General features: G+C 40.6%; 2 protein-coding genes across 13 annotated transcripts in view; one reads left to right on the top strand and one right to left on the bottom strand.

Moving 5' to 3' along the window:
- agpat2 (1-acylglycerol-3-phosphate O-acyltransferase 2 (lysophosphatidic acid acyltransferase, beta)) overlaps positions 1-8,014 on the bottom strand; it is a 17,195-nt gene extending 9,181 nt beyond the window's left edge. The window contains exons 1-2 of the mRNA XM_040157938.1: positions 7,632-8,014; positions 1,041-1,174 (exon numbers count right to left, since the gene is read on the bottom strand). Of these exons, the coding sequence (XP_040013872.1) occupies positions 1,041-1,174; positions 7,632-7,807 (310 nt within the window). The 5' untranslated portion in view covers positions 7,808-8,014. The remainder of the gene's footprint in view (positions 1-1,040; positions 1,175-7,631) is intronic.
- A 5,546-nt stretch (positions 8,015-13,560) lies between these two features.
- Positions 13,561-70,656, top strand: LOC120806603 (formin-binding protein 1). 12 transcript variants are annotated; one of them, XM_040157927.1, is made up of 18 exons: positions 30,623-30,666; positions 31,555-31,670; positions 36,098-36,154; positions 37,168-37,315; positions 44,206-44,268; positions 46,295-46,399; positions 51,307-51,435; positions 52,207-52,353; positions 54,854-55,045; positions 56,781-56,969; positions 62,197-62,211; positions 62,504-62,539; positions 65,262-65,371; positions 65,501-65,633; positions 66,087-66,208; positions 66,342-66,505; positions 68,453-68,611; positions 70,469-70,656. In XM_040157927.1, exons 1-18 carry the CDS (start codon positions 30,625-30,627, stop codon positions 70,474-70,476), a joined length of 1,935 nt encoding a protein of 644 aa, XP_040013861.1. In that variant the 5' UTR covers positions 30,623-30,624; the 3' UTR covers positions 70,477-70,656. The 12 variants fall into 12 exon arrangements, with proteins under 12 accessions (XP_040013864.1, XP_040013861.1, XP_040013860.1 ...); XM_040157930.1 differs by lacking the exons at positions 30,623-30,666; positions 70,469-70,656 and adding an exon at positions 13,561-13,864 and having other exon boundaries at positions 68,453-69,670; XM_040157926.1 differs by lacking the exon at positions 70,469-70,656 and having other exon boundaries at positions 66,345-66,505; positions 68,453-69,670.
- The last annotated feature ends 1,433 nt before the right edge of the window (positions 70,657-72,089 follow it).

Here is a 72,089-nt window from a genome sequence, read left to right as displayed (position 1 = left end):
TTGATGTCAGCACTGACCAGAATAAAGGTCGGCTTAAACATGACAAAATCCTTCCACTCTGACATCTGACACATCAGCATTCATTTTTACAAAAGCACATGTCCCCTACACTTGTTTTCACTGACAGCTCTGATATGCAAACTGTCCCGGAAAGATTCACCTGGCCAGGTTTCCCTGAAGCACAGAGCAGCAGAGAGTGAACAATCCTTGTTAGTACCACTGAGCAGTAGCAGCTTGTACATTTTATTGGCCATGGAGCGGAGATTGGTATACTGGGGAAATTCTGAAATTTCCAGTCGAAGCTTAACCAGTGCAATGTTACACGTCTTCCATCTGTGACTCTTGCCTCCACTGCAGAGGACTGCGGCTACTTCAACTAAAATGTCCTGCAAACTCTCCGAGTGTGACAAGTCTGCTGTCAAACTGCTCAGCTCAGGGCGCACTGCTAAATGTACAACACTTCTTCCCTGGTAAATCCGATCTTAATTTGAGTCGCTGAAGACAAGAGATAAACACAAACTAATAAAAACAAAAACAAAAATAGAAAAACCTGCTGCTTAAAAACTGACATCTGCGCAACCATCTTGCATCGTTCCTCATCATCCAACAAAATATTTCAGTCAGTACTGAAAAATAAATGAGTCAGGCTGCATTTTCTAACCTTTCAGCACTGTTTCAGACTCACTTTTAACCAAAATGAAAATTAAACTTGTTTAATTATTCAAGAAAACAAGCTCCATTGTTTGCGGTCACACATCTGATTTTAAAGTGTTGACATTCAGCTTCAAATACTGCATGAACAGTGTAAGAATCATAGCCCTTTTTCTATACATAGTCCCTCCAGTGTATGAAGTGCAGCAGGCCAGTAACAAGGTAATGATTCCTGAAAAGTACAAAGTGGATGTTAATGTGTTAGAATTAAAGCCAATAGTCGACACTTTAGCCTCAAAGTTATTCTTTCATTTCGGATCCAGTGTGCTGGATCACAGAGCCCCAACACATGAAAAAAAAGAAAGTCTATATAGTATTACAATACCCACCCAAAACATCTAGGGAGCTCTGGTGGTTGGAGATGATGACGTAGGGTCCCTCTGTCTGCAGATGCTCCCAACCGCTCACTTCAAACCGAAGGCCCAGGAAATACTTCACATGACGAACCAGGAAGCGGATAACCCTGCAGGGAAAAAGGTTAATTACAGTCCTGTGTAAGTATAGGTTACTGTTCACAGTCACGTGAGTGCAGAAGGCTATATATTATTAACCAAAATCCTTGTTGGGAAGGTTGAAGGTAACAGTGGAATGTATAAAGCCCGTTAAATACTAAAGTCTTTATCTTACATCGTAAGATATTTTAAATTTGTCCTTAATCAGACAATACAGTCATGACTGTCTTAAAGGTAGTAGACATCTGGCATATTAACCATGTGCAAGATTGCAAACATTAGCTTTGTTTGTTTCTTGGTTGGTTAAATAATTGCCTGTACTAAATAAAACGCTCCAATAAGCTTTGAGAGAGAGAGTCCTACCATCTGCCTGTCTGCCACGGACACTGAAAGAAATGGATAAAGCAAATTTATGACACATATTTTATTCCAACGTCAGAGCCACACAGCCAATGGGGGGCTGTGATAAGTCCATTCAAACCAGTACTTTGATTTATCTGGAATTACAATCTTAAAAGTGGGGTGACACTAGTAGTAAAATGTCCCACTTATCAAATTTTAGAAATCTCGTTTCCAACTAACTACTAAATATAAAAGCGGATATTTGATATACACATTACCTTAAAATAAATAAATAAATAAAAAATTACACATTAAAGCTGTTTTGGCTGTTTTTTGGCCACTCGAGGACATAAAAACTTTCATCAGGCTGACAATTCAGACCCACCACTATATCACCAGCTTATGATGATGCTGTTATGGGAAACTGTTGCCTGCTTTTCACACAGTATCTAGCGGACAGGAAGCAACATTACCATTCATGTAGAGTCATATTTCTCGCCACCAGGCTGTATGTAACTTAAATATTCTCTCTCCTTTTTGCCGTTTTATCCTCACCAAATCTTGATAAAAACATGTGGGTCTTTAGCTGCTCAGTGTTCAACTCTTTACCAGCTAGTTGCTAACTTTCTGGAGTCAAGCAGTGCAGTGTACAGAGGGGTATAATCATATATATATAATCATAATATAATTTACACACAGAGTGGCCCTTTAACATTGTAGTCATTTGATTCAATGTTAATATCAGGTTACTTAGTTAAGGTTCAAGAATTTTACTCAGGTTCAAGTTAAAAAATTTTCTCAACCCGATATAAAAAAAACCAAAAAAATAAATAAATAAAGAAACCCATTTTCACAATATTAGTAGCACTGTTTCCTGGTAACACCCTGTCTGATCAGGGTTTATCGTTTGGGGAGTAAAGAGCTCGACCTTTGTACAGACAAAGAAGATAGCATCTCTGAACTCTGTAAAGACATATCCGAGGTGACCTGTGCCCTGACTTGGAAAACTTTATTAGGGATTCTAAACAACCAGCTCCAGGATGAGAGCCATGTCACAAACTGATCATGCAGGACACATGTGCTTTTGAAATCCTTTCACACCAAGGAAAGTATTTTAAACCTGTGGCCCTCTTCAAGGTTAAAGATGTAATCCCTTCCCATCTAAATTCCTGCACTTTACTTCATGATATTTTCTCCTTGGCCCCTATAACACTTTCAAAAGTCTGCATTGTCCTAACCCAGTACACTGTCTCACCTCAATCACGCTGATTATGGCTGCTTATTTAAAATTTATGTTGGTAAGACCGAAAAGAAAGCCGTGGCAATTTATGTCCAGACCCACTCCACACTACAATCAGCGACTTAGTTCTCCATTACTAGCCATTATTCATCATCTTTCGATTGCGGTTTCACTTTATTCACTCTTGGAGCCAAAAGCAGTAATATCGTAGCAACAAAATTTAAGTTATTCAAAACTGTGGTCCCCCAGCAGATGTTATGGGGAAGAAACACCAGTCAGAACTGCATAAATGAAGACTGCATTGCAAATCTGTACAAAGCCTTTCATTCAATCTATGTTTGCAATCTGAGGCAGTAGCTGATTACAGATTCCACACCTGTGACTGCCTCATTAGGTCCATCCTGCTGGTGTAGGGACGCTCAAATAGGTACAGGCCACATATGCAGTTTGTGTAAAATAAGTAAGCGCACACAAATAAAGAGAAATGTAGTGATGCTGAAATAAAAAATTCCTTCAAAAATGACTTAAAAAAAAATTATTAAGGATGCATATCAACTCTGAGAAAGTCTGTAAAGGATCAAATAAAGCCTAAAAACAAATTCACTTAGAGATAAAAAACAAAACATTTAAATCCACCAATATTGAAATGTGTAATCTAGAGTGCAATGGCCACAGCACATTGACGGCATCCATGCAGCCATAATGCACTTTCCAAATCTGCAGGGCAAGAATTTTCCTGTTGAAAATTGAACCACACATTTTGTACAACAAACTAGCTGTTTTTCCTGTGAAATAAATCAAAATTGGCTTCTGTTACACTACCAACTTTAATGACCTTCCCGCTCAGGGAAAACAGCAGAGTCACTCCCCATCTTCTGTCTCAAGCAGAGAAAACATCTGTTAAAAAAAAATACCTCACGTCCTTTCCTCATCATTGAATAATATCCTCTCTCAAACGGTTCTTTCTGTTGTTGTCCTAGCATAGCCTCCTTTTAAAAATACCTTCTATCAATCTCCTTGTAATTTAGGGCTTGTTTTTTTCCCCTGACACTTCTTTAATAGGAATTTTGTACACTATGGTTTAGGACTTTGCTTTTATGTTTGTTATCTAGGAAGTCACTGTGTGAAAAATTTGAAAATTTCCAACTTTACACACATGCACAATGCAATCCACTACCCCTTTACAATAATCACACATTACCAATCGTCATTTCTAATATCCTGTTCCAAAAGAACAGGAAACCCAATGATCAGAGCTGTGGTAATTCTGTTTGGTTTTGCTCACAATAATTGCGGGACTGAAAGCCACTTAGTACAATTCAACAGACTTTACTTCACCCTGATGCCAGAGCTGATCATCCATCCACTGAGGAAGGAAACACCAAAGAGTGCATTTACTGGACGTGAACACTCTTTTGGAAAGGCAGCTGAACTGTTGTTGTAAATGAAGGGAGCAGGGATTTACAGGCCTATCTGCCTCTGTTTTTTCATCACGAGTCTCATTTGTCACAAATGAACAAATCTCTCAGATAATTTTTTTTAACTTACAATATTTTAGTCTTATTCTGATTTTGCTGAAACAATACCCCATGAAGGAGCAGCTCTGGGGATTTAGCGATGCTCTGATTGACTACTATTGACTTGATCGGCATGTAACAATGGTACATTTTTATGATAATAAAAAGGTACCATTTTTATGTTATATCTGTTTTCACTGATCGACAACTACTGAGAGCTAACAGCTAACAGAGCTAATATAAGTCAAACAAGTGGCTTATGAGACATGATTAAGCTTAATTTTTCTGAAACTGGTCTGACTATTTGTGCATACAATTGCCTATTGAGTCCACTGTCAAAGCTGCAAAGCTGCATTGACTGGATTACCAGCAAATCCATATTTTAGCAATTAAACTGGGAAGTAAAATGTTAGCATAACTAATAAGAAAGATAACCAAAACATCAGAAAAGAGACCCAGATTGCTCAGGGGAAAGAAAAAAAAAAAAAGCCTTTTAGGAACCTTTTAGGAATTATGCACCTCATGTATTTTCTAGTTAGTTATCATATGATATACATTAATATGTGATGATTTCCTAGCCAAGTCTTGACAAGCTTTAGTTTTCTTACTATTTGTAAGATGGGGCAACTCATGATGAGCTAGTATAGACGGTAAACAGCCAGATTTGATTACCAAATCTGTCCATTTGACCCTATACTACTAAAGTCAGACAGCTCACGATGTTTTCATAATCAAAGACATGAGAAAGTTCTTCACACATCCCTTGTGTCTCTTTACCATGTGACTCTACTTCATGCTATCATACTGTCTCACTTTAAACTAAGCTTGCACATCACGTTTCTTTGCCTCACTTTAGTGAAACAACTTAATCTTTAAACCAGAATACGGTCTTGGGGGTTATCTTTCAACGCAGAAGTACAGTGATTAAACACTCAGTCTAGTGTAAACGCCACTGGTTATGCAATGTCTCAGCCAGTGTTGCAGCAATTGTAAGATTGTTCAAGGGGAATGAAATGGCCTCGGTTGGATTCTTTTTATGGCCAACCCACTAAGCTTTTCCTCTAGTTGACAGTCTGTAAATAAGTTCCTTTCGAACCTACAGAGCATAATGAAATATAGGTTGATCTGATGCCAGCACAGGTTTCATACAACCTGGTTGCTCATGGATAAAAGGTGAGTCTGACCTGTTATCCATAAAAACATTGAACCAACAAACAAAGATAACTGTGCTGAAACCAATTCAGGTGCTAAAGGTCACTGGGCAGCTCAGACCAGGGGCTTGGTCACAGGATCAGAATGACACAGCAGAGGATAAATGCATTGAGAAAGCCGGGCTTTAAAGGTCAGTCATCCAACGGTCTGAGTGACAACATTACTGCTTAGTCAAACAGACAATAACACTGGTAGTCTCCCACTGATGTTAGAAGCCATTACACCGTGTGGAACCTGAGCTCAAGCAATTGTGAGTGAGAAAACTAAGCCTGTGTCCTTTATCTGTTGTCATGAGATCCTATCTGATAATTAACGCTGGAGCCATAGCAAAAAGTAGCTGTTATCGTAAGTGGCAGATACTGTGTGTCTGAATTTACAATAAATTGAAAACCAAAAGCAGCTATTCAGTAAATGCAAGCACAAAGTTAACTGTAATTTGAGTTATTTGGCTGCCTTTGGCTGACTGTACATGTAGAGGCTTGTTATTGGGTTACATCCAAGCCCTCTCAGTCAGCTGTGAAGCAAGTAGTCAACCCCAGAAGTCAGGCCTTTGTGTACCCATCTGACAGCGAATGTCTGTGACAGACTACTCTGTCCTTGATGAATCACAAAGCCCGCCCCTACCAGAGCTGGCTAGTGTGTAAAATGTGCATTCAAAACTCTATTCACTCTCTTTGCAAGGTCTGACCCCAATTCAGTCAGTTTGTCAATGTCAACAGGTCCCGATAACCTTTGAGCTGTCAGAACGGTACACTGGTTAAACATGACACCAACGCCACGGCTAACGTGAGTGCAAAACAGTTATTCCAAGAGCAGCCAGGCAGTAAGGTCTGCTGTTGTAACTGACAGGGCTGCTGTCAGCACATCAAGGCCAAGCGAGGTTGCATTGAGGATGGGCCTCATGACTACCCAGTATCCCAGCTCTAATCAGGGGTAACTTGCCATCTGGCTTCCGTCTCTGCAAGGTAATTACTGGAATGCAGTCATTTGTTTCCAGCAACAAAGTGGACACTGACCCTGAAGGCGTACTACATTTCTATCCTAACAGGTATCAGTTGACCTGCACCAGCGTGCGCGTGTTTGTGTGTGTCAAGAATAAAATAACAAATTTCCTCCAGTGGTAAGGCTGAGGGGCCATTCCAATAGAGCCCATATCTGCATCTATAGTATGTTACTAACCATTAGTAGTAGCTGTTGTCAGTGGCGCTGTATTAGACTGCACTGAATTTAAAAGATGTTTCTAATAACCTACCCATAACATACAGCATACGTACACTGAGGCTGACAAGATATGAGAGACACATTTAAATATGTTATATCATATTTATATCACCACCAGCAGCACGAACGATGGCCTCAAGACGTCGTTCATATACTCTGAACAAAAACTGAACATTATAGGCTCATTATGAAGATGGGATTCATTGCAGGGATGCTGTGCTGGGTTTCGAGGAGGCGCGCCTTAAACCGGAACACTGACAACAACATGCAAAAGTGCACATTGCTACACCCACCAGCTGCCTTATCAGAAGGGTTAAACTGATTTGGCTAGCGGAATTTCGACCGTTTCAGCAAAACAAAAAACAGGTGAAACCGTGATGTGATATTGTAATGTTCAGCGGGCAGACTTAGCGTTATGTGCTCACTTCATGCAACTTAGCTAACCCCAGGCATTTGACTAGAGGGAAGGTGGCAGGCATTCTTGTAGAAAATATAATAAACGTAATGAAGGCTAGTATTGTTTTACCCACGTGGGGAGTAGTCAGAATGTGGCCTGACTTGCTTTCGGTAAGCAATGGACATAAACATGTGCATGTTAGCATTCTTGTTTCCAGCTAGCCTGTCCCTACTGCCAACGGGTCGAGGGTGCTGATGTTAGCATGTGTGTGATTAAAAATGTATCAAGTATTTAAGTATATTTTGTCATGTCTCGCTTTAAAACGTGAGGCAGATTTGTAGGCTAGAAGCTCCCTGAAGTTACAGCAATGTTATGCTAACATGCACAAGATCTACAATAAGGAAGGTGATGTTGCTAGCAAGCCTTATCTGAATGTTTAGTATCAACCACGGCTACTGTTAGCCAGCTAACAAGCTAACGTTGGCTAGCCGTGAGACGGCGCTGGCTGCGAGCGACATTTATTATGCAAACAAACTCACCTCATGTTTTCAATGTCTCTGCCTCCGCTTTTCAGTATGCACAGGGGAATCGCTATTAGGGCCAATAACATCATCCAGGCGACGTAAAAGCACTTCTTGAAATAAAAAACAAACGTGCTGCTGGTCCACATCAGGAGAGGAATCAGCAGCAGCGGTATCATCCACAGCACATCCATAGCGATCCACCGCAGAAACCCACCAGCGTCGGCAGTAACACACGCGGTTTTTGGGGTGGGCGAGAGAGTCGCTAACACGCTGGTCAGCTACGGGGCAAGAGAGAAGGGGAGCACCGAGACCCGGAGGAACATTACACAGCCAAAAAGTATTCCCTCGGGGCACCCCTGCGATAGCAATGCTCGTCCCTGGCTGCCCGAAATGAACATGAGACGCCGCTCATCTGTTGCTAAATGGCATCATGAGGTGGAGTCAAGTCGTCATCGGTTGTATTTTTTTTTCTATTTCCGGTTACTGGACCACTGTATCTGATGTCACCAACTACAGACTAACAATTCAGTTTATTTTGCAGCCCGTATGCCATTAAAATTAAATTAGTGAAGCGGCGCTAATTTGCTTCATCTTGTCAAAGCATTTATTTGTCAAAGCAGTAGTTTTTATCCACAATAGGAGCTCTTGCATGACACCTGATGTAGGTTTTTGCCCGGCCAAACATCCAAATTTTTGACAGCTATAATAAACCCACGTGGATTCACTCTCTCCAAACGGTTATCCAGACCAGTTTGACAGCAGATTACATGAATAATTGGATTAGCTGTGATAATCCAATCCTTGGCTGTAATCTGACACTGCCCAGCAGCCTTGACTGTGTTTCAGCCATGTCGAACAGCTCTACTTGACATGATTTGGAAGATTAGGATCAATGACAATCAGTCATTAATCCTGTTTTAACATCCCGTGCAGTTACCCTAATTATTGGCAGACTCTAAAACCTGGCACCAGTCTACTCATACGGAGGACGTAAAGAGAATGTCTGAATGTCTGAGAAGCAAAAGATGGCATTCACTACAAGTGTGTGTAACGGAGAAGGAAGAAACCTCATACTCAAAACAGATTTTTCCAGATTGCTCTTAGTAATGCCCTATCAAAATCCTTTAGAAGTTTCTTGGTTGGTTCGTCTACATTGGCGGGAATTCAGAAAGGTGGACAATACTTTGTACACATCTGGGATCACAGTAATGACAATGGTAGAAAACATAAGGTTTTTCTTAAGGACTTAAAACAAAGCCGCTGCTGCATACTCTACTTTAGCACCACCATTCTACTAATACAATGGGATGTTACATGTATATGTGAGCACAGTGTGGCATACGGTATACACAATATGTCAGTAATACACACAATTGGTAACACTGTCATACTGGCCCACGTGAACCTGTGGGACAGGTTATTAGGAATGATCAAGTGGTTGGTTACATCAAATTGACATTATACTTTATGGTGTCTGCATGTCATCTGCCAAGTTTAAGGGGAGATTTTAACATGTATGGTTGCGGGTGGGGGTATATTTAGTCCTTCTGGCATTGTAAACTGGCAGCGTCGGCGACACGATGACGTTTGTTTAATACACTGGTGGTTGAAATGTAATCCCAGATGCTACGGGATGATAAAATCTGTGTTCTTTTAAAACTAAGACGATTTACCTGGGTTCACATTTCAGACATGCAATGACCTTCCTACAGAAGTCAACACTGTATGTCCACAGCTCTGAGTGAGTCAAACCACCAACCTTTAATCAGGAAAGGGACAACAAGTTGGAAAAGTTTGCCTTTGAACAGGTATGGCGTGATGGCGCTCAAGGTGGGGTTTAAGTCAACAAATTGAAGTCGTGGGTGTTCTAAATATTCTAGCACAACTGCAGTCCACCCACGGGCTCAGTATTTATTGGTGTGGCGCTTCCATCTGTTTTGTTGAATAATTTCCAAGATGGATTCTCAAAATGAGATGGTAAAGCTGCGGCTCTGCAGCTTTGCCCAGGAGAACAACATTGTTTTAACAAATTATTTTGTTCACATCAGCTGCAGCGGGAACCCGTTCATAGGATTTTGACATGAATACTACTGTGTGTCCACGCCCAATTATGCAGGTACACAGTATAACACCTTTTTCTCTGAAGACCTCCTGTAATGTTCACTTTGTAACTCAAGTGTCATGACAGGATGTGAAACATCGAAAAAGGAAGAAACTTGATACACAGATACACTGAGTTAGAACAACCAGCAGGGGCCGGCGAGTTTGTTGCTGGGGATCAATGTGTCAATGCATTTACTATGAGTTTATGTGAATTTTAGAGGTTTAAAAAATGACATCCACCTGGTGATGTAGCAACAAAAAATGAGCTTGTCCAGATGAATTTAAACAAACAGAGCTGACTAACTAATAGAAAATATTATCCAAGTTGCCATTTCTGTTTCTCTTCCCTTTCTCTCACCACGACTACAATCTCCTGTCACACTGTTTCACTTCTGCTTGTTTAGCAGAAAACTGCTACCAGCAAAAAATGAAAGTTTGCTGGAAAAACAAGCCGTTCGGTGAAAGTGTCCTGAGAAATGAAGGAGATATATCAGAGGTGGCTGTTATCGCTACATTGGTATTGTCAGCGATACTCATTACATCAGCATTTCTGCACAAAGAGCTATAAAGCCTTCACCTCTCACGACTCTTTATCAGATAGCTCTGCATACACATTAACATGTAAATGTGCAGTTTACCTGGTAAAACTGAAATCCCCTTTCATTACAGCCGCATGCCCATTAAACTACTAGGTTTCCTGACAACGCTGTGTACTAAATGGTGATTCATCTCTACCTGACAGTCAAAAGGTGTTCAATAGGAGGATCAGAATGAGGCTGCAGGGCTATATGCTTGTTTCAATTTGCAGAACTCATTGGGTTTTTTTTTTTTTTTGTGCTTTGCCCTGTAGATCAAATATTTTCTTGCAAGGCCTTTGAGGAAATAAGATACCTGAATTAAGGCAGTTGTAACAGGCACATCTCTGCAACAGAAAGCTGCCTCAACTAAGGCCCCAAGAAGCAAGCCAGGTGAAACCGAGGGTGCGCCGCTTGCTGGGAAACCGGCGGTCTAACTGCTAGGGGAAGGGTCCAGCTCTTGTGCGATAGACTGAAAGGTCAGGGTGACATTCAGGCAGGCGCTCTGTTGGCTCCGGGAAGCACACTGGGCATCTGTGCCATGAACTGTTCAACCTAAACATCACACTGAAACAAATGTGGAGAACCTTGGGCCAAAGAACGATGTTGACTTTGGAGTGGTTTTATCAGACAACCGGGTGAATATAGAGGCTAGCCTGTCACCATCTGGTGGTCCTTTGGACCAGAAGAAAAGCCAAGACTGATGATCTCGTCTTGGAATTCGCGAGCAGGTGGTAAAAGCTGTTGGTTTGATGTAAAGTATCTCATGTGGCTGCACAAGTCACTGATCCTCCTACACTGAGAGGAGTTACTTAAAGTTTTTTTTTTTGGTAATGCCTCTTTCGGTTCTTAATTTATTGCTTATCATCTCAAAATCCTTGATTTCAGTAGTTTGTGATTTTTTGTGTATGCAAACTGGTGTTTGACACTGACACTGAAGGTCCTTGGGCACCCCCTGTTGGTGAAACAACATTTTATTTCAAATGATGTGATGTAATGTACATTTTGCAGTTACTTTCCTCTCAAAGGCACATTCCATTACCCAAATGTAAACAAACAAACAAAAAAAAAGTTGGTTAAATAGTTAAATAAGTTAACTGTCCTCCGGCATCACCAGACTAAACACCGCAGCAAGGTAGTTCATAAAGGATAAAGAGGTTCAATGGAATCCAAAACTTGTGACATATGTGTAGATCAGCTACAGTATAGGCCAAGCTGCAAGTCTCTAACCAATTTTATTTTGATGCCGTACTGGTTGGAAACAAGATGCTGCCTGAAACGATGTTTAAAACATCTAAAAAGCTATAGTTCACTTTGGGAAGTGGTCAGCAGGAATGTTGAGTCAACACGATTTGTTGTAAGTCAGCTAAGACGTGCCAAAACCTTTAAATGATCCCTTAAGACATGTTTGAGTAAGGCAGGTCTAAGCACAAACCCGTGAAGCAATTGCACACATATCTTGAATGGTTTGGTCCTACTGAGTAATTTCAAAAGAGCAGCCCGCTTTGAACTTCATTTTTATAATATTCAACTAAAAAAAGCGCATTGGTTTATTCCATCTAGTTTTCGTAGCGACAGTTTAACTAGGGGATACTTCTGGACGCTGGCGTGTTTTTGGCTACCAACTGATGATTCTTTCTCACCAAGCAGACATTTTCACTTATCACAGCAGGAAAAAAACGCAGGTGTTAGTAATGAAGTCAGCGGGGGCTCCATTTCCTTTAGGTGTCTAAGTGAGTCCCAGGGACCTGGATCTGGCCCACCTGAAAAGAATAACAACATAACTAACATTGATTATTATATTTGTTTTGGACGAGAAAAGATATTTGCTCTGACAAAGGTCGGTAAAAGCACATGACACATGCACCATCGCTACTTATTATAGGTTAGTCTGGTGTGGACATCCTGATCCTATTATTATTATTATTATCATTATCTTTGGCAAGTCTGCACTGAAATGCAATGGTCTCTGCACTTCTTTCATCTGCACTTAGCTCCACCAGTGGCGTCTGTCTGTTTTGTAAATGTTTAACCACTAGATGGTAGTGGTGTTGTACCAGTACTGGCCAGTGCATTGACAATGAATTGGAATTCATAATTTATTAACATAAAACTTGAAGATTATGTAATGATTCACATAATTCATCACACTAATCACGACGGCGATGATAACTGCTGCTACGGTTTCATGTCTGGATGACATGCTGGTGGTATAAATACAGCATATTGAGGTATTTGACTTGATGGGCCTTTGTCACTGCAGGCGCTTTGACTTAGTTGGTGTCACCAGTAACATTAATGATGGCTCAACTCTGTTCAAGTCATGACAGTCTGGCAGTGAGCCAGCATGCACAGTACCATTAATTTTTTATCATTTACACCTGTGCTTTTCCTACCCTGAGAAGCCAAAATGCCTTTTTTGGCTACATAAGTATATGTGCATTGGACATGCATTGCAGTGCCTAAGGCCTCTGTAGATATAGAAAATGTATGTCCCAGTCATAATAACAACTGAGTGCAGTTAGAAGATACAGGAACCCCTCGCATCTGCCAAGTGTTAATCAGATGGAGCAACTGTAAGAAGGCAGAGATAAAAAAAAAAAAAAACTAAACTAAAAAAGATGTAAATGTACTGAATAGTTGCATTTTTGGGTTGAAATCTGGGGATGACGGGTGTCTCAAATTTATCCACAGCTCATATCCCGTCATAATTATCTGAACAAGGCAGCCAGTGGTTGTTATGATGCCGATCAGCCACCAGCTCAGATACCTTCTGATTCTCGGCACGTCGAAGTTTCTAAACTCGGCACCTTCAACGTAACATCCTGTGCGCAACGGTGGAAGCTTGCGGCCGCCGTGCGGTAAGTATGAAGTAAATCTAGGGAGTTGTCGGCGCCATGGGTGATTACAAAGACAGAGAGAGAGAGAGAGAGAGAGAGCGAGAAACGGAGAAAGTGGGATTGGTTGACCAGAGGTTAGTATCAAACCCCCCGGGGCTGCTCAGTGAAACATCTGCCTTGAGTGTTGACCTTTTCAAACCACCCACCACCGCCCTCGTGTTCCTCCAGCACTAAAGTCACATTTCAAAACGCACAAGCGGATAGTGAGTGAGCGGAGATATTGATAGAGTCTTTTATCGGACAAAAACCCAGCAGGGACACCCATCCACCCATCCATCCACCCACTTACCTTTTTTTTTTTTTTTTTTTTTTTAAACTTGTGCCTGTGCACGCGCAGTAGCAGCTGTCATCGGGTTGAGGCGGGTGCCCGAGCGCTGCATGTAGCGAGGCTACCCCGTCTGAAGATTATGCTGCTTCGGCTCCTGGCCATCTTGTGACAGACAGGATGAGACTCTGAAAGAAAAAAAAAAAATTACGAGCAAAGGAGCGTTTTTATTTTTTATTTTTATTTTTTTTCATTTTTCACCACCGTACGGCCGCTGACGGGCGAACACGACGAAAGGCACATATCCCGTCTGCCGCTGTGTGTTAACTGAAAACACCCCATACGAGTTGTGGATTACTCCGAGGACATCGCACTGAAACCATGAGCTGGGGGTCAGAGCTATGGGTGAGTCTCGGTGCACTTGTAACGTTGTCGTTATTTAGCCCGTCAGGACATAACGGTTCTCACATTAAATAAAACATGCGTGAGACGAGGCGCAGTGGCCCCATTTTTTTTCTGCTGCCGCTAAAACGACGTTTTGTATGCGCCGCTGTGTGGATGTTCACCCCCGCTGATGTTAGCCAACAGGGGGCTAATTTGTGGCCGTTAATCGCCGAAGCTTGTGTATTTCTGCTCTCATGTCGGCAACGGTGATTTGCGTTTTTATTTCCCCCCTCGATATCAGTGTAACACGGTGTTGTTAGCAAGGAGGGCTGCGAGCGAAAGTCCGCGGCTAGCTCAACATCCATTTTAGTTTACACTGGAGCGTTTCAAACCACGCTCTGCACACACACCCCCTCACTATATAACATAGCTGCTTCTGCGGTGCCAAGCTGTCGAGGCTGTATGTTCATCTTGCGGTGACACTTGTCTTCCGCGACCGTCTGATAACCGTGTAAAAAGCTGGTACGTATCACAGCCTGTATCATCACCTACAATGGAGGAAGTAGATGAGGAGGCTAAGTTCTGTCATTTATCTGCACTCGGAAGGGTGTTGAGGCAAATCTGTTTAATTACGAGCAGTGTTTAAAAAGTAGCTGGTTAACTCACTGGTTATTGAACTTTTCAGTAAAATTTAAATAACTCTATAAATAGCCTGCTAATTTTATTTCAGATACACAGAAGCCTATTAATCATCACCATGAGAAATACGAGACATGGTTTACTGACAAAAATATTGTACAATTTGTAAAATTTTATTCACAAACCCCCAAATCTGAGGCTGATAAACTTATTTGCATCTACAAACATAAACGTCTGATACGTTGGTTTTAGATTTGACCACAAATTGCATTTCATTTGACTGAGTAACCAGGACTCTTTTTTTTTTTTTTTTTTTAAATTTTATTCTCTATAAATGATATATAAGGTAACAGGTTTACCTTATATGTCTTATTATTGTTTGATTTAATTCATCAACCCAAACCTACCACTCTTTGTGAGCAACACTAGAAGACAAACTAGAAGCCCAGTGACCTTACTACAATAAATTCCTGTGCTATGATGTCAGTTTTTTTTTAATCCCACTTAAATTCACTTTAAAGGAGTGCTGAAGTTATTGCACACCAGTAGTAGCTCTTATCAAGCCAGCCACTGTATCAGTGGTATTTCCCAATATTCAGACCCATACTCGCACACTTAAGGTGGCGTGTTGTAAACTACAGCATGGCAATGATGAAGATTACAGGACTGTGTCAAACTATTTTTACGACTTGATAATAAGCAGTTGTGGTGAGTGGAATTCCTGCTGTCAGGGCTTTGTATTGATGGCTCACGTTATTTTGTTGGGGAAATGATCCACTGGGAAAGCAATCACTGTGCGTGTCCATGCGCCTACAAACAGCCTGGCAGAGGTGCTAGCTTGTTGTTGCAGGATTAAACTGCACGTTTTGAATGAATGGTGGTATATTTTGCAGTGTATGTGTATTTGTGTGTCAGTGCAAGCGTGCGTGAGTTTATGCTTGCAAGTTACCAAGTGGAGCTGGCATTTGAACCTGCAGGAAGGGTCAGGTTTTATTGACTTAAACCCATGTTGCACCCCTTTTACTGTACGTATGCAGCCTGCATCAACATTTCTTTTCCAGTAATCATTCAATTTAATGGATATCTTAATTTATTGAGCTTTGTTTTGATCAGTACGCCACTGATTCTTCACAACACCTGTACTTGCAGAATAGAGCACTTTTTCTCTCTGATAAAACTGCAGTCTAAAGTCAATATTATGAGTTAGATTTCTTTCCTCACAAAGCAGCAAAGGGGTCTGGAGGTAGTTGGAAAAAAAAAAGGAGGTGGAGGCATTTCCCTGAATTCTCCAGCACCTTACCTGGTCCAAAGTTCACAGAGAAAACCACTAGCATTCCACATTCTTTGTGTTTTCCCAGTGATGTCAGTGTAGTTTTACTTTACTACTGGAATGATTGACCAAGAAACACTGCTGTCAGGTAGTCATGCAAAGCGAGCATACCCTGAAGGTACTTTACAGGCTTTCATGTGTACCTTAAGTCTGGAAAACGTTTTCAAGTTTTTTAAACAGAGACTTAGCTTTTGCACAGAATAATGTATTACAACCAGATGCTCACTTTTTTTCCCCCTTAGTGGGCTGAATGGAGTCCAGACACTTGTTTCTTTAATCTTTGTCCCTGCTATAGGGCAGCAGACTGAGCTTTTCAGCAACACTCTACAGGTGGCTGTTGCCACTGGAGAATGCGCACAGCTTATTTTCTTATTCTCCCAAACCAGATCAAACAGCAAAACACACAGTAACACCAGCACTGTAGCAGCGTCCACACTTTCATGCAGAGCAAGACCAGGATGTCATGGGTTAGGTTTGCAAGTACCTCTAGCGGGTATTAGTTGGGTTATAACTAATGATTATTTTCATTGGCAAATTAATCTGCCAGTTATGTTCTCGATAAATCGATTTGGTCTATGAAATGTCAAAAATAGTGAATAAAATGCTCATCGTATTTATCCAGAGTCCAAGGCGATGTCTTTAAATGCATGTTTTGACCAGTTAACAATCCAAAACCCAAAGATATGTAGATAAGCAGCAAATCCTCACATTTGAGGAGCTGAAATCAAAAAATGTTTGGCAGTTAACCGATTATCATAATGATTGCTGAATAATTTTTTACGGATCAATTATCTGATTAATCAGCTAATCATTGCTGCAAAATCCTATATTAGCCTAATTTGTCAAAGTAAAATTCAGATCAACAGTAGCTATTCTGGATTCCGCTTATGTTAATTTTAAGGGCAAGAGCCAGTACTTTGGACGTCAGTTTAATTTTTGCAGTGTTTATGATCAATGTCTTTTACTTAGCAAAAAACTGAGATGCTGCAACATGACAGATAAAGGATGAGGCAACACACATTTAATCAGGCTCATCATTTTGTTCCTTGCTGTGAACAGGAAAGTAAAGGATATTTCAGTAAGTTGAAGTCACAGTTGAGCAGGATTTCCCACAAACATGACTGCTGTAGTGAGATAGTGTAAACAGGCCATGCAGTGATATTCTTCCTCACTACTGTTTCAAGAAGTTAATAACATGGAACTAAAATTTTCTTACAATAGAGGATGATAGTGTTGAGTTTGAGCTGAACTGAATCAAATTAAATTGATCAAGTAGCTTACTTGATTGGATATTGTGAATGTGGGGCAGGTTGTGGCTGGAAAAGAGTGTTCACATTCAGACAAACTAATGGGGTAAATAGATTGAGTGTGGTGGACCTCCATTGTTTAGGCTTTGTGAGTCACCATAGTAAAGCGCCAGAGTCAGTTGAAAGACTCAAAAATGTCGAATGGCTTTGGTGCAACATCACAGCATTAATTTTACTGTTCTCAAACACTCTGGGAATACTTGCCGAAATGAAAATTATGACCATCACTGTCCTGTCCTTGTAACATTACCAACGAGGCACCAGCAGAAGGTTCACAAAGATTCATTACATTTTGCTGAGTACTGAACTGTACTGGACAACGGCGGAGTTTTGAGTCAGAGTCTTAGGGAAATGCCAGTTGTTTTCTTTTTGTGCAAGCAGAGAATGAAGTAAATGAGTCACCATCACATGAATGCACAGTAAGGACCCCAAACCCCCTCAGAAAGATGCATTATGCACAGACGCAACCAGGAAGAGGGAAGTCAAATGTGGTGAAACATGTGACTGTTTCTCAGTGGAACAGAGTTCAGAAAAAAAATGAAATTATAAATGGCTATAACTTACTATAGCGGCAATAACCATTCTAAATTAAGATAAAGTACATATGCTTGAAGTTTTGAAGAAAGTCTGAAGAAAGAGAGGCTGCAACATCTATAGGTATTTTCTTTTTGGGGTTCAGATGTCAGAGCTAGAACTAGCACTCTAAGCAGCAGAGGTGCCACTAACGAGGCCAAACGTGTCCTGTGAAGGAATATCAAACAAACAGGTAGTTTTACCAAACACACAACATTGTCAGACTAGATATCAGCAGTACGTGGTAGATAAAAATGAAAAAAAGAGAGGTTAAATGTAGTTATCTGGCTTATGTTAAACAAGGTGACCACTAAATTTTTCCGTTATGACACACCTTGAATGTTTCACTTCTCCGGTGTGGTTAATTTGGGAACTGGATATTAATTACGTTTCACTATTATACACGGGAGTTCACTAACTCCTCATAGGCTGTAGGCTGTAAAAGTGTTTACTTCTGTTACACAGTTTCTTGATGAGGCAACATGGACAAGGTTGAAACTCTTCTCAAAGAGCAGCAGCTTAAGGTGAGTTGAAGTGCATAGGGCTTATCAGAATTGGCCCCATGGGTGGTCCCTGAATAAACCCACATGGACAGTTACATAGTTCAAATGGTGTGTTACTTTGTTTATTCAGTGTCAGCCGAGGCGTGGATATCTGCTGTTGTCATACCATCGGGGATAGCTTAAGAGACAAATTCTCTAGTTTGTCCAGGCTTTTTAATTGTAGTCACATGCCTATCGGTTGCTCATCGCCCCTAATGTAATTGAGAGGGGAAAGTGGTGTTGTCTGGAGAGGCATTTTAAATGTTGCTTGTTTTCTCTCATGTCATTAAGTGGTGCTCCAGACTTTGCCAGAGGGGCACAGACAGAAAAGTTCAATCAAAACCTTATGGTCTTGTTTGTGTGGATTTCAGTCATGCATTCACAGCAGTCAGATATCAGGGCTGATCTCCTGGTAGTGTTTTGAGCTTGAAACAACCTGGTGTTAGACTGAGATTTCCCTCTTTTTTTTTTTTTTTAATCTGCTGTTGTATCTCATCTTGACTCAGCCTCCCCCAGGGTCAAGCCTCATCCAATGCTGCTCACTTGACGTTCAGGCCACTTCCAGAGCTGAAACCTGAGTTAGTTTGTTTCATTCTGTCAGTGTGTTGAAGTCAGGGGGGTGAGAGACTGAAACCTTTAGCAGACTACGACAGACATCCCTGCAACCCCCACATTGAATCTTATACTCACCACCACCCACCTGCTGACTAAGTGAAACCACCCCAAGCCCATTTTCTCTTCACCTCTTTCTTTGAGCCCCTGTGACGGTAAAGTAGAGATGAATGGATCCACATTTGATCTGAAGGCCCCAGAATGCACCCTGGGGAGAGCAAAGAGCAAAAGGAAAGGATAAAGAGAGGGGGTAGGTGATGGGCTATTCAAACAGAGTAGGTCCGCATTGATAAATGTAAGATATGCAGATGAATTACTATAAAGAGGCATTTCTGTTTTATTTTGTTAATCAGCAACTATTTTGATTTTTTTTTTTTTTAATCAGTTTTATACACCAAACGATTAATATATTAGGATATTCGGTCCTAGGCGTTTTCTGACCCTAAGTGTAGTCCTTCCGCTTCCTCAAAACTGAATAGGGGCGGTCAGCTATTTTGTCATCTTGTCCATGAAGAGATGACTCAATCCTTCCCACCACAGATTGCTGCAGCCTCTAATTTTTAGTCATTGCCTCCTCTGTTATTTGTAAACTCAGCCTCTAATCACTGCTGCGACTGCTGGGGCCTCAGCCACATGAGCTCTGACATATTGTCACCTAAGCCTTACAGCCTTCCATGTTCTCCTAATTGCTGCTGTACTGTACTACATACTGTTCTTATCATTTGTTCTTCCGGCTGTGACAGCATTGACTGTCCCTCAGGAGAGTAATGGAGTAGCACTAGCTCAGAGATTGACATGTAACTGCAGTGTTGGCTGTTTTATGGCTATTCATGGTGAGGGGTCTTTTTTTTAATGCAGCCTCCTATGAAACTACTCATGCTTAATGTGTCCCTCATTGTAGGCAAGAATGTGTAGCTTATAAATAAGTAGTAATGATAGCATGTACATAGCATGACAGACGTACTTAGCCACTGAAAAGCAAAGTCTCACTTGATGAAAAACAAAAAAATTTACTAATGAAATGTGTTTTAATAGTTTATTTTGTAAAAGGGAAATTGCACTTTAGGGCTCAGTGTTCTCATATGGAAATGAAAGCAACAAGAAAAACTGTATTTCCTGCTTTGAAACAAGCTGAAATCTACATTTAGAAAATAACAAATGAGCAGGAAGAATCCCAGTGTGCTTGAGAAAATGATAAAAGGTGTGTTAGGGCTGAATGCAAAGGGAATTTTTATTTTCTTTTATTTGTGCAGATATTTCCTTTGAAGTGTTTTGCCGTTCTCTATTTATTTGCCCCAAAGAGCAAATGGATGTGACGGCACAGATGTTTGCTGCAGTTATCTAGCAAACATATCCACTGCAATGGTGTGTGCTAAAGTGCCAAAGATGCTAGTGTAACATTAATTGGCCTGTTACTTCAATTCTCCATCTGTCCTCTTTTGTGACCATGAAGTGAGAGGATGTTTCTGAGGCCAAGAAACAGTGGGATTTGCTGCCTTTGTGACAATAGTGGTCTGTCCTTTTGCTTCCTGAAAAGGACAGCAGATGTGGTCGATAGACATGGCCGGTACCATGTGACGCATCTTAGCAGTTGCTTTACGGAAGCTTAATGTGAAATGACTCAAAGAAAATAATGAAAACTAGCTTGTGCAGCCATGTAGTTACCACACATTTGTCTCCCACTGCATGAAAATATTCTGACTGCCAAAGATGGGTCCAGCACTTACTCCAGCCCACTCATGCCTGCCTTTACATTTTCTCATTTGCTGTGTTTTTGTTTTATTCTCTCTGTTTTCATCATGCTGACTCACTAGCTTGGCCCTCTCCCTCTGGCTCTCTGAGACAGATGTTAATGGATACTTGGTATGAACTTGGTATCGGTTGTTCAGTGTTTCTCTGCTTAGTTTTTTCCTCTTATAGTGGAAGAATTAGCCTCATATTTTTGTAATTATTGAGAGGCTGTGTTAGCATAAGGATGCCTCCTGGCAAAATCATTGTGTTTGTAGGATGCTGTATCAGAAGTCTTTTTTCCTCTAGCTTCAATATCTAGCTTGATTTAGGAGTTATTTTAGTAGAGCAATATGTGGGGAATGTTGACAATTATCAATGTGCATGATGCCAGACAGAGAGGGTGTAGGTCACAGATTTTATTAGAAAATTGTTTTACCAGTAAATGGCACTTGAAATGATATGCATCCCTTCCTCCAGTGAGGCTACATTCAATAACAAACACAGCCTTCCTCGCAAACGTAGTAAGTTTGCATGTCGCCACTGAATTGATGCTACCCCTCAGTATACTGTGTATTATCACAGAAAACGCTGGCTGCCACTCTCACGCATACAAGTGCGTCAGACACACTGAGAGATCTGAGTCTTTCAAGATGAGTAACCTTCCTGTTGTGTCAGCCCAACTTTTTAAGAAGTGTCCTCTTCACTCTTATCCTGAGATGAGGCATGCCAGGGTAGAGTGAAAGTGCTTCCACACAATTGAGAGAAGCTGCCTGAAAAACTGTTAGTGCTGCCAACATAAAAAGTGTTTGTGCTACCACACAAGCTAGCTCAGTTGCAATTGAATGTTATAACGTGCACATTGCTAGCACCCCTCTTTCTAGCGCACACACACGTACACAGGGCTTGCCAGCGATCAAACGGAATGATCGATTCAGTTAGTAATCTAGGTTATTAAAATGTTTTAAATCACAGTTTCAGTGCATGGGGAAGGGTCCAACTGCCAAGAAGTGGGCAGTGAGGGGGTGGGGTTATGCGATTTATTTATTTATTTATTTTTAAGTTCGATGACCATTGGTTATCCGGTTTCTACGTCGAAACTGGACAACCAAATTCTTACTGGCTTGTATTTTCACAGCTTTTATTTTACACCTCTGAGTTTATAATAAACACAGAACACAATTGAATAGCAACCCGGCTCACAGGCAATACTAGCCATACTTGCCTACGTGACCTTTATCTTGTCTTATGAAACCTTTCTGCAGTATCTAAGCTAAATAGCAAGAATAGAAGCCCTGCATGACACTGACAGAAAAAGCATCAGACAGATCTATTTATGAACTGAAACTGTAAGCAAGACATACTCGGTGTAAGTGTAGAACACATAAAATACAAATATGTTTAGTCTCTCATTTACTACCATCGTGTTTGTCAACAGACTTAATTATAAGATAGTGCTGTTTGTATGGGGTTTTTTTTTTTTTTTTTTTTCCAAATTCCACAAGATCCAAGACAGCTGTGATTACATTTAAAAACTGACATCTATTGGCAAGGAAGTATAGTAATCATAAAGGTACCAAAAGGTACCATTTTGACCAACTGCAAAGGAACATGTACTTATGTTCTTTAGTGGAAAATGTGCACATGAGACATGTCATGGCAGCACATAGCATGAGTGCCTTGGCATTGAGATTCACCTGAACCATATATAGCATCTACACTATTAGTGGGCAGCTGAGCAGGGGAGTCATTTAGAGTAACACTTAAGTCAGGGTTAACTCACCACTTTTGCCCCTTAACACATATCATGCCATGTGTTAATCTAATCATAATATATTTACCGATAGTATATTTATATAAATATTTTTTTAATTGATGGATTCATTTCTGCATCAAAATCCCACTTGCTTTAACTGCCCATTTCCACATAATGTTATCAAGCTTATGGGCTAAGAGACGGCCTATCTGAGGCAAATCTAGATTGCTTCCTATTTGTTCATTGAATGAATCAGGTATGGCATTCAGTTGAAGCCAATAGCTTGTTATGTTGCAGCAGTTTAGTATACAAAGTGTCATTGCATTTCTCCCTATTATTGAGTTTATTCTGAAGTTCAAAGTTTTCCTCAATTCCAGGGGAAAGTGTTATATAAGAATTAAAGAGCTTTAGCCTTCAAAAAGAACAAAAACAGCTCAACAGGAACAATGGCTAATGTGTGTTTGCTGGCCTAGCAGGATTAGTCCAAAGAACACCCTATTGGATGGTGAAGGTAGTTTCAAGGGAGGTGTAGTAATCAGATTAATAACATCGTCATTTAATCAAGTTCTGTGCTGGGTACAATATTTCTGCTGTTCCTACTCATTACAGTTTCTGTTCTGCCTGGATTCTGTGTGCTTCGAATGAAGAATATGTTTTTGGATTAGGCATTACCAGGACATAGGATGTGTTCGGATCCAGTCTTTGCATTACTGTATGTAGGATTTGTTAACTGTTAACTGTTAACTGTTAATGCTGTTCTGCTTGACCAGGATTTGTTATTCCACCATATGATATCCCTCTGAGATGGATTAATTTCATTCGGGGCTCCTTTTTTCCACTTTGAAAAGCATGACCATGTTGCGCAGAAGAAGCGAGTTTTTTGTTTTCCTGGACAGTGTTTGTTCTGTGAAATCAGAAAAGGAAGAGCAAAAGGAGGAAAGCCAGCTGAGCCCTTATGAAGAGTATCTGCAGATGCTACTGCAGATGAAAATGACCAGTGCTGTAAGTCAGCAGAGAAGTAAAATCCTTCTTGCAGTTATTCTTTCCATTGGAACATACAGTGTCATTAGTCAAGCAAGAGCAACAAAGGCTGTGTGCCAGTCATACAGCGTCTGCATTATGTACCTATTGTACAGTATGACAAGAAAAGAGTTTCCGCTTTGTAGAATTAAGAACTGGTTACACGCCAGCTTATTTATTTTACAAGGGGCCGAGCCTAAAAAAATGCTGCGATAAAAGTTTCTTTTTGATGTCCATGAATGAGTTGACCACCCTTCCAGTTATTATGACTCGCAAAGTGAGAGGCAGCAATTTCCTGCTGCTTAACCGCCGTAGGAAGGTTTGAGATACTGAACTGACTGCTCATACATGATACTGCTCACAGCCCTTAAGTGACACGGACAAAGGTAGAATGATTAAATAGTAACTGGGACCATGTACAGGCAGGCGCAGGGAAGAAACATTTCATGATCGCGGAAGCATGATACACCTGTGCATACACCAACGCACATTCTTAAATTTCAGACAGGCAGAGCATTGTTTCTATAAATATCTACATGACATGCAAACAAGAACTCTTACTCATAAGGTTACATGAAACAGCTGTTCATATTCTGCAGAAAAATTGTGTGTCTGTACGTCTGAATATGGTATTTGCCTGTGGACATGTGTGCTTTGTTCTTTCAGAAGAATATTTTGCATATGACCTAATGTGACTGATCCTGAATAGTGATATTGAAAATCTCTTTGCAAATGTCCGCTCAGTTATTAGTGATTGACCCATATTTAACAAAGTGGAGGCGTCCACTCCTTAATTAGCTTATGAAAAATAAATAATTCAAACTTAAAAAAAAAAAAATCACATGCATCAAATTTGATTTATTTGTTGTATGAGCCATGAAGAAGTAATTTGTTTCCATTCATTGGTTAACTCCTCGTTTCGGGTGAGTGGACAAGGGGTCCACTAAGTCTTTCTCAACCTTTTAATAACCCAAAGTGAAATAGCTGAGTGCAGCTATTCAGTGGTCCAGCAAATGATCATCAATCTGTGTTTATGTGTGTGCACGTGCGTTTTTGTGTTTGAGTCTAGTGTCTCTTTTTTCCGGGACCCGTCTCTGACACAGGGGTAACACCGGGCTATGGCGGCATTGTTCCGCCCTGCTTTCTCGGACAAAGCCCGGTGTGTGTCCGAGAGAGGGTTTGGCATCTCCCCCAAATATTTGTTCTTGCTGCTTGACGCCCACCGTCGCGAGATACAGTGAAGAGTTGCATTGACCAACTCATGGACGACAGCAGATTTCAGTTGTTCTGCTGAACACAGAGCTTCTCTGAGTCATTTTTCTGGTTTGTTCTGTCCGCTGTGGTCATTAAGCTGTATGTAGAGCTTTGTATAATCGCTAAAAGAACAACCCCAGAACATTAGACATTTATTTGTCAAGGCAGAGCTAGTTTTGCTTGAACAATTGGGCTATTTATTAGTATCTGAATTGGCAGGACACTCACAGCCTAATGAACAGTTTTGGATGAATGCAGTTTCTTTGTCGCCTTTCTCATTCTCACTGCAGTTTGGGGTTTGTCAGCTAACTAGATGCCTTAAAATAACTCATTCATGTTTACCGTAAAAATTCTAATAGAAGAATATAAAAACCACCCTGACAGACTGTTCTCCCAGACTAAAGAGAAAAGATCAGACTAAATAGGCGTAGACTTGGGTGTGACACTGAGTAATTTCAGCATAGTTTATGACACACCACTTTTTCTTTTATCTCAAACAATTAATGGTATTGACTCCAGGTCAGTGCATGTTCTGCATGGGGTTTCTGTCCACTCAAACGACGTGCAGGTCAGTAGGAAAGAAGTGAGATCTTCTACTGAGCAGTTTGCCAGGGCTTAGATGTTTTCAGCAGAAGTCCATATCCCCCAACCTAGCCTACTGTCCTTGTTCGTTGCTCAACACATTGAACCATTAAAAAAAAAAGACAAAAGCTTCTATAGGCCTCTTGTCCCATTGTCCACCCTCAAGCACAACATCTGTCCCCTCAGCCTCTGTGGATTACCCCCTGTACCCCTTGCTCTGATGTGTCTGCATTTCTTTGTCTCAACAGGTTTCCGGTCAGGAGCTAGATTTCATATAGTCACTGCTAACGCAATCTGAAAGCTTGAAGCTAAGTTTGGAAAGTATGAAACTTAGTTGCAAAAGCTTGAAACAAAGTTTTGGAAGGTTAAAGACAAGGTTTTTCCATTTTTTTTCCTTGCAGAGATTAATTCATACTACTGCATCAGATTCTATAGTTGCAATAAAACTTTTTAAATTCTTACTTTAATTCTGATTTAAATGCTTATAGGTTAACAGTTGCTTTAATCTCATTAATGGATACATGAAAGTAAAGCCACAAATGCGATTTGCATTGCAGAAACTAATCACACACACTATGCACACATCAATGAAATCCTCTATAACATCCAACTGCAATAGGTACACTTTAACACCAACAATTAAAAACTGGTTGGGCTAAAATTACATAATGGTTCAGAGATACCAAAAATTTGTAAATATATACTGTTAACAAATTCAAATAAAAAACTGAGAAAAGAAAAGGTATCAAATGTCTGGTTACAAACTGGTGTTCTTTTTGTTAACTGGCAGGCAACTTTAAGGTGGGACAAATTTTATTTTCATACACTATGTATCTGTTAGATTTTTGCATGATGGCTAACACATCTGCATTTACATCATTTTATTATATTAGTCCGCCATTTCCTCTTCCTGTTATCTTTTCATTCCCAGCCAATGAAACAGTCTTTTTTTTTTTTTTTTTTCCTCTTCTCCTGTATTTAAATGGTGTATTCATTTTTGCTGTGATCATCAGAGCAGAAAACCAACCTCTGCAGAGGTGGGAAGGCTGTAATAAAAACAAGAAGTGTCCCCAGGAGCATTGGGTCAGAGGTTTTAAAGCAGCACAGTCCTGCTATCACCAACCTTTTTTTAAAGTCCTTCTGCTCACTTTTCTGATCCTTTGCATCAAGACACCTAACAGTGGATCTGTCTGTTTTTGAAGTTCTTGATCCATGATCTCATTATCTTGCCTTATTCTTCTTGAAAGGAGAGATGACCACGTCAAGTGGTTTTTATTTTGTGCTGTCTGAATTCATTCATCGTGAATCAGCGTGTTCTAAGGGTTTACAGGTACATTATTATGTGAAACCCATATGTATCTTGAAAATTTTGGTTGGGTCACAGAAGTGTTCTTCCTTGTGCTCAATTATTTGCAGACATTGTTTCTTTGAAGTTTCTTTCTTTGGAGAAAGGAGGAGAACGGAAAGCTGGATAACAATTTAACCACCTCAGATATGATAGTGAAGATTACACAAACTGTCAAGGGTACTTGTGTATCTAATAGCCCCCCATCATACTGGATAAACTATAAATAGAAAGAAAGTTATAAGCATTTAATTTCATATTATGATAAAAAATACGGTGCAGATTTCAGTCCTGGTTGACCAGCTTATCTTGTTCCATTAGTCCTTGCAAAAATTAAAAATGATGGCTGTCGAAACAATTATGAAAATGACCGTTGCCTTGTTTATTGACGAACAAGCATGATGTGCTCAAATTGTGGTGACAGATAAGCTGCCTGTCCTGTAGTTTCTTCACCATTAAAGCCACCGTGTGTCTCACGAGCTGAACTCTGCTAGTGTGAAGCAGTGGCAGTGGGACGTTCTGTTTGCATTAGCAGTAACTTAATAGAGCTCTGACAAGGTGCAAAGATAGTAAATCGGAAACAGTGAGGCTGTTAGATAAACTTTACATCTTTTTAAAGTATGATAAGTATAATTAAATAGGTTTTGATTTAATGAAAATCTTAAGGTTGAAACTGTGATTAGAAATTGATTTTTGTTCTTGTTTATGTTAATCTGTTGCCTTCTCATTGGCTTTCTTGTTGCCAATTTTCAGAATCTGTTCAGTATCAGAGAATCTGCTTAATTGAAAAGAAGCAGCAGGTCTGTTGTTTAGGTACAGGAAAACCATCGGTCAGCTCATTAACTGTAATTGGTGCTTGAGGATGAACGGGACATGGGATTAATATGAGACCATGTCTGTCTGCCCCTGGCTCACCTCTGCCTTATGCTTGTCCTTGTGTTTCTCCTCCGTCAGTGTTAAACAGAGAGAAAAGAGAAAACCCCAATGGGGTTTTCAGTGGGTCCTCAGTATGGCTGAGATCAAGAGATCTGATCTAGAATGGTAGCTAAATAATGTGCATTAGTTCGGATTAACTGGAGGTCCGACACATTAAACTGCACCATAATCCCCGTCACCAGTTGGGAAGGGTTGGAGGTCAGGAGACTGATCCTTAAACAAGAGTGTGTTTGTTTTTTTTACAGCACATGGACAACCTGCATATATTTAGTAACTGCTAAGTGTCTCCTTTGTTCTCAGTTGGAACCTGTTTCCCATTTCCTGGATACTAAAAAATATTTAGTTAAGCAGTTATATTTATTTTTCGTCATCTACTACCACAATAGTACATACATTGCAGTGATTTGGATTGTGTCCTGAAATAACAAGCAGAGTGGGGCTGGTTTGTCTCCTGAAGGGATCCCCCACTTATTCCCTCCTGCAGGAACAAGGTCAGGTGTCAGAGGCGGCAGATGACAGAATGGAAGTAAGTTGAGAGCAGGAGCAGGAGTTCTTCGTCTTTGCTAGAGGGTCATAGGAGGAGGTTTATCAAAAAAAATCATGTGCACGGTTGACTTTGAGTGTAGCTGCTCTTCAGCCAAATGTGACAGGATAACTGGCGCTGAATGATGTGCATGCAGTGCACAAGCTAATTTGATTAACTGGAGAGGGGAATCATTTTAAACAGTTGGTCAAATTTTTGTAATTAATCTTTTCCTACCAAAAATATTTTTACCAAAATAAGCAAGAGTGGTCACATCTACCCTTGGCATCCTGTTGCTCTAAAGTTTCCACTGGAGTGACAACAGAAAAAAGCAGGGAAATGGAATGAATGGAAAATGATTTTGTTTTTACCTCTGCCTTCAGTTTGGAAAAAAATCTGTTTATAGCCAAAAGTACAGCTAAAAAATGTTGAAGAGCTACATCACAGCATTTTAGTGAATTCACATTTCCTTTCTTCTAGAAGTTTTCTTCGTATTTAGACCTCTCTCATCATTATTTTCATCAGTTCATTCGAGAATTTGTGGTTTTTTTAGGGCTGCAATTTATTATATCCAGTATCCATTAGTCTGCCGATTATTTTCTTAATTAACAATCAATAGTTAACAAGGAACTTTTGCCATTTTTTTTCATAAAAAAAATAACTAACAAATATCAAAGTAGTTGCTAATTCCTTTTCTGTCAATTGACTAATTGTTTCATTTCAGAAGTTTGTATTTTTTTGTCAGTCTCTTTCACTCTACATGCCCATGTGCTTTGCTTTAGCTTTTTTACTTACAGATGTGTGTTACTGGATCTGCTCTCTGTGATCAGAGAAATGTATAAAACGTATGGGGAAAGATTTTTTTACGAGCCGGAGTGGCACAGAGACTACAAGAGTGTATGCCTATGTCTGACACAGTTGCACATAAAGTGTTGTTTTCTTTCACAGTTCCCTGACTCCGATTCATAATTTATTAATCCGTTCTCTTGTTGCTGGGGAATATCTTTGTTGATGAATTTTCCGTTTTACTCGAGCGACTGCCTCTTCTGTCCTATCTGATAACAGCAAAGATTCGTAAGCTCAGAGTGACTCATCATGTTTTTATTTTAAATATATTTTATTAGATTTAAAATATGGTACAGTGAGGTGGGCTACAGAGTTTGAGGCCCCAGCAGCATAGGCTAGCCCCCTTCTAAATTTAATCCCCTCCCATGTAATCCTGCCTCTTCTGTCATTTCTACTCCTTTCAAGCCCCCTCCCTCTGTTTTTCCGCTCTCTCTCTCTGTCTCTCTCTCTCTCTCACTATCCTCCTCTCCTATCCCACTTATTCCACCTTACGCCTGATGGAGCATTAAGTCTGAATGCTGTGGGCAGCCCTGGTCTCAGATTCGTGTGTGTGTGTGTGTGTGTGTATGTGAGTGAGCCAGTGCTGCATCGGTTCCTCCTCTGTTCTCTGGGATTCTTGCTCCTTCCACACATTCAGGAATTACTTGCTACAACTGTGCAGTTTCTTTGTTATATTCTGGGAGTGGGGTCAGCAGACATTGTTCCCAGCCCAGGCACGTTCGCACGCTCTTGTTTTGGATACCTGGGAAATGGTCCTGTGGATGCCTTCTCTAACTTAACCTCAGCCTATTTTGTTGTGCTTCTTTGGAAAGGGGACGAGTTGGATGGACACTTACTAGATTTGGATATTTCAAAAGGGTACACATTCCACGCTGAGCCACATTGGATAAGATGGTGCCCCTGCAGAAAAGGGTAATCTGAGTTATGTGTGCAGAGGAGTGTGTGTCAGGGAGAGGAGTGTTTTATGTGCATGATGTGGCTGCAGTGGCGTGTGCTGATTGTTGTGCGTTTTCTTTCAAGAGTGGTTGCAGTCCATTGACAATGAGGTAAATGCAGTTTGATTACTTGAATTGGAACATGGGTCTGAGAGTGAGCATGCGCTTGGGCATGGGGGGGTGACTTATTGTGGAAACAAGAAAAGCAGGAGATAGGTGTCTGAGGGCAGAGAAACAGAGAAAAAAAACAAAGATGAGAAGTGACGAGGCTAAGATTTGCCTCTTTATTTCAGTAAAATGTCTGTTAATTGTTTGGTATTAGCTTGTCATTCTTCTGTTGAGTCGCTTGTTGATGATTGATTGCTCATTGAAACTGACTAACAATGCAGACTGGAACCCCCCCCCCATACTCAAAGCACTCTCTATTGTTTTCCTTGAGTACTTTAATTGGGAGTTGTTTAATTTGTGAATGCTGTTTCAGAGGTGTTCAAGAGATTTTATCACACTTCATATGACATAATGTGGCTTCAGTAAATCTAGAAAATATATACTTTAAAGCATTTTTAGTATGATATTATTTAAACAAAAAGAGAAGCCAGTTAAATATAAAATAACTCAAAGTGCTGCACTTGCGAAGGCTACAGTATTACTCTCAAACATCACCATCACCACAACCGCTTCCTGTGTCTTTGATACGTAAAAGATTTTAGTGCAGAAATGCGTAAAGCAACCGTATACTACAGTGCATGTTCTGTTCAGAGAAACAGTTGAGACTTTTTATGCCGACACTTAAAAAGCTCAGAGTGTCGTGCTAGAAGAACCATTAGCTAGAAGACTCAGGAAGACTCCAGACATGGTGGAGGAGAGGATGGGGGACTGTTGGAGCTACACCAAGGTTGTGTTTATTATTATTATTTTTTTTCCGTCTTGAAAAGGATACCAACACTGTCGTAAGAAGGTCTTTTAGAAGTAACCATATATTTGTTGGTAAATCTTAGTTGTGGTGCGTGTGTATGCGTCAGTGTTTGTTTGGTAATTGCTATCCCAGATGAAATGGTGTCTTCTCTGAACTGATGAATTTCAAGACATGACCTCAGCTAACTAGAGGCTCATTTTTTCCTCACAAGTCATGAGCAAATCATGAATAATGAGTTCAGCCTGAACAGCTGTATTTGGTTATCAGTAGTGATGGCTGTTGGTGCCTGTTTTTACTATGAACCACACTTTACCCTCTGTGGTAGACCTCACTTTAAAAAGATGTTAAGGTTGTCAAGAGAAAAATGACTTGTCACATCAGTAGCTTACAATGATTGCACCTCTAGAGAACAGTGTCAGTCACACCATCTTTGGAGGTGCAGCCAAGAAAGTGGGTCAGATGTTTTTATCCCATCAGTGACTGAGAATAAACACACTGACCGACATATACATATAAGCCTGATTACTTCTAGTTGAGGGGAACCAGATAAACCATATTCCCACAACAAATGAGACACAAAGCTGAAGTTGAATTTTCAGAGGCCTGTTTTTAAGAATCTAACTCAGTAATGCTCAAATTCCAAATGGATACTTGGTAGTATTTGATCTAAATTGGATTAAACTATGTGCAGCAGGTCAAACAACGTGTGTGTGTGTGTGTGTGTACGCAGACACACACACTATGCAATGTCCTCATCGAGTTGATTTAATCTGTTATCATGTCCTTTCTGTATTGTAAATGATGATAGATTGCTACCTCTTTTGTACTTGAATGATATAATCATTACGTTTTCTTTTTTTTATTCAGGATCAGTTTGACAACTTGGAGAAGCATACACAGTGGGGGATCGAATTTGTGGAGAAGTACACCAAATTTGTCAAGGAGAGATCGGAGATTGAAACCAACTATGCAAAACAAATTAGGTGAGTACTCAAGCTGACCTATGATTTATATTTGAGGTTGCAGTGCAGTAATTGGGATTACTGTTTTCCATCCAGACGGTTTAGATAAAGAAAACCCACTCTGCAGCAGGATTTGACCTTGAAAGAAGAGACTGGATCCTTACCAGCTCATTATGTAGTTGACCCTGACCTCTGACCTCCCTACGGAGGGGGAAACTGAAACAAGAATATGGGGCATAGTACATTAACAGTTACATTAATAATAAAAAATATCACATGTTCAAAGCAGCACTGTTGTTTCTCCGAAGCAGAATTGCTTTATTCAAGTATAGTTAGATAAACAAGCAGAAGAGGATGTCTTCCCCCCCATCCATCCTTTTTTTTCCTCTATAAAGAATCTCTCTTGTCTACCACTCTCGATCTCTCTGTCTACCTCTCTCGTGCATGCATGCTTGCTGTTGTTGTTGCTGGATTCCGCTTCAGGCAAGAGGAAGTCAGGTTGTGGGGGGATGGGGTGGAGCTTGTGTTTCCATAGAAACTAGTAGGCATCAGCATTATCAACCCCAGGTCTGACCCAGATTTTTTTTTTTTTTTTTTTTTTTTCCTCTCTTTCTCTTCCAACCACAAGTGTCAGCTCCGGCCCCTCCAGTTCTCTCCACACACACTCTGTTTTAGTGCCGTCACTGATTTTTAAGGGCAGTGATCGGAGCATGAGCGGTCGTGTATTGAGAGAATCCATCTTCTAAGGCCTCCTGCATCCAAACACAGTGGGAGATACAACCAAATCCACAATCCTCATCTTTAAAGAGGCCTGGCAATATGGCTAATGCTCTAAGTATTGACCTCAACCCCCCATTTCATAGCGACTAGCCAATACCAATCCAGCATTCACATAGCAACCCCCTGTCACAGATCCTCTACGGACCACACTACTCCTCTTTTTGAGAATTAAGTCAGCTTGAGATAATAGGACCAGCCATCTGTGTTTACATGCATGCATGACCCTCATACCCCTGCAACCGAGAACTTTTCACACTTAAAGACAGACACTTATCAAACAGAAATACATATTTTTTTGTAAAGATACTGTTTTATAATTGTGAATTATTTTGATGTCCCTTAATTTTGTTCTTTTTTTTTTTCTTTCTATATTTTGCTGAAACATCTGAATTAAGACAAACAATGTCCAACTTATTAAAGGCAAATGAGTGATGAACAAAAAGTATTCAAGTGCACTCATACCACTTAAAATTGCATTTGATCACTTCTGGATAATTTTTTTATGTTATCCAAAATACCTTTCTTTAAAAGCGAAATTAAAACAGTGTTTTTAACAAACATTGTGGACCAAGCACCTATGCCCTGACAGATTTGAACCTGCATTTGAACGCATACAGATATCCCATAATTCAATCTGTCTGCATCTGTCTACAGTATGTTTGACAAAAGGACAGGGATAGACACATCTTTCCATGACAGGTTGGCTTTTATTGAACTTCAGGCTCCACAGATGGTGCGGATGTTTTCAGTCACTGTGCTTACACAGAGGGCCCGCTGTCGAACTCGGCCTGTTATCTGTTAGACACACACACACACACACATCACACACACACACAGACATATGTCCACATCGGTGCACTTGTGAAAAGAGAGGCTAAAATGAGGAAATTAGGACATGCAGGCAGGGTAGCTTGAGTCATAAGGTTTTCCTGTGTTTTTCAACACACTAAACTTCTTTGTGTTCCTGCTCCTTGGCCGTACCGCAGGACTAATTATCCACTGTAATGAACTTAGCTCATGGAATCAGGTGTAATCTAACAGGCACGCTCAAACCAAGAGAAATGTAGGGCTGTTAGTTCTACAATATCTTTGATCTAGTCCTCTTTTCTCTCATCCATGCTGTTGGGGAGATTTTTCTTACTCTTCTTTCCTTCCCATTTAGTGATAGTAGACCTTTTCAAAGTGGGCATTTTGCCATGTCATAACAGGAAAAGCATAGGTGTAATTGAAATCAATAATGATGGCTGCATTCTATATATTCTAACTGTGGAAGTGCTCAGGCCATGGGGCTGGCTCACATGGAAAATTAATAGATTTGAGTAATTTTTCAAGTAAAAATGCCAAACATTTTGTGATTCCAGCTTATCTCTTGTAAGAATTTAATTTGCTTTTAATTCTCATATGTGAAAGTAAATTAAATATCTCTGGGTTTTGGAACATGGATTAGACAAAACAAAGAAATTTGAGGATTTCACACCGGGCTCTGAGAAGTCGGGGTTGTGAAAAGTTGTATTATTTTTTTTTTTCCCCCCACGCTTATCTGACATTTTATAGACCAAATGATTAATGGAGAACATATTTGTCAGATCGATTAAAAGGTCTGCATAACCGGTCCAGTTAGAGGAGAATAATTATTGATCAAAAGCAGCATGGTTCAGCATTTTTCATACAATTGCAAAGAAAGTTTTGTAAACTATATGAAATGCCTACATTCTTCACCAGTTGAAAGACATCTATGGCTATTACACTACTTTATAACATTTCTATCACCATACCAACCACACACTGCACTAATCCATGAATAATCCTCTTCCGTTGCATTGGTGTAAACATGCACATTGCTTCACTCTAGTCATTGCAGGGCAATGCATTAATGCCTCCTCCTCCTTCTCCCCCAAATTCCAGTCTGGCATAATCCATAACACAGTGGGAATAAAGTCCTGCTAACAAAAGAGACTGGGTGAGGGTGGAAAAAAAAAAAAGAGTCTGTGGTTATATCATCAACCAGTATATATAGGCATTTTCTTCCAGTTAGTTTCCAGTAAGTAATCTACCAGACAGAAAGAAAAAAAAAAAGAAAAAAAAAAAAAAAAAAAAAATATATATATATATATATATATAATATACACGCAGACGTAACCTGACACGCATACACAAATGCATACTTAGCAACGCTCTTTTAATCCCTTCATTCAGTGAAAGATGCTACCATAATTTTTACAACTCTGTCAAATATGTTTTTTAAGTTGAGCAGACTTATACAATCTGACAACTGACACCTGACTGTGAATGAATGAATGAGTGTGTGGGAACTAGGACTATAATTAGAGATGGGCTTAGAAGGACAGGGAGAGAGAGAGAGACAGATAAATCTGCCTAGCAACAGTGCAAACACCACCAGGGAGGAGAGGTGTGGGGGATCTGGGCAGAGAGAGCTGGATTGAGTGCAGACACACATGTATTAGTTTTTTTTTTTTGTTTTTTTTGTAACACATGCAATATTTATTCTAGCAGGAATTAAGCACGCCCTTTTACAACATGTACAAGCTAAGGCATTTAGATTCCATCAGTGGATAAAGTGCTATAATCTCATAACAAGGGCAACTAACCCTGACTGTTATCAGCCCTTTCAAAGTAATAAACGCTGACTTACAATAATCGTTTTGATGCTGATATGGAAAGTGGACAGGAGTAATGTATTTTAAAAGATGTACTGACAATTTTTGCAAAATTTCATGAGGTTTATGATAGAGATTGTCTCAACATAAATTTCTTAAAAGCATCGGACTGATTTTGCATTACATTAACACAATAGGACTGGAAAATTACGGTATGACTTACTATTAGTCACAGTTTTGGTATAGGCCTTGTTAAATTCAGATTTTCTGTGTCTGTTAAATAGTCAATGGCTTGTGTTGTTTGTGCTGTTCTGTTTTTAAAAAAAAAAATTTCTTTATCAGTTAATTAATTTTTTGCGTACGTACACCACGAGTTGTTCATTTTTAACTTGACATTTAATAGTTCACGATGTGCATCCAAATCCATCAGCATCGTGTTATTATTTTTTGCTGACAGAGTTCCATTTGGGTGGTGAGTGTGTCAAACTATCATGATGAAACAAATGTGACACAATGTACCGTAGCCTGTCAAACAACACAACAGTTGCTAGGTTGAGAGAAGGACATTGAAAGACTGGCGTAATCATAATAAAGGTTGTTATTTGACTCCTATTCCCAGCATTACCGCCTCACCTTCAGCGAGCACAGTGACAAATTTTCTTTCATCTTTACACAGCTCTCTCCACCCTACATTTAATTTTTCTTTTTCCTCCTCATGCTGCACTCATCTCATGCTGCCAACATATAGCCAGAGTCAAAACAAGGGCGATGACTGCATAAGAAAAGCATACTTTGTTTCTGGTGCCTGGCTCTGCATGCATACTCCTGGGGGCGATGATTTATGACCTAAAGAGAGGAAAGGGGATGTTGTAGTAGGAGCAGAAAGCACTCTGCTGTATTGAATGGTGTACTGGATGATCCTCTGGCAGGTCCATAAAGGCAGTGTCAGGGAAATATAATGGGAGTGGTGCAGTGCCCATCTGCAGACTGGGCTCTTTGGAAAGATACAGTAAGAAACGTCTGACAATGCTGAACTCTTCGTCCTCACAGGAATTTATCAAAGAAGTATCAACCCAAGAAGAACTCACGAGAAGAGGAGGAGAGCAAGTAAGTCAGAGGAACCTGCACACAAAATACATCAGTTCAAGTAATAGTTCGACATTTTGGGAAATATGCTTATTCGCTTTCTTGTGGAGAGTTAGATGAGAAAGTCGATACCACTCTCATATCTGTCTGTTAAATATAAATGTCAACCACCAGCCAATTAGCTTAGCACAAAGACTAGACACGGGGGAAAGGCTAGCATTCAAGCACCTCTAAAGCTCACTAATTAACAAGTTTTAACTTGTTTGTTCAATCAGTACAAAAACCAGTGTGTAAAAACCAGGGTCCTCGATGAACATGGAGCCGGGCCAAAAATATGTTGTCGGGCCCTTATTGAGCCCCACTGTACATGAGAGTTTCAGTATTTCCATAGACATCCAGAAAACAACCAGAATTCTACAATTGAAATGATTAGTTAATTAATAGATTAGTCAATTGGCAGAAAATTAATTGGCAACAACTTGATAATTAAAAATGCCCAAAATTCACTGGCTCCAGCTTCTCAAACGTGAATATTTGCTGATGATACTAAACTCGACATCTTTGGGGTTTTGACTGTTGATCCGATAACAAAAGCAATTATAAAATCTTAGCATGTTGTTTTTCTGACATTTCTGACATTATATACACGGCACAAGAAAATAATTGTCAGATCTTTTGATAATCAAAATATTCACTGGTTTCATCCATGCAGTGCTTATGTGATGGAATAATACTACCTTGCACAAGGGTTTCCGTGTGCCAATTACTTGACACAGAAATAGATTAAAGCCATTTGATCGAACACAAAACAAAGGATCTCAGTATGAACTAAAACAAATTAGATTTTTTACAACTAGATTTTTACTCAGGGTACAAGAGAAGGGACACGAGATGGATGGCGGAGGGCCCGTCGTAGTTCTGTTCTAAACCAAATCCAAACTGCTACTAGTATTATTGCTTCTATTTCTGAACAACATTACTGTGTTAGCAACTGTACTGTATTTTCTCTGACATCTTTTCCTGTGTCTCACCAGGTACACCTTCTGTCGAGCCTTCCTGACCACACTCAATGAACTAAATGACTACGCAGGTCAACACGAGGTCATAGCGGAGAACTTAACGTCTCAAATCATCGGTGAGCTTTCACGCTACCTGCAGGAACTCAAGGCCGAGAGAAAATCGGTGAGAAATCTTTTTATATCTACATCGAGTCGCACCCTTTCCATATCCAATGTTTTTTCCTTGGCATCTGAATTTTGTTTACATCATCTTGCCATTATCCCTGTGCTAGTGCTTTAAATTAAACGTAGTTTAGACAGCAGTACTTTGGCTCTGTAGAGGAAAACAGACAAACTGATCTACAAGAAATCAAGTAGCCCATTCCCTCTGCATACTCTCCATGAACTGGGGTCATCCCTGAGTAAATATAGTTACACCCAAAGGCTTGCCAGAAGTGCAGAACGTGACTAAGTTCTTTTTATGGAAGAAAATCACCGTCTCTCTATCATTACAGCCTTATTTCTGTTTTTTAAACACACTCACAAAAAATTGGTCCATCACACACTGTTCTTGGATGTTGAAGTCTCTTTCCTCCTTGCCATTATAAAGTGATTTGGAAGAGCAGGGGACCTGCAGTGCATGATTTATAGATAACAGTGTGGTGCCCATGAAATCCATAGAGTTGGTGAAGGAGCAGAGAGAAAACTACCCAGCTGGAAAAAAAGTACTCTCTGAAAAATCTGTCATGGACTCTTGTGTCACGGAAGTCCAGCTGAGGGAACTGGAGTGGAAAACCAAAACCAGAGGGCACAAAGGCGCAGGGACTTTTTTTCTTTTTAGAGTATATGTTCATGTGCACAGCTGTTGACATCAGTGTTGCTGCATTTGCTACTATACCCAAATACAGGAAGCCCTGGGTCACGTTGTTAGTGATCACTTTTGATTTCAAGCTCTGTTTTAGTTTTAGCAAACACACAGAGAGAAAGTGAATTTCGAATGCTTCCCAAGGGGAATCATCAACCCCGTTAAGGCTTTTATTGCTCTTTTGGCTTCGGTTTAGTCTGGCTTCATTTGGCTTGGGATAGCAGCAGTCTCTGTCTAGTGTCCAGATTTGGCTCTTGCCATAGGGGGTCATTGGACAGACCCATGCTGCCCTGAGGCTTCAGGATGTCTCTCTGACACCTCTCTTCCTCCTCATTTCTCTGCACCTTTCCTGTTTTATTTATCCATATCTCTGTTTCTCTCCCCTCTGTCCCTGTCATTATCTCCCCATAATGTGTCTTTCACAGCCTTTTCACCCCATGTTTTCTCAGTTCTCTTAGCATCTTTTGTTGCAGCTGATATTGTGAATAGCTTGTCATGTGTCTTGACTGGCCCACAACAGTGTTTCTTCAGTTAGACAGTGTAGGGGGGGTCCCTTCATAGCATGACCCCATAACTTACAGTATATTTTGTGAACAGATGTTTCTTTCATCAGAGGGCATTGAGCAAATAGTTTCTCAGTTGTATTCAGAATAGTGTCCTTGTTGCGTAAACATAGCCCGTTAAGCTTTTATTTTTTCCAGTTTTAATTCAAAGACACACTCACGGCTTCAATATACTCATGAATGATTAAGAATGACACTCTTTGACATGTTCAAGTGTTGAAAACAGCAGCCCCAAGCTACAAAGAAAAAGACCTTCATGAAAACTGGTCTTAATATGTATATTTGTTTTTTGCAAAAAACATTTAGGGTTTCATAGCAGGCCTGTCCATAACACTTTAGAGAAGGTGCAAGTGATGTTCTGAACGGTGATTGTAAAGCAGTCAAGCCTAATGACTTCCCAAGCTTCCTGTCATTCTTTTTTCTGGTTACATTCACTTCAATTTTTAAGCACCACTCAGTGTTTCTTCTGTTGTAGCTTTTTGATTTGGGTCTGTGTCGGTCACAGTTATGCAGGCAAACCTAGACAGTAGGATTAGAGGAGGGTCGGGGCCTCCTGGGTTTATAGAGACTTTATTGGACAGGTAAAATCCACACTACAAACCCAGAGGGAGAACAAAATAATAATACCTCATTAGTTTCTCATGTGGGGTTTTGTAACTCTCCCTACCTCCCTTTGCTGTTTCCCTGAGTGAACCTCTCACTAAGCTCAGCTTGGGGTGGCACAGGAGGTGAGGCCAAGAATGTTGTCTTAAAGGATTTTATTTCAGAGCAGATATACTTGTTTTTTACAAAAGTTGTACCTGGTTTCAAAGTGGAGACTACTTGATTTAATGTGTTATGCAAACATATTTTATTCAGCACTTAGTTTTAAATATACTGTGTGCATCAAAATATATCATGACCTCAACAAGACACCTTCTCATTTGCCATACATTTCTTGTTTATACATAATAGTATAATAGGTAAAGATGAAGGGCGGGCAGGGCTAATATGGGATTAGGAGCCTAAGTCTCACTGGACTGTGATTGTGCTGAGGGATCATAAAAAGGTGTTCGGTCAGCAATCTGCTGCCCATGAGGACTGATAAAGACCGTTAAATACTCGGCAGTACCTCCAAAGACTGCACATTTACTGCAACACTTGTAACAGTTATAAATGTCAGTATACTATATTTACTGTATGTATCAGAGGAGGAGTCCACTTGAGGGTTAGTTCTGGGTGTGCTCTTTTGTATCCACTTGCACCCACTACACAGCACATAGTTATATCTTTTGGTATTGGGGGAAGCTCTATCTGTCTTATCCTGCTGCAATGTGACATGTTCAACCAGCTAGAAAAACTGAGGAGAAAAAACAAAAAAAACAAAAAAAAACAACCAATAAAAAAACCCCATCTTATTCAGCTGCCAAGGCCAGGAAAATAAGCATTGCATTTACCGAAAAGTCAGCTGAAAACCATAAAATAAAACGCTATAAAACATCTTTAGGTGGGTTTGGCAGAGGATACTACCCTCGTTTAACTCTGAGAGGCAGAGAAGAGAGATGGGAGCGCAGTGTGAGAACAATGTGTCTCTCTGGAGTGGCCTCACATGCTTTCTTGTGTTGAGTGGAAAGACAAATAGGAAGCTGAGTGGGAAACTCGATCGTTGGATCTTCCAATAGTTGCTGAATGCACATGTCAATCCAAAAAATGACTTAAGTGTGAATACCCTCTGTAATATCACTCTGTTTGAATCGTTGCCTAATGGTCTAAACATGAGGAGAAAAGTCCCAGTAGTGCTTTCATGAAGTTGAATTATCTCTCTAGTCTCCAGCTCTTGTATTACTTGTTGCTATTTCTAGTACCTAATGATTATATGTGTGTTGACAACTGCACGGGGCTGCAGGTGCACATTCCTATGATCCACATCATGTCAACGAATGACTAACAGATCATTTAGAGCTTGTGTGTGTGCATACAGATGTACATGTGCACCTTTTTCACACAAATATACTCTGAAGTGTAAATGCTGTGCTGGAGCTTTTCCTCTCTTATTTTTTCAGACAGTAGAAGGTGTTTGTTTCTTTCACCCCATGTCTTTGCGTTGCTCGAAGCATATTTTATTCATGGAGGGGCCAGCTTGCGAGTGACACAGGGTGTATGTCACACTGAGCCCCGCCAGGGCAAGCTCAGTCTGGTACAACGATGAAACTGGAAAGTAGCAAGGCAGATAAGGTAGACAGTAGATAGCAGCCACTGTAGATCATGTCGGAGACACAGTAATGCAAGCACTTGGTATAGTAATAATGTTTTCGTTTGTCTATGCAGAGAAAGATGCTGTTTGTTGGAATTTTATTGGTTGAAATCTGTCAGAACAAGAGTCTACAGAAATCACTGTTTTCTGTTGCTTCATATATTACTACACCTATGTTCTTTCATTCTTACATGCCTTGGTTCTGTTTCAGCGGTTATGGTACCTGGAGGGAGCCTGGTGGAAGTGCATAACTACAGCAGCTAGCCTGAGGAATCCCTTTGTCTATGAAGATGTAGTCATAGCACAGAGAGCAGGCCCGCTTCGTATTATTAAGTAAATATTAAATCTGCTGCCACTTATCCAATGTGTTCGAATGGATAATAATCATATTTTCCAATCCCGGTTTTATTACAGTAATATATTGATGTAGTTAAAGTTTGGAGTCTGGGTCAAGAATTCGTTAGTGTGTTAAGTCCAGCTTTTTTCCTTTTTTTTCTCTCTTTCGCTGTCTTTCCAATGTCTGGGTAACTGAAAGCGGCAGCTTCAGGTCACCGACCTGCTGAAGTACCCCAGATGTCCCTGACAGTGCCAGCAGTCACATACTGTTACTGAGCCAAGTGTATCTCTGCAGTCTATGAATTTAAACACAGTGAGACCAACACTGCAGAACATCTGCCAAAATGGCTGCAGCAGTCACTATACACCTGCACCCCGGACGGCTGATGGCTCTATTTATTGTGTTTGAAAGCGATCAAGCTCATATGTTGATATATATCTGATGGAAGTGTTGCGCTAAGAGTGTCAGCGCAGTTTGTTTATCCTCCTAGTGATGGAAGATTTGTTGATGCAGGGAGCCTTAGATTTTGAATATTTTTCAGAAATGTTGTTATGGAGACAAATATTTTGTGAAAGAATGCTTCACACTAACAATGGTGTCAGACAGTCTGGTGCTGTGTGTTGTGAAAAGGCTTTATGGTATGTTCACTGCATCTTATCATTATTTAGTAAGACATTTTTAGGGTTCATCATAGCAAAGATTGTTCTTATCTAACAGGAATTTGAAGGTCAGGGTCTTAACAGAAGTTGAAAAAACAAAGCACTTGATTATACATGACAGGAATTCACCTGCTTGACAATGTCCCGTTTTCTGTTGGAGCTCAAATACTTCCTCTGAAACACTGGAGCACTTCCTTGTTTTACTCAGCTTCCCTCGAAACTTTGGGAAATGAGAAGTGTGACTACCTGAGGTAAACCAGGGCACATTCTCACTAACTGCTCTCATGTCCAATGTTAGTCAGGTGAGATTAACCTTTAGGATTCCTACATCAGTCTTAATTTCACATCTCTTGTGAACACTCATTTGTGTGTTTGAGTTAATACGTGGAATACTGAGGACCTCTTTGTGCTGTCCTAGCACTGAAATTCAAGAGAAGCAACAGCTTTCTGTTCTTAATAATGGTCTGGCTCTGTAATTGAATGGCAGCATCGATATTCAGCTCAGCTACTGACCCCAGCTTCCACAGGCTCCGTAACCAGGGTCCCCCTTATTGATAGTCAAGTCTCTTATGTCATTTTCATTTTAATTTGATTCTTTTTGGACGTTTTAGCTGATTGACGTGTCCGCAGGCAATGGAGGAATTATTTGCATGTTTTGTAGTAATCTAATTTAAAAACAACAAAGGTTTAGAATTTGTGGTCTGTGTTTCCACTTCCAGGGGATCTGGCTGTGATCCACACCGAGGGCTGTAGAGAGATGTGAGCTGCCTCCAGGCCAAGTCCTCTGCTCTCCTGGAGTGAGATAGGCGAAGTGAGGCCTGTAACAAAAACACAGAGCGTATGTGCTGTGTGAGTTTAGATCAGCAGCTGCCACCTTGCCTTGGCCTATATGCGACATTTGGCAGTGCCAGAACCCATTGTGGCCCGTCTGTGTCCCCCTAGATTACAATATCTGGCTCCTCATACACTTCCATGTTTTATCTGGTGGTGTGATTGCTGTAAGCTTCTCATTTAATTTCCAACCACCTGTCATGCTTTATCAGTTACCCTGTCTCTGTTTCTTATTCTAACATCCTACTTTCTCATCTAACAGTTGTAACTGTCTTGTTCTGAATAGTTTCTGTCCCTCTGGCCATTCATATACTGTACCGTGGCATTGATCAAATGGAGATGTGTGTTGAGAGGCAGGCAAATACTGTAACACTAACTTATCAACAGTCAGAACATGTGTGTTCTTTATTTAACAAAAGAGCTAAATGCTAACATGCTCACAATGACAATGCTAACATGCTGCTGTTAAGCAGGTTTAATGTTTATCATGTTTACCATCTTAGTAAATCACCACCTAAAATAAAGTGCACGTGAGGCTGATTGGAATTTTCTTTTTGCACATATTTAGTCAGAGAGCTATGACAAATTGAAAATATGACCTGACGATGGCTCTAGAGAAGAAAAGTCAGGGGATCAGTAATATTTGTCGTTAACATTTCACTTGAAACGACAAATGTCAACCTGATTGTGGCCCTGGATAAAACTTCAGGGAATCCCCCACATTGCCATCTATAGACTCATCACAATGCATGACTGAATACATTGTGTGTGGGGTTTTTTTTTTTTTTTTTGTATTTACTAAGATTGACTGCTTTCTGTAAGCTAAGCTGCTTTGGGTCATTAAAGATTTACTCTACTTTAATTATTCCTTGTTAAAGAATTGCATAAATTTCATTCATGTTACATGTACTGAGTTCCTGGAATCACTGAAATATGCCTCGAATGTATGCATGAGGACATAGCAGAGAACATGGAAGACCTTGCTGTTGGCACCATGCTCTCTACAGGACATGTGACTTTATAGCTTCATAAAACAGCATCTGTTCTGTTTCTGCTACTGGTCCCTTGGTTGTCATTATTACTTGATCTACAGCATTTTTGAATGTTTTTATTTCAGTGGAATTTCTAGAGTAGTCTTCATTCAGTTGACTTTTAGTAGTATTTCTTAATGTATGTTTCAATTATACCACTGTTTCTCTAGAGTTTTAAAACACACAGTGTTTATGCAACTGTGTTGAACTGGTGGGATATGATGTGGTTGCTCTTTAATCAAATAGACTGCATGGGCTTGTGCAAATCTCTGGGAGTTAAGCCTGTAGGTTATGTGCTCATAATTTTTAATGTAGTCGCAGTATAGTATCTATTTCAATTTGCCCTACTTTCTCAGTTCACATTAATACTTTCCTGTCACAGTTTGAGTGATATTCATAGTGTTTAATGGCGTGGTTGAGACTCTCAATCCCACTGCCTGTAATTTATTTTGACTGTGTCAAGGTCAGGTTCACCTGCTTTAAATCTTTTGAGCTTGCGAATCGTGCAATAATATTTAAATTTTTTTTCTTTCCCTTCTCCAACTCTTCTCACAGCACTTCCATGATGGGCGGAAGGCACAGCAGCACATTGAGAGCTCGTGGAAACAGCTGGAATCGGTGAGTGCGATAATGTGCAGGTTCATTTTTTGAATAGATCAACTTTATTAGCTGGAGAAAATACGTTTATTCACCGCACCAAATTAAGATCTGTTGACAGACGGCTGTTACAACAGGTAATATTAGATACACAGTTGATATCTGTGCAATCTAAATCAATAGATAGGCCTCAAATTGTAAGAAATACTAAAAAATACTGACACTAGTTTTTTATATTTCTGTCATTAGTTTGTAGTCCCAAAGTATTTAGAAGTAATATAAAGGCACGACTAGGACTTGGGTTTGAAGGCATTTTATGAAATTTGAAGCCAGTATCAAATCTGGTTATTGAATTTGAGTCCTTTCAGATTCTTTCTCAAAGCTAACTGGATGCCGATGCTGGCTTGCAGAGAGCACATTAACCAGATGACAGTGTAAAGTTTCATTCAGTCGTCACTGAATTAATCTTATTTAGTCAGCTAAAGATCGTATAATCTGCTGCTAGTGACATGTTTTTTCCACCAGCGAAAGCAACAATCAGTGGCTAAAAACAAAAGGCTTGCTAACTTTACCTGAATGTTTTCTGCATTTCCATTTCTCATTAAAAAAGAAGGACGAGAGATAAAAGGTTTGGTAACTGCTGTTCAGCTTTGTTAGCTCTGATGCTAATGAATAAGGGTATTTTGACATTTTTCCAAAATAAAACCAGCTTTCAGAACCCAACCTTACCCAACCATCTTTTCAAAGAGAACACCATACACAAGACAACACTGATTACATGTTAGATATATGCTTTTAGTTGCTACACGTTCATCAAATTCATCAAATTTTACATCAAATACACCAAGGCCTACCACTGCAGATTAAAGGAATAAAAACCTATACAAAACTGTGCAGAGATGGTCTATTGACCTTACTCGCTCGAGGCCTTATCATCCAGTCATCACAAGCTTTACAATCAGTCATCAACATCAACGCCACAGAATACAAAAGCACATGCTACAACAGACACTTAGGGAGGAGCCGTGTGGAACTGTCTGTAAATGGGAAAAAAAAGAGGGCCATGTACAGAGCCCTGAGGGACCTCCTATTCTGTCCTCAACAGAAACCTTAAACAATTTTCCATTTCTTTTGCTCGAAATGGAGACATGGCAGACTCTTTAAGTACACGATGAATATACGCGGCAGCCTCTTTTACAATATAAATAAGGTCACGATGAAGCTACACCTGACTTTTAATATGTTATTTTGTTATATAATGTATGTCACTTGTTGTCTGGATGGCAGGCAGATAATGCTAAGAATGTATGAAGATAAAGACTTTCACTTAGCTAATTAACACAAAATACTGCCTAAGATAAATCTAGAAAAAAAGACTATTGCACCAGACACTGAAACACTGAACTATCACTGAGTATCAATTGTGTGTGTGTTAATCTTCAGTTGTAGACCAAATTTTTGGAACGCTGTTTAGTAATATTACTGTGTAGCAGATCCAGGAGTGTCTGTCTTACTTGTTTTAGTGAAGGAGCTAAAAGAGAGATTGCACAGAACACTTCTTATCTCTGCCTGGCCCCTTTGACGGGGGAGAGAAAGAGTGAGATGCATAACTGCCTTGTCCTCCTCAAACTTCTCTGTGTTTTCAATGATTCCATTGTGTGTGTGAGGGAGATAGGCATAGTTCAGAGTGCACGCTGGCCCAACAGACACTGATTGTTTGGTTAGAGGGGTCGAAACAGGGTTGGATGAATGCTTGTTTTTCTGTACACAAATGACCACTATGAACATTTGTTTAATCTGCAGGCTGCAGACTTTGACAGACTCCATGGCTGTGTCAGTGACATAAAATAACCTCTGTCACACACAATGCTTGGCCGTAACTGTATTTGACGTATACATACATGTTATGACGTCTGTTACTATGCTTATTAAAAAGGTCAAGTTATATGCTGGTTCCTGCGACAGCTCATGGCAGGATATTACTGATGCATCATCTGTGATCATATTAAATTTTTTTTTCTCTTTTTTTTTTTTTTTCCCCCCCCAGTGTAAAAGACGGTTTGAGAGGGACTGTAAAGAGGCAGACAGAGCACAGCAATACTTTGAGAAGATGGATGCTGACATTAACGTGACTAAGGCTGACGTGGAAAAGGTATGTATGATCTTGCTCCCCCCTGCAGCAACCACCAATCACACAAGCTTCCCATACCCTCAATGCTTAAAACACAGCTTCCCTGTTCATTCACTCTCCCAACCAAACACCCTCCCCTGGCTCTTGCCATTTTCTTTTTTTGTTTTGTTTACCCCTTCCATGCCCCCTACCCCGAGTCGTCATTTCCCTGAGCTCGAAAGACAGTAAAGATTGAATGACCATGTGTTTGATGCCAGGGACTATGTGTAAAAGCTGGTATCGTCTCTGCAGTGACCTGCTGCTAAACAAAGCTGATAGCAGCACCGAGTCCGCATTATCACTGTAGTGCAGCCACCGAACACTCTGCTGTGGTGTATGGGCCTTAGTAACAAAGAGGACTGTGTGTTGGTGGTGCTTATGCATATTTATTTGGATATGAACTATAATATTACTTGGCTTTGCTTTTTCTTTTTCTTAGTGAGTAATCTAAATTTGTACTCTGGTGTTTTTTGTGATTATACATCCAGTTCAATAAATCAACACATTACAGCTGTCATCCAGTTCTCAGGACTTGTAGACCATATCCCTCCCGGGCCTTTAGCTGATGTCATTTCCTGTTGTCATAACCAATTAAATGAGCCCTCAAAATATCAGCCTTTAACCCACACAGCTCCCACGCCCGCAAGGCATCATGGGTCAGCAGCGCGTGCTCCTGCTGCTTCATCAGCTGTTGGAGCAGAGCTCAGGCTCAGAGTTGACACAGTTCAGACCCGATTATTATGCAAATATAGGCTGGAATAAAGAGCCTTTCTGCACTCTGGACATACAGCCAAAGAGCTACAATAGGCCTAGGCTAACACTGAACTCAACTGGAAAGACCCGGCACAGCAGCTCAAAAAAAAAAAAAAGAACTAGTCTTGAAACAAGAGCTGTGTTGTTTCTGATTACAGTTATTCCATTTATTGAAGCATGAGAGACTCATACATTACACTGAACTTTGTAAAAGGAAGAGAAACAATTCAGTATTTTTTGCTCTCATTTTATGAGCATCACTGTTTGTATAAAGTGATAAAGTAAACATCTCTTTAACTTTTAGTTTTCATTTATGCCACTGAAATTCAATTTTGGGCCAATCCCTGTTGGTGCTTTAAGGATGCTCAGACATCAAAACATTTATACAGAACAGCTACTTTTTATAATGCAAGAAACCACCAAATTGATCTGCCACATTATCCTTTTTAAAATGTCCAGATTTTTAAAATTTCTTTTCTTTATTTAAAGGAAGATTGTGGCATGTTTTCACCTAGGTCTTATTCTCACCATTGTTGCCATTCTGACTACCAGTTATAATAATTTTGCACTCACCTCCTTCGTTGTAGAGATTTGGAAAGAACAGACTCAGTGATAAGCGTTTGAAATGGTCTATGTAAAACTTTAGGAGCTGCAGGAGTTTCTATATCTCTTTAACAAAGATGGTGAAGTTGCTATGACACATAATGAGAAACCATGCTGAAAATACCACAATTTTCCTCTAAGGTTTGATTTTTCTGACAGCGTGATGGTGGCGAAAAATATGATGCTTTTTGATATCTCACTCTCAGTTAAGCCTCAGATTTATCCAATAATAAACTGAGTTTTCCCTAAGAAAAATAAATTTTACAAAAAATAAAGTTAGAAAAGGCTGAATTCCCTCATATCAGTCACTGTGGAAGATGATTGGCTTTTCATCCCATACATTTAAAAAAATTCTTCTCGTACGTGTGTTTTTCTAACAGGTACTTTATTGGTATATATTTTCCCTTGCTGTATCTGTAGTATTGATTTCATCAACTCTGATTTTGTAACTAGATTCTAGAAAAAGTGTGTGATGTGAAGATGTATGAAAAAGGTGTGTGTGTGTTTGTTTGTGCGCGTGTGTGTGTGTGTGTGTGTGTGTGTGTGTTTTATTCCATGTTGTCTTACAGTGTTGTGTCTTTTTCTATATCCCTGGTGTTGAAAGTTCTTTTGCTCAGTAGCATATAGAGTATATAGTGTAGATAGTTGTACAATGCTAACATTGCTACATCCTGTTTGGATTTAAGCAAAGTTAATCGTCATTCTCAGTTTGTTTTGAGGTAATAAATAGATTTGGTCATAAAACTAAGCCACAGAAAATAACAGATCATGTGTCTCAGTGTTTTTTATTTCCTTGCAGAGGCATATTCCTTTCGTAATTTAGAAAGCCTCTGAGTATTTATCACCAGAGGGGATGAAATGTCACAGCCTCAGCCTAGTGTGTGTTAGTCATAGTTAAAGCCTTGTGGTGTAAGTAGGTCTGAGATGGACAGAACAGATGCATGGTAGGAGAAGAAAAGAAGAGAAGAAACACAGTTTATACATGTTTGTATTTGTAGTTGTGTGTGTACTTGTGTCTGTGTATGTTGGTATTCTGCAGCTGAAGGCCACCTTAGGATTTAATGAGTTGCTAATGAAGAAATTATATCAAGAACTTCCTAAAGAAAGTTACTTGTCACTAACAATAAAGAAGAAACTGCCAATATTTCACATAGATATATTTTGACAAGCTAAGTTCCCAGAGTTGCTTTTTTTCTCTAATGTGATGTCAGCCTCTGGTGCAAAAGAACTGCTGTTTGTTGAGCTGAGGTATTGTGGTTTTCTCCCCAGCTGCAGCAAACCTCTAACTGTTCCCTCTTCTCCTCTGGCAAACAAAATCCCTCAATTTGGGGTTTTGATTCACAGCCCAAATATCCACAAAGCCTGTTCCAGTTCTTTGAGGGACCCCCGGCCCTCACACACACTCACAGACTTCCCTGTTGTGGAGATCCTCAGTCATAAAGCATTAGAAAAATAACACAATGCCCTCCTCTCCACTTCAGTTCCAAAAGAATGGTTTACAATAGTAGTATTTTAGTGGTTATTGTGTTTGTTTACCCTGATACCATCTTCGTCTTTTGACTGATGACAGGCCCTGTGGTCCAGGAGGTGGATCCATAGCAACTTCTTGTTTAGCTGGAAACTGTTAACAAACTTTTTTTTTGTTGTTGTTTTTTGTGTGTGTGTGTGTGTGTGTGTGTATGTGTGTGTTTGTGTGTGTGTTTGTGTGTATTTATTTTATGCCATGCCTTGAAGCGATGTTCCCACAAGGTAGGTCCAGCGGAGAGAGAGCCTGTTATATCTGTGGGAACACACACTGTCTCGACCTGTGTTTCAGTACACACAGACACACACACACACACACACACACACACACACACACACACACACACACACACACACACACACACTCACGTAGAGTCTGACACACACTTAACACACCCTGTCCTGTCTGTTGCATAAGACGTCGGCTTTCATACCAGCGTTCATTCAAATTGTTCTTGTTTTCCTTCATTCTCAGTTTTGTTCATAATCTCCATTAAGATATGTATTCATAGATAGATAGAACGATGGACAGATAGATGGGAAGATGGATGGATGGATGGATAGATCGATAGATGGACAGATAGATGGGAAGATGGATAGATAGATAGATGCACATATGCATATATACACAGAGGTCTGAGTAAGAGCAAAACAGGTGGTTTCCAGAAAATGACAACAGGATGTGATGTGGCTGCAGACACAACAGTATGTTTTGAGGTTTTGGTAGCTGCCAGGTTACCATGGCGATGTTGTGTACACTCATCTTTTCTCAACACATGCACCGACACCACCGTAGCACATATCCATAAATGCAATCTTGCCGCCTGCGCATAGATTTTAAACAGCTGGACTTTCACATGTGCATTTTAGCTTTCCTCTGGATTCCTTTTGTCTTTTCTTTTTTTTTTTTTGTCGGTACGGACTATCATTTTCCACCAAGGTATTATTTGTCAACCCTCGCGTGCTGGACATAATGTACCTTTGTGTCTGACGACCATCTCGGCTCTAATGTCCTACTTTTCTTCTATTATGTCATCTATTACTTACCCATATGTGTGTGAGTGCGAGTGTGAGAGACTTAACTCTTGCCTCAGATGGGTAAAAGTCCTTAGATGAGTCCTTTAAATTTTTCCCTCAGGACTATGGCAGATCAGGGTTATGTTCCCTCTACTGCCCCACACAGTTATTTGGCTGCATTTTTTTTTTTTTTTTTTCTATTTGGTGCATCTTCATTCAGCAGACCAAATGCTGACTGCAATCACAGGATCAATAAGGTGACTATTTGTTATAGATGAACCAATGAAACCACTATTTATGTCTGGACAGGCCTCAGATCTAATCGAAAGAGGAAACAGATATGAGTACTTAGCTGCATGAACATACACCCAGTGGAAATACACACACACCGCATGCTGTTTAGCTGAGATAATCTCATCTCCATCTGCTTGCCATGGATCTGTAATAGGCTTCTCCTGCTGCGTTTCTGACTGCCTGCTGCCCCTTCCTTAGGCTGAACAAGCTTAAAATAATCAACATTGTCGACAGTAGAGTTAGGCTAGACTGGGCGGGCAATCAAAATCCAAATCCCTCCGTTCTGCAGCCAGCGCAGGCTGTTGTCTCCCTTTTTATATGTCTGTTCTGGCCTACATATAGTCTAATGCCAAAGGCTGTTGCTACTGCCCGACTTGGATTTGCACCTGTGACCGCGCGTCCACGAGCTCCATGTTTATGTGTGTGCATGAGCATGCTTGAACACTCATATGCACAAATGTGTCAACTCATGTAGGTTTTTACGCTCTGGCTGTGTGTGTGTGTGTGTGTGTGTGTGTGTGTGTGTGTGTGTGTGTGTGTGTGTGTGTGTGTGTGTGTGTGTGTGTGTGTGTGTGTGTATTTGTGTGTGTTTGTGTATGTGTGTAAAACCCATATGTCTGTGTTAATTAGGGGACACTGAGGTGTAGTGAGGAGAGCATGTCTGTGATATGCATGTTTGTGTGTTTTGTTTTCTTCAGGCACGACAGCAAGCTCAGATGAGACACCAGATGGCTTCGGACAGTAAGAGCGATTACTCCTCCTACCTGCGAAAGTTCAACCAGGAGCAGAATGATCATTACTATACAATTATCCCCACAATATTCCAGGTAAATACAAAAGTACTGCAACATAAGACATGCTTCGGTTGACTTGTTATTGCAGATAATTTAACTTGGAAACTTGTCAAACAAACCTGCAGTTTTTGAGTAATCAGTGTTTCCCATACATCAAATTTATTTAGGTTAACCAAATAGGTTAACCTCCACCCAAAAGTATTTTTTTTGTATTTTGTATTTATCACTTCTGTCTATCTAAATTCTGTGTGCAAATGTAGCTGAAAGTGCTGACTGATTGAAAAGTTGGCCAGAAAGGTGCATTCATGTGCACTCATTAGTTAGCCAGCAAACAATGCTGTTTGCCGGCCACCACCCCCACTCCCCTCTGGGTCAACAACTAAAAATACATTCTCAACATGTGGGAAACACTAAGGGTAACAAGCCATTATTATAAAGAGTGCAGCTGTTTTGTCCAAGCTATATTGTGAATTACATTTTGACAGATTTGAGGTTGGATTGTGAGTCTGAGAAACATAAAGCAGGTTTTCCACATATGCATGGTCTTTGAGTTTTCACATCTGTAGTGCCGTGCTGTTTTTTTTTTTTTTTTTTTTTAAGTGGAGTCAAACATCTTAAAAAGATGGGAAGTGCATAAGAGATTTACCCGATGATATATCAGATCTTTGATGCTCAATATCAAAAGACAGCTCTTCCAAACAGTTTTATTCCAAGCTCAGTGTTTCATTTTCAAAGCAAGCCCTGCCCACTCATTCTATAACACGTGCTTGTATTTACTGTGAATATACCCGCCTTTTTACGTAGAAACTTCAAGACATGGAGGAGAGAAGAATTGACAGGATAGGAGTTTGCATGAAGACGTTTTCAGACGTGGACCGCCAAGTGCTGCCCATCGTGGGGAAATGTTTAGACGGCATGACGAAAGCCGCTGAGTCCATCGAGCCCAAGACTGTGAGTAAACAGAATGAGATATGTGTGCACACACACACCACCATATTGGACATATTACTCACTTAGCCAGGCTGTCAGTCACAACCCATAAACCACAGAATAGGCTTTCACCTAAGTAACAAGTGTGGTGGTGGGTTGGTACTCTTGGGGGGGCTTTTTAAAAATAAAAACAACCCACCTGTGAACAACAAAGTGCTGTAGGAGAGCTGGTTTGTAACTGAAAGCATAGCTGAGCAAAATGATTCGATTTATGTGTTGAACCCCCCTTTATGGTAAGAAAATTGATGAGCTCTGAGCACACGCTGTATCTCCCCCCATCAACTACTCTTGGGGCTTTGTGTTGCCAAAAAATACACACCATAGTCCCCCTTCAAAGGGGCATTCCACAGATTTTACAAGGGACATTCCGTTAACTCGTCCTGTTTCATACTCAGCCTGTGATAATAGTTGTATAATGTCTTTTGTGGCTCTGAGGGAAAATTCATCTATCAGGGTTATCTCAGTTGTGGCTCGAGAGTTTAAATTTTTGAAGAGGACCATATTACAAACTGGAGTTGTGGGGTTTGAAAGACACGGGTATTTAGGGAACTGGTGCAATGTAATGAAAGATGACACTGAGCTTCCCTATGGGAAATGTAGGAAGCAGTGTTTTTGAAAATTGACCTATACAAGGGACAAAAAGTCAGAATATCAAAAAAAAAAAAAAAAAGAAAAAGATTTTGACTTTATTCATTTGTGTCTTGTTAAATGGAAGGGAAGTGCAGTACTGAGTGTCTGGATTGCCCCTTTAGATTCATTTGACATAATCAGTGGGTACACACATAACCAGCTTCCTCAAACGGGCTTCCCCTTGAGTGCCTGTCAATGAGCTCATCGCTGCAACCACCTGATTTTTATCCTTAGATGATTCCACAGATCTGAGGAAAATAGTTGAAACTAAGGAGGGTTGACTGGAGAGCTATACATTATGTATAGGCTGTGTTGGCCTTCTTACACACACTCTTGGTACACACACAGGAAACAGCTCTCCTGGTTCTGGTCAGTGGCTACACATTAACCAGAACCTTTAAGGCTCACTTATTAACACATTATACCTTGTTTGTTTAATCCATACAAAAACCGAAGTGTAATAAGCACAATTTGCCATTTTACGTGGGCTTATGTGTATATAGCGAGCTTTAGGGGTGGTGGTAGGCAGATTTTGCTACTGTTAGCCAGAGCCAGGATAGCTGTTTCCTGTCTTTATGCTAAGTCAAGCTAACTGACTGCCAACTGTAGCCCTATACTTAATGGACAGACATGGGAATGGTATCGACCGTTTCTTCTAACTTTTCAAAAGCTAATAAAGGTATATCTCAAAGCGTTTAGCCACTTCTTTAATACCTGCACAGTACCTAACAAGAAGAAGCTGAACCACTGTGCTCTGATCAGAGCTCCTCCTCAGAGCCTTAAGGTCTTGTTGCCCATGGCTTATTATTTATATATTTATTTATGATTTGCCTACATTAAAGTGAAAGTGAGCAGTGTGATATATTGAGATGTCACATGACAACACACAAGATTATCCCCAGGGATCACACTGTGTGTGTGTGTGTGTGTGTGTGTGTGTGTGTGTGTGTGTGTGTGTGTGTGTGTGTGTGTGTGTGTGTGTGTGTGTGCGTGTGCTTGTGTGCTTGTGTGTGTGCTTGTGTGCGTGTGTGTGTGTGTGTGTGTGTGTGTGTGTGTGTGTGTGTGTGTGTGTGTGTGTGTGTGTGCTTGTGTGTGCTTGTGTGTGTGTGCTTGTGTGTGCTTGTGTGCGTGTGCTTGTGTGTGTGTGTGTGTGTGTGTGTGTGTGTGTGTGTGTGTGTGTGTGTGTGTGTGTGTAGCTAGCTGTGTGCATGGCCCTCCTCCAGGGAGATGACTCCAGCCTGTGACTGTCTGCTGCAGTAAACAACAGTGGGGAATAACATATCACATGCTTCTTTCTTCTCTCTGTGTCTCTCATTCTTCTCTCATGTATACATACAGTGCACAACAACAAATCTTTGACCCCTGATCCTAACTTAAACCAGACCCTCAGCCCTTGTCAGTGCAGATAGGTTGATACACACTGCACTTGATTAATGTGCTTCTTCCTGTGTCTGACCAGCCTCGCTGTGTCCCCGACCCCAGTGTATTGTCATAGCTCCTGCCTGACAGATTAAGGTGTTTTTCCTTTTCTTTCTCTGGCCCACAGACTGAACAAATGACAGTCCCTCTCCCTCTCCTTTCATGTCACACTCACGAACTGTTATCAGACAGAAACTACTCTAAACAACAGAATCACCAGCCCACTATTGTGTTGCATTTTATCTCCAGACCTGCTGGTTAGCTGGAAAACCTGCACAAACAGGAATACCCCTTTTAAACGTTGCTTGCATTTAAAAAAGCTTTTAAAAGATAGTTATAATATGTAAATGTAGATAAAAATGTGTCTAGAATAAGGCTGTCACTGATTGCTGTGACCTCTGTCCCCGACTAGGACTCAAAGCAGGTGGTGGAGTCCTATAAGTCTGGGTTCGAGCCCCCGGGAGACGTGGAATTTGAGGACTATGGCCAGGCCATGAAGAGGACGGCGTCTGACACCAGCCTGTCCAACTCCAGAGAGGGCAAGGAAAAGCCTGCTGGCAAGAGCAAGGGCAAACTGTGGCCTTTCATTAAGAACAAGAACAAGGTAACACATGAATGCTCACTTAACAAAGAGTCACACTTACACTGGAAAACACAGCAAAGCCTCACTGGTTGCAGTGAATTTCATTTTGCACATTTGGACGTCACCTGGCACTTTGGGGAGTTTTTTATGGGGTGGGATGGAGGACAGGAAGGATATAATAGGTCGTATTACTTTATGTTGGTTATGTCTTGTGATACAGTGGCTATAGAAATATACCTGTTCAATGTTACATTTGTAGTATCTGTTACATTGCTATGTTATGTGGTTATGGTATTTAATTTAGTTTAATTGTATGCAGATTCTTTGACTTTCGTTGACTTCTGTTAAGCTGAAGAACTGTGTTGCTAGTCCTCTGTTAGTATTGCCATTTTTGTTGTTATTATTTGCCACCCGTTTCCTCCTTCCTGGCAATCACCCTCACCGATTCTGGAGCCTCCCTTCTGTAACACACACTAATGCATTTCTACCTTCAACCTGTGGATGGACTCATCTGGCAGATATTAACTTGATCTCAAGTAACAGTCTCCCTTCAGCGTTTTTCCATTGACTGCCGATCAGCCTCGAGTTGCCTCCTTCAGATTCCTGCTTCTGAACAGCAAAACAGATCTCTGACTGTCTTATGGGCTGGTGGCACTGTTGGTATTGAATTAGATCAGAGCATGAGTGAGTAATTGTGTGTGTGCGTGCGTGTGTGTGTGTGTGTGTGTGTGTTTGTGTGTGTGTGTGTGTGTCTGTGTCTGTGAGTAAGAGGAAGGATGGAAGCAAGTGTGTGTAGATGAGAAACCCCAGTGCACTGACTGTATGTGTACAGAAAATGGTGTTTAAACCACTGTGTGTAAAATCACAAACATAGGTATACTTACTCAGAAGAGTATGTTTCTATTATCTGTGCTTGATGTACTAGGGATTCATTTTCAATTGAAAGTTTTTGGGAGCACAGACAGCCATACACAGAGGTATTTACTGTACACTGTACATCCACACACCTGCATGCAAGCATAGCAGAAACACATACAAAAATAAAATACTATACTGATATTTCAGTAAAAAAGCACCATTACTACCTTAAAGAACCGGGGTTTTTAGGGATTTGTCAGACTCTTTGATTTGTGAAGAGGGGTTTCTGAATGGCTTGCCTATGCATGTGCATTGTGTGGTATCTTGACACTCGTCACTGCTTCATTCTCTAACTCCTAAATAGGTTGATGACTTATGCAGTCAGGTTAATAAGCAATCTGGTTTCTCTGATGATGACCTCAAATTCAGCTGCTGATATCCTTGGGGATGTGGTGAATTTCTCGGCCTAGCTGGCATGCGCTGCGGTCGCGAAAGGAAAAAAAGGAGCCTGCATGCGCTTTGACTGAAACTCTTTGCTGTTTGCTTTGTTGCAGCCGCTTGCTTTAACACATTTTATGCTTCAAACTCACTCTGGTTGTTTTCTTCTTTTTAACTGTTTTTATGTTTTATGTGTTTGACATTTTTTTCCACAACATAACTACTGATACACTAGGTTTGACGTTCCTTTGGTTGTCTTTTACGTTCTGTTTGGGTTTTCTGTAGTGTGTTTAATTTTTTAATATTTGTAGGAGGCTTATTTATTTCGTTTTGTGTTCCCTCCTCTTTTTCTTCCTTTGTCTTTTTTCGTTGGATTCTCGCCCCCTTCTTCTTCTTCTTCCTCCTCCACTTCCATGTTTATCCTTCTCCTCTTCGTCACGGCTCCCTCTCTTACTGGTAGCTTATGTCCCTGTTAACATCCCCCCACCAGCCCCCACCTGCCCCCCCAGCCTCATCCCCGCCCTCACCCTCTGCTGTTCCCAACGACCCCCAGTCTCCCAAGCAGCACAAGGAGCCCCTATCCCATCGTCTCAACGACTTCATGACCTCCAAACCCAAAATGCATTGCCTCCGGAGCCTGAGGCGAGGGGTAAGTGTGTGTGTCCAGCAAGCTTTGTGCATGTGTGGGTGTCTGTACACCTGTATCTGAGCTCTGTACCTGCTACACTGTATGGGTGAAGTAATACTAAGATAGAATCTTTGTGTCGTAGCAGGTGATTGAACATCACCTCTCTTACCAGTAACTGAATGCATCTATAGGTAGGCAATGTGACTTCAGTTAGAAAATAGTGCTCACATTGGCTCATTACTAGTTTAATTTAAGTTTGTTGTTCAGAACTGCCTTCAAAATTGATGTTACAACTAAGATGGTATGATTAGTGAATATCAATAATCTGACAGGCCTCTCACCTTCACCCATACAGTGCTCAGGCTTTTTGCTTCTCTAGCATGCTATTGTAGCGCTTAACTGTGAATCTGTGGTACTTGTCTGACTCACCAGCAGTTTCTCCATCTTGTCTTTTCATTCTTCATATTAACTATGCTCAGAATTAAAGTCCCACTCAACCCACCTTCCCTCTCTTGACAGAAATTAACAAGACGCCTGAGCGGTCTTGGCAGTAGCATGGAGACTGCAGTTGCTCCCTGCGCACTACTCTGCAGTCTGTGCTGGAGACGGATTGTTTCTGTTTTGTTTTTTGCACGTAGTATAAAGAAAAGAACATAACGAAGAAGATTAAGGCAGCAGGCTGACAAAGTCACTTCTGTTTGGAGTGAGAGGGCCAGGATAGTAATTTTAGAAGGCTTCCTGGAGGGTGGCTTTATCAGCACTAGCCCTGGGTGCTGGTGAGTGTCATCACCAGTTCCCGGTGTAGAGCCCAGTGTCTGTTCTAATGGAGTTGCTGGGCTGGGGCAGTTCATAGCACTTTGCCCTCCAGCTCTCCCTGACCTCAGGAATGGGCGGTAACTCACATGTTCCTTCCGGGCCCCACAAATATAGTTTTTGTTTACGCTCATATTCTGAAAGGGCAACGGTTGCTCAAAGTAAAAACACTGGTATGAATTGGTGCTAACATGACGTCTGAAAAGGCCAAAGGAACAATGTGGTGCTAGAGTGCAGTGTGTGAGCATATTGTAGAGGAAATGATTGAAGGCCAGCAGAAAAAAGGGAAGCGTGTATTTTTTCTAGCGCCAGACAGATCAAGCAGGAAGTGCACATTTCTCAAAGCGGAAGTGCTGCAACAACTCTTGAGAAGAGCGATAAAAAATGTTCAAATATGATCAAATACATTGTTTTCAACTATACATAGATGAAAAAGGTTGAAGTTTGACCTTATTGTAACATTTCATGGTACAATTATAAGGTTGAATGATGTTTTTAAGGCCATGAGAGGTTAGAAACTGTATCAGTGGAGAAAACCCTTTGGAGAATCGAAAGGCATATTTTAAATTTTAGAACTCCTTTCCATATCTCATAACAATACACTTATCTAATTTGTATTCCTTTGCATGTCTCATGGCAGTTACCTGTTTATGTTTTTCATGTATATAGATGTTGTTTGAATTAGAGTACATTTTACAATATAACTGATTTCTGTTTTTGAATAAATGTACCATATATTTTAGGTAAATAAAAGGCAACAGAAGGTGCATGGTTAATTTAGTAAAATAGCAAGAGGTCCTTTAGGGACACCAGCCCCACTTCCTCACTGGCACAGACAGTTTTGGCCAATGCCCCTGACCAACTGCTGGTAGAGGGTCAGGGCAATTCCTCAACTCTTTTACAAACAGGCCGGCATCCATCTGGTCAAACCAAGCTAACTAGCACTAACACTTTGTCACCAGTACTACAGGACCTTGTGTTCATTTTGAGAAGGAAGGCATATTTTTAACAGATTATTTGCAGTTCTTGAAAAGTCTTATGAGCTTTGAAAGGTTTTTTAAACTTTTCATTTTAATACACAAAAGTCTTATAAATAGTTTTCCCTTCGTCCACAGTAGACAGTTATGTTAGTTAAAAATGTTTTTTGTTTCTGATTGCAGACTGTTGGGAGATATTACATACATACTAATTAATTAAAGTGGGAATGTTGTGACAGTGGATTGTGCACACAGAAAGCTATTCAATCCTTTTTTTGGAGTTTCAGCCAGCAGCATCAGACCTGTAGCTGCACTGTCACTGCTACTAGTTACAGTAGCTAGGAAGCTCATTGACTCATAATGGGCAAGTGTTAATTTAAGCAAGAATTTAAATTAACTTAAAAGAATGAATCATTTTTAATTGGTTAATACATTCCTCTGTATTATGCCACTTATGTGGGTCCAGTTTGCATTAATTCAAATAATTTTATCATAAAAAATTTGTTACAGACTGCTGGAAAGTACCAAAAAAATGTGAACTAGTAGTAAATATTTGTAGGCAATATCATACCTACTGGTATCCATCATACTTTCATTCTTTGGATCATATGATCATGAAACGGGTATCAAATTGCCTTCTATGTGGTAGAAGGTTCTTAAAATTCCTAAACTTAACTTAGTGAACTCTGCAGAAACCCTGCTTAAAAAAGAAGCAAGCTATAAAAACTACTTTCAATGATATTCTGTGGTTACAGCTGTAGGTAAATGAAGAAAATACAAGAGTATCCGTCTCCCACTTTCTGCAAAGAGAACATAGCATCACATTGGAGATAGTTTTGCCAGTGGGGGTAGGGTGTCGTGTCTTTCTGCACAGTGGAAGGATGTCTGCCTCTGCAGGAGAGCCTTTGTGTGTTGCATCTTAGCTGTGTGATCCATCCGCAGTCACTGTCTGTGTGCGAGTGTACGTGTGTTGTTTGGGAGGAAAAAGAGAAAGTGTATGTGTTTTGGGGATCAAATTCAGATAATATACAGTATAAGAGCTTTAAGACGTCAGTGCTGTTCTCTGAGTTCTCACTGACAAAGCTGTTCTCTCTGACGACCACCACAGCAGCAATCCCCGCGCTCGCTCATTTGTCACAAAGAGCTTATGAAGAGGACTCTGGGCCGACCCACATATGCTTTCGAAGCCAGGCAATATGTTGTAAGTGTGTGTGTGATGGGCGTCAGCGAGTACCTGTGTGTGTGTGTGTGTGTGTGTGTGTTTCTGCGAGCATGTGCAGATGCGTGGTTGGAAGAACGTATGAATGAATATTGAATGTGTGTGGATGTGTGTGATTAGTAAAAGCCATGTACAACACAGGCAGTAGCCTCATTAATAATAATTTGTTGTGTGACTACTTCAGTCTCCAGGAGGAGAGTGTTTGTCACAATTAATGCTGAAAAATTTTCCTCACAAAGGAGGCTAGTGTCTGTGCCTTGCTCATTATTGATCACATGGCGCTGACACGTGTGGAATCAGGACGAATGATCGGAGATGATGACTTCATCCCACATCACATTTATCAGCTTGAGGTTTCTCGTTGCTCGCCGTGTCCCGCAGCTGTTTCAGGGCTTCCCCACTTAGCATTCTACAAGGGGTCAATTCACAAAGTGTCACAAGCACCTGTGGATGTGGGACATTATGGGTGTGAGGATGCTATTCATCCCACCCAACAGTCACCCTTCCTCGCCAATTAAATCTCACCGTCAGGTGGATGTAACATTAGGCGAGGTGTTGGTCACACTTTGGATCTGGGCTCAGCCTACAGTACCCAGAATTCACCCCTCCAGGGCTTTCTTTGTGCTGGTGTGCCATGCAGCAGTGGTGTTATGTATTATACCTGTATATCTATGTCTGTCTGGGTGGTTGGAAAGAGCTCGGGTAGACTGTATTTATCAAACTCAAAAGAATCACATGTAAGAATGCTGTAAAGAGCCAACATATGAGTAAAGAATTATTTGCTGAGAGTTTAGAATAAAACACTTACATCATGTTACTTAGTCCTACTTGCAGCAAACCGCAGCTTTCAAGTGATTTCATGATTTATCACGTGTATGCTCAGAGCAGGAATAGCCAATGAGAGACAAGGATTTACCCATCATCTGCCTATTGTTCATTCTTTTTTTTTTTTTTTTAAATCCTTGCATTTTACTCAGTGGCGTGGTTTTCTGCATATATGATTTCAATTTTTAAAATCTCAGTTTATCTGTGTGAAGTTCCTGATGTCTTTCGTAAACATGCGAAACAATCAACCAATATATTCAGAATACATAAATATATAAATATGGAAAAAATAAAAGGAAATTGGCTGAAATGGAAGCACAAAGAAAACCCAACTTGAGCACGAAATAAATTCTGCTGCTGGTAGACGAGGTACATCAGATGTAGTGGGGAGGCGAGGTTGAGGATCACAAGGCGTCATAGTGAGGACCGTAACAGGCTATTCCAGGTGGATGACTTGATTAGTGGGCTAAAGTGAGTCGAGCTCCTCAGCGCACCAGCCTGTGAACCTCTAACAGGATTACAAGTCATCTGCTCCAGCTATACCAGCCAATTGTTGTTAACCTGCTCTCCGCTCTGTTCTTTGTATTCAAAAGATTAAAAAAGCGTCCTTTCAAGAAGCACTCAGCAAATGATCGAAATTAACACTCGTGAAACAATTTTTGCCTTTTAGTTCTTGATTGCTCTTACTTGTTTTCTACATTCATTCAGCTGCTTTCATATGAAGTGTATCATAGACCTGGATATGTAGATATATGTCCATTTTTATTTTTAACAAGTGAGTTTGGTTTTGAAAGCTTCTCTCCAGCTTGTATGTGCACAGTATCTGCCTCCATGTCGAGATATGGATCTGCTAACGTGATACATGCTTTTGGCGCCCTCTGCTGTCACTTGTGTCTCATTGTAATGGCAGCGTATCGGGATCAAGAAGTAAAGGGTACATCCGTCCCTGTCGCAGTCACTATTCCTCTACTTCTTCCTCTGCATTTATTTCATGTGTTTGCCATTAATTGTTTTCATTCTTTACTCCATGCCTGTACATTCGGTTGGTCCTTTTGGCCAACTTATTTTTCATTTTTCATTAATCCATCTTATCCAAAATGTTAAACTTCATCACATTAGAAAAGAGTGGGGGCTCTATAGCTGAAGTCGCTGCTGAAAGAGCTTTTTTTTTTTTTTTTTTTAAAATGACACAACTAGCATATAAATCCAAATCCTTCAGCCTTTAAGAGCTATACCCTCTTTTAATTAAATGGTGAAGTTTGGCAAAGAAAAGTGTTATCATCAAATACATGTAAACAGTTTTTGTTTAAAGGAAAATGAAACAAATAGCCACAATATTCTCCTGATGATGACTTTTGTCTGTTGTCTCTTTCTCTCTCCTGCTCTTCGCCATTTCTATCTCTACCCCATGAAGCTTTCTCTCAAGCTGGTAAGCATGACCGTATAACTGCACGACCATAGCGGCATGACCATAGCACGCATGTCACGTCCTCCCAGTAACACACTGTTAATAACGTTCTGTGCGCCGTTTTTGTTGTGCTCCCTTTTTTTTTTTTTTGAACTTGAGTTGTTAATTTTTAATAATTTTTGCTGTGACACAACGATGGACCCCAGACTCACTTCGTTGTCCCATTTTATGTTATTTTGTGGTTTGTTTTGATGTTGTGGTTGTGTTCTCGTCATGTCTCTCCCAAACTGTGTCTGTGGTCTCTGTGGTGCAGATCACACTCAATTCCCACGTCCGGAATCTCATTGAGGTGATCAGATTTACTCTGTTTTATCTGTCCGTCTGTCTGGTAGTCCCTACTGTCTCCACAAATTGTATGTCCGTATAACAAATACTAATCTGATTTTAGGCAGTAGTTGTTCACTCATGTCCTCACACTGCATGCCAATTTTCATTTACACAGTAGAAAAGCTGTTCTGTAAAACTGATGTAAGAGAAGTGTACATTGCCAGGCCTCCACAGGCTACCATTTTCAGACCAAGACACTTTTTTGAGTATGTAAGTATTAAATTATTTGACATAATGGGAAAATACACTTTGTTTTATTGCTGAAAGTTAGATGAGAAGATTGCTACCACTCTTATGTCTATTCAATAGATATGAAGCTACAGCCAGAAAACATTTATCTTATCTTAGCATAAACACTGGAAAAGGTTTGAAACTGGCCTTGTCCAAAGGTATTAAAGTCCCCCTGCTGTCACCTCAATGTTCACGAATGAACATGTCATATCTTGTTTTGTTTAATACGTACAGAAGCCAGAATGGCCTGGCAAGTCCAGGACAGTGAGCAGGAAGTCACTGCTCCCGGCTGTGAAATAGTTCAGCTTTGGAAACAGCCAGGCTAGCTGTTCCCCCCGTTTCCAGTGTTTATGCTGAGTTAAGCTAACTGCCTGCTGGCTCTGGCTTCATATTTGCTGTACAGACAATAGAGCGTCTCTCGGGCAAGAAAGCGAATAAGCGTATTTCCCAAAATGAAAATTATGGCGTTTTCATGATTTTTGTAATTTCAATATTCTCGTATTTAATGTATATGGGTTTTAAATGTTCTAAATCTATGCCTGATTCTGTACAGAACAATAAAATTTTAAATTCTTATCCATCCGAAATTGATCATAGTGTAAACAACAGATTACTAAATGCATGCCCATAATTTTAGTATTGATCATGTAGAGTTGAATTACAATTTAGATAATGGTCTTTTCAATTGTCTTGGGGTACATAGAGAATGTAAACACTAATACATGACTTCTGTACTGTAACTTATGAGTGAGAAAGGAGCATGTCTCTGCATGATGACTGACAGATCTTTGTTATGTTGCATGCCTGGTAAGTGTTGCGTGCTGATACAGGGACAAAGGGTAAGGTTGCCACGGTAACCTAGCTGCTGTGTTTGCCCCGCCTCGTGTGGATCCTGACCTCAAGTCTGTAGCTCCAGCAGTCATAACCTGTGGTGCCGCTGTGACCCATCTCAATGAGATCCAATGCCAGGCCTTGATTTATTCAGTCCACACAACATTCTCTTGGGTTTTTTCCCCTCAAAAATAAGATGATAATGTAGAGTCACAAAGGCTTCAATATTAAGGAAATGAATAAATATACTTATATGAATGGAGAAAATTTCGGAAATGAACCAACAAATTATTGTATAATTTGACCAAATATTTTTAAAAAGTTTATTATTCTAATAATAACAGGGTTGTATTAGAGTTCCCATCTACATCATTATAGACATTCTTATGACAAAAGTCAAGCTTTTCTGTCATAATCTCACATTTACTGACAGTCAAGAGTTCTCGCCAGCCCCCGTCCCCTCACCTATTAGCCAATCACATGGCCCCAGCAGGCTTACCAACAGCTGTCCACATTTGGGACTGTGCTGTCAGCTACATGACGGACATTCGTGGATGCCTCCCAAAGAAAATATTAGGGAATTTGCTGTGGGCTGGCTTTTATCTGAGGTGGGGAAGTTTACCAGAAGTGCATCTGCCAAACCAATCCCTCAGTTCTCATCCATGAAGTCTTTTTACTTGTAAAAGCAAAACATATTGTTTGAAAACACTTCCAGTAAAGCACACATCTTTAGTTTATCTTATCTTAAGCTTGTCAACCTAACCAACCGCTAGCTAGCTAGTGTCTCTGTTGGCTAAAGCGACCACAGAGAAAAGGTTTCTGGTTTTTCTCTCGCGGAATTGTATCTTATGAAATTACTCCAAAATTTAGCGGTTCGTTCATATATTTTACTTTATGTATTCATATGATTATTTATTTTTTGATTATTTATTTATTTAATTTTGAACTTGTTGGGGCTCCATTCAGACCAGCCTCCACTAGCGTCAGAAAAGGGATACTTTATATCTGCAGAAGGTCTGAGACACTGCAGAACAGTGTGACTCATCAGTTCAGTGTTAAAATCTGGAAAACTTCTCAACAGGAAATGTTGACCCACTGGCCTGCCAAAAAACCTCTCACTCACACAACCTCCATTACAAGAAGAACACACAATCATGTCCGACAGCTTCATACGCATTAGCCAGCTCACACTGAAACACTATATGAGCAATGATAGGATGCAGCTAATACATTATTACATTTCCGATGGCTTGACAGAGGGCACTAGATTAGGTGTGGTGACTGAATAGGTGAAAGGCCTCAAGTCTATACAAAGACAAACATCCCAACTCTCAGTGAGTGTGTGTTAGAGAGCGGCTGCAGTATCTCCTTCAGGTTAAATTATTAGGTTAGAACATAACATGAGCTCCATTTGGGGAGCTGTTATCCATTCACCGCTCAGTCTTGGTTCACAGGGTTTACAGCAAAGGGAGATACTGCACCTCACTAGATAAGATCCCTGTTAAAACAGCAACGCAACAAATAATGGATTATGAATGTTAATTTTCTTTATCTTACAGTTTCTTTCCTTCTCTTTCTCCATTTTTGGCTCTCCTTCCTGCCTCCCTTTGTTTTCCTCTCAGGGTTCTGGACCAGAGGACTTCAGCCACCTGCCACCAGAGCAGAGGAGGAAGAAGCTACAGGGCAAGATAGATGAATTAAATAAGGACATTCAAAAAGAGATGGACCAGAGGTAGCTTTATGAAGTGTTAAATTTAGCATTAAGGAGCTTTTCACTTCCACCTATGTCAAGCAATATATTTGTGTTTCTTTAATATGCAACAAAGACTGGAGCACTGACTGTAGTAATTTGCTCTCTTAGGGACGCTCTAACTAAGATGAAAGACGTGTACGTGAAGAACCCACAGATGGGAGACCCTGCCAGCGTAGACCCTCGACTATCAGAAATAGGCCAGACCATCGAGAAGCTCCAGTGTGAAGTGCAGAAATTCGAGGTTAGTTGGGTGCCAGTCTCAGCTCTCGTCTCTGTGTGAATGTTAGTGTTGGCAAAGTTATCTTGTTTGGTTTATCTGAGACAGTAAATAATGAGGAGTTCAAACACATGTCTCCATCTGGGGTAGTTCCAAAGAAGACTGCCACTTGTCCATATTAGGAGAAGATGTGATGCAGCTGGAGGGGCTGGCTGCATGTTCCACCTTTTTGCAGGGAGAGAGGAGTCCCAGAACAATGGCCTGGTTTAACCGTGTAATTATGGCAAACAAAGTGGAGTGCAAGGCAAGAGGTGTTCCTCCTTTGAAGGTTCTTGCCAAATTATAAAGGCCACCTGATTCACGGATAAACAGAATTCCATTACGCTTGAAGTAAATTTCAAGTCGTCAAGTGGTTGTGTAGGAGGGAAAAAAAATAAACTGCAGCCAACACACACGTAATCTTTGCGTGTGTTTCAGGGCTGGTTAGTAGAGGTGGAGGAGAGGATGCCTTCCAAGAGTGATACACAACGGAGAAGTGGGCTCTATGAGACCCAGAACAACACAACAGTGAACAACAATTGTGCACAGGACAGAGAGAGGTATGGTATACTCTGACAAACACCCAAACCCAAATCAGTGCCACTCCCCTGTGATGTTACACATTTTATTTTTTCCAAAGAAAACTATGTATGTTTTCACAGTATATTTACTGTGTGTGTGTTGGCCCTTGAGCAGCCCGGATGGCAGCTACACAGAGGAGCAGAATTCAGAGACTCAGGTCAAAGCCAACACCCATCCCATCCCCACCTCCACAACGCCAGAGTTCGACGATGAGTTTGACGATGAGGAGACCTTGCCCACCATCGGCACCTGCAAAGCCTTGTACCCCTTCGAAGGTAACTACGGTTAGAAATGGTCAAATTAAAACACATAAACCCAATAGAGTCCTCCGCTGACGTTTCAAAGCACAAAGCTTGCTGGTTGGTCGGCTGCCACACACATGCCCTTTATTAGTCAGCAGCTTCTGGTAAGATCCTGGTATTTCTTGAAACAGACTGAACAAGCGTAGATGGTTGTACAGAAGCAGGGTGGAGGAATCTCTTTTGATTTCCTCTGAGTGAAGGGGAGTAGGGGGTGTGACCTTTATTAGGAAATGTGTGGAGGAGGACAGTTGTAATAAAAGTTTAGTCATTTCTGTGGTACACTATTTTCAACAGATGTGGAATGTAACGCTGGGTGCAAATCAGAGAGGTCGTAAAGAGCCCTAATCGATCAGAGGGATTATAAATGCCGGCAGCCTTCTTTGGAAAAAACAGGAAAATCCTTCCTCTGTAAGAGAATATAAGGGCATCGAAATTACAATTGAACACAACCAGTCATTGTTTAAAGTGTGTTGTGACCAATGACCTTACTATAAAGTTTTAATTTTGCCATCTGTACATTTTGGCTGTAGTGGTTGCTGGACAGAGTTATCATGCAAAACCTAAGTTTGTTCTTATTGGTGATTGTGAGGATGGCAATGACACATTAAGTGCAGTAGTTTTACAGGTTTTCATTTTTTAGTGAACAATTTTTTTTATTTATTTATTTTTTTTAAGTTTAACAGTGACATACTGTACATTGATGCACAGGACGATGTAGACAATCCACACGAAGGGCAAAGGTAAACCAACAAATCAGCAGTAACAATAAATAAGAGCGTATGCCCAGGGGTAAGCGCAGTCCCAATAGTAGAGAACTATTAATGACGCCAGTGAATTAAAGGACAGCGTATTTCATCACTACCGGATAGGCCAGGACTTTTAGTGGCCCTGTGTCTTGGCCTTCATCGTTAAAGCCTCCGAGCCATTACAGAGTCTGGATTAAAGGGAAAAAAGAAGTATAAACAATGTAATATAAACAACCTTGTCGCTTGTGATCCCTTAAAGTTAAGCAAAGTTTAGCTTTGACCCCCTCGGGGCTGAATGCTCATGGGTTGTGAGCAGTGATTTTTCCATCTTTTTTTGTCCCATTTGAAGGAATTTTAGAGGCCCGAAGAAGTGAAAGTATCTTGTATTTTACTTACTTTAAGTATTTTTTTAGAGGGCTTAAGTAGTAATGGCAAATAGAGCCTATTTTAACAGTTTTCCGACACTAAGAGATGAAAATATCCAGTATGTCACACAAAAAAAAAAAATTACGAACTTTTTTTTTTTAAATGAACTTCTTTCTGTAACATATTGTATTCTTTAGACTTTTAATCACCTGGTGACCTCTGAGATTTATCTTGCCCCCCCCCCTTGGTCCCGTTGGAACGCCTGGTCTAATCTGTTAATTTAATATTTGGTATGTTTGAACCATACAATCCTGGAGTTGCTAATTCATGATTTAAAATATCCAGAAGTGCTTATATCCAGTTTTGTTTGGAAACTGAATGATGATCCTTCCACCGACAGTCATTCTCGTAGCCACGGCTGTACCTTCAAATAAGACGCTTTTTTCATTAATGGACAGATTAAGTGAAGAAGATAAAGTAACTGTGAGCATGTGAAAAATTCCTTTCTTGAGAAGTGGTTTTGCAGGACAGTTTTGTAGGTTGATGTTACGCTTCATTCATATTCAAACTACCATGGTTTATGCGCAGGTTAGCGCACTCACTCTGTAGGCTACTGCAGTTTTCTGCAAATTACAACATTATGGTTGCATTCTCCTACCACACGCCAGCTCGTTTTGCTTCCTCTTTCTATCAATCTACTCTACCTAAACTTACCAGAAGGTAGTTCCTTCAAGTGCACAGTCGAAAATTTTCACTTTCTCTCTTAGTTCTCTTTTTTTTTTTTTTAATTTCCCCTCCACTTTTGCAGGGCATAATGAGGGTACTATCTCCGTGGCCGAAGGCGAGCTGTTGTACGTCATAGAGGAAGACAAAGGAGACGGGTGGACACGAGTGCGCAGGAACGAGGACGAGGAGGGATACGTCCCCACATCCTACGTTGAGGTCTTTTTGGAAACAAATGCCAAAGGTGCTATGACATACATTTAAGTCAGCGAGCGAGTTGTTTGTTACTGTGATTCAGAGAGTGTCCATTCACAAATGAATGGGGCAAATAATGTAAATTCAAGATTGTTTCTGGTAGCTCAGAGTAGAGAATACCCTCCACACAGAGACGCGCACACACACTTTTTTTCTTTCCCAGAGGGAAGGACCAATCAGATTTGTCCGCCGTGCCTCATGATAGTTGGGCCAGATGTGGCAGACAGTGTGAGTGTGTGTCACTGTGCGCTGTTCACGAGCTCTGAACAAAACATTTGGTAATATTTAGGAAATGACACTGAATGCCCGCTGAGCCTGGAGGATGTTTTGTACAAGAAGTGTGTGAAAAGAAGCTTGTAGTTCCTCTTCTCTAATACACTGCAGTGCCACCTAGTGGTCATGCAAATAAAATGTGACACCCGCAGTCAAAGCACAGCATGATGGGACAAATCACTCACTGACAATGATCACTGTACATTTCAAACACAGTACTTGATTTTTTTTTTTAATCTTTTTTGTTTTTTGTTTTGATTAATAATGTCAGATTACCATATTCCACTCAAATGAATATGCTTTTAATCAAGAGCCTGATCCACGACCTCTGTCAAACATTTGAGCCGGTATGGTAATAAATCATTGGACTCAGCTGAGTGAAATGTGTGCGCCATCTGAAGTGACACTGAACATCAAGCGAAAGTTCACGTTATCACGCAAGTTATTGCGTTTTGGTCACTTGCAGACGAGCATGCTCGATGTGCAGTCATGCGAATGTAATTTAAATCTGCTGTAAGATATGAATACTTATAAAAAAAAGATATTTTTGTAGGTTAAACAGGAAAAAAAAGAAAAAAAGTGCCCCCCTCAAGTGTTGCATGCTGTAGATTTATCACAGTGTTGTTACAACCAGAAAAAGTAGTGAAAGTCATTATTATCCCCTGGTTAGGGTTAATTTTATAAAATGAATAATTAAATTAGTAACTAATAGTCCCCTTTTAAGATGTTTTTTTTTTTTTCTTTCTTTTTTAATCAACCTTTTGATAATGATAGTGTCGAGCTTTTCTGGTCCTTTTTTTCCCAGGCCAGTGGTAAAGGAATAAAGGACTGAGAATTAGCTGTACTAAGCTATATGGTGAGACTGGGCTGAGTTGCGGAGCTGGTCATGACCTTAAAGCTTTGTGGTTTCTTGCATGGGTCTCTGAGCAGCACCTGTACAAGCACGGCGTGTATGGCCTCCATGTCACTTCACTTCACTGCTATAACGAGACAGTCTGCGCTGCTTTTCAATACTCCGAAATCACCTCTTTCATCACTCATTACACAAGCCTCCGTTTAACTCCCTCTCACACTTTTTAATCGGCTTTGCCGGCTTGTTACTGGAACAGCATGTGGTTCTTCAGCGCTGTAAATACACATTTGATGCCTCCTGTAATTCTTATTGACGAAGCATTTGAATTGTGGTGCATGCAGCAGTATTTGTGGGATTTTTGTCCCCCGTCGTGACATGAGTTCAGCATGTTGTGACAAAGTCAAGCGGCTGCATTCTGACATGCATTCAAGCCAGACGAAAACTTTAGTGGAATAAGCTGAGAGTTTCTTAGTTAAACAGATAAACAGATCAATGGTTAATTGGGGTCTTTCACACATACAGTATGTGCAGATTGAACTCAGTCAGTGTAAAGTAGCTTCATATATGCAATGACTTCTTTCTTCGTCCTCTCCATGTCTGAATATTTGGGTTGCTGTCTTTTACTCGATTTTCCTTTAAAGCAATCTAACTTTTCTTTTTGTCATTTTTTTTGTTTGTTTGTTTTGTTTTGTTTTGTTTTTTTCCCTTTTTGAATTGCAGATTCCTAAAAGTGTGAGGCTGGCTGAGGAATGGCAGGGCAAGCAGCCTCGGAGAAGCCACCGTGTTCCTCACACGCTCACTGAGTCAGAGAGAAAAAGCGAAAGATGACCTGAATCTAAAAGAGAGAGATGGCCGATTATAGCGCATCTCAATTTCTAAACTGTTATCCCAAAAAAAAAAAAAAAAAATGCAACTTATCAGCGGTTGTTGCGCTTCCTCTGCAGAACTCTGCAAAGCGAAGCAAAGATAAGAAAAATTCATCAAAATTTTAGCGCTCATAACTTTCCATTCTTAACACCCATTCAACAGTCACAACCACAGTATACAATTTGCTTTTTGTTGTTTTCAGCAAAGCTTTGCTTCTTAATGTAACTAACTCCGCTTGTTCCACGCGCGGTCATGAGAGTGGCTGTTGGCTTTCTCGCTCTGAACGACCCCCCCCCGGCTCTGCCACTTCTTGTTTTCCTTATCTTTGCCCCGTTGCACACGTGGCAGAGAGTGTGGTCAGAGACAGGACGGAGACCAGCAGGATCCTACAAACAAAAGACCAGCGGGAGGACGCCGTGTCCCTTCTCATCCAGCGGTGTGCGTGTGTGTGAGAGAGAGAGAGAATGAGAGTGTGAGAGTCTTGCACTCCTCGCTCACTAATTGACTCCAGAGAGAATCATCCTGGGCTCATCTACCTACATATGAGGCTGTGAAGGCCTTGTGTTCACCCCTCCCACTAAAATCAGCTCCATATTTGCAGGTTTCACCCAACTGGAAACAGAAGAAGTGAAGTTGCTAATCATCTATATCTGTTTCATGTGCTTCTGGTTTGTTTGTTTGCTCGACTGCTTGTATGTATGCCTCATTTTAAAGGTATTTGTGTGTCGTAATGTCCCATTTTCTCCACACCACATTCACTCCCACATACCCAGGACCAAGTGGAGAGAAAACAGGCGGATGATGGGTCATTCACCATCACTCTCACCCACCAATTCCGTTCTGGTCACTGGTGTCTGTTCCTCTCTCTGACCACACCGCCCCCTCACTTCCACGGCCCTTCCCTTCTCAGGCGGCTCAGGCTATCCCTTGGCTGCTTTGAGCCCAACCCCTTTTTTTTTAAATTTTTTTATTTTTTTGCAACACTTTGGGGGGCGGGGGCTTTTCAGCGTTGTGGTGTGCTGCATGCTTGCCCTGTCTTCCTCCTCGCCCCCTCTGCTGGCAGCCCAGAAGAGTTGGTGGGGTGTTTGGTCAGCTTATGGCCCCCGGCCTCCAGCCTCCCGTCTTTCTGTTCAGTTAACCCTCATTGCTTGGTTGTACTGTTTGAATTAACCTGAATGCTACTTCTTGGGTTCGGTGCCTGTGGTTTTTTTTTTTTTTAATATCTCTTCTGTTTTTGGTTCAGAGAGCATGTTTCCCTGTTTTTAACAGCAAGTGAGTGATCAATTCCTCCCAGTGTTCCCCAATTTAATCTCAGAACTATCAGAAAAGGACAACAGGGACCCGAAATGTTGTTTTCTGAGTGATCTTATGCATAGGTGGGTCATGAATGTCTTGTGCATTTGTTTTACTGTTCACAGCACAGTATGTATCTAAAAATGTTAGTGTTGTATGTTTTGATCAGAGTGTCTAACGC

The sequence above is a fragment of the Xiphias gladius genome, chromosome 20, assembly GCF_016859285.1.
Source record: "Xiphias gladius isolate SHS-SW01 ecotype Sanya breed wild chromosome 20, ASM1685928v1, whole genome shotgun sequence".
NCBI classification, from domain to species: domain Eukaryota; kingdom Metazoa; phylum Chordata; class Actinopteri; order Istiophoriformes; family Xiphiidae; genus Xiphias; species Xiphias gladius.
This window is presented reverse-complemented; position numbering and strand designations above follow the sequence as displayed.

Excerpts from the sequence above, each read along its gene's own strand:
- LOC120806603 (XM_040157925.1), top strand. The coding sequence starts at position 30,625 with ATGGTGGAGGAGAGGATGGGGGACTGTTGGAGCTACACCAAG. Across the intron at positions 36,155-37,167 it reads CGAGAAGAGGAGGAGAGCAA|GTACACCTTCTGTCGAGCCT; the intron begins GTAAGTCAGAGG and ends GTGTCTCACCAG. Across the intron at positions 66,506-68,452 it reads AGCCTTGTACCCCTTCGAAG|GGCATAATGAGGGTACTATC; the intron begins GTAACTACGGTT and ends CCACTTTTGCAG.